This window comes from Gallinula chloropus (assembly GCF_964237585.1).
Source record: "Gallinula chloropus genome assembly, chromosome: 2".
Lineage (NCBI taxonomy): Eukaryota > Metazoa > Chordata > Aves > Gruiformes > Rallidae > Gallinula > Gallinula chloropus.
Genome location: NC_140086.1, coordinates 119,573,513 through 119,643,098, shown reverse-complemented (window position 1 = coordinate 119,643,098; position 69,586 = coordinate 119,573,513). Strand labels below are relative to the sequence as shown.

At 42.2% G+C, this 69,586-nt stretch overlaps 2 protein-coding genes across 2 annotated transcripts; both read right to left on the bottom strand.

Annotated features, from left to right (window-relative positions):
• Positions 1–17,015: 17,015 nt before the first annotated feature.
• On the bottom strand, positions 17,016–25,902 carry CMTM6 (CKLF like MARVEL transmembrane domain containing 6; the record flags this gene model as incomplete). The annotated part of the gene is made up of 4 exons (XM_084260470.1): positions 17,016–17,391; positions 19,125–19,223; positions 20,450–20,626; positions 25,783–25,902. 4 exons carry the CDS (start codon positions 25,900–25,902, stop codon positions 17,242–17,244), a joined length of 546 nt encoding a protein of 181 aa, XP_084116596.1. The 3' UTR covers positions 17,016–17,241.
• Positions 25,903–32,409: 6,507 nt separating this feature from the next.
• On the bottom strand, positions 32,410–56,837 carry DYNC1LI1 (dynein cytoplasmic 1 light intermediate chain 1; the record flags this gene model as incomplete). The annotated part of the gene is made up of 13 exons (XM_084260812.1): positions 32,410–33,330; positions 35,544–35,702; positions 35,871–35,991; positions 37,015–37,059; positions 37,186–37,245; positions 38,582–38,693; positions 39,035–39,170; positions 40,492–40,585; positions 41,747–41,916; positions 45,158–45,388; positions 46,532–46,648; positions 56,295–56,368; positions 56,692–56,837. The coding sequence occupies 13 exons, from the start codon at positions 56,835–56,837 to the stop codon at positions 33,218–33,220; spliced, it is 1,578 nt and encodes a 525-aa protein (XP_084116938.1). The 3' UTR covers positions 32,410–33,217.
• Between the last annotated feature and the right edge of the window lie 12,749 nt (positions 56,838–69,586).

Here is a 69,586-nt window from a genome sequence, read left to right as displayed (position 1 = left end):
CCCTACCCCCTGGCAAAAGAAGGCTTCCTGTGTGTTCCTTAATCATGCAGATGAATTTATTTGTTGCAATGCGAGTGACGCTGTCTTCCTTTTCAAAGATGCATCTGTATGACTCCTTCACCTCCACCAGACGTCTGCCTTACAAAATAGGATACCAAAGATGAGCCTCCACTACTGAGAAGAGAAGATGGATATTTTGTTACTAGCCTGGACAGACTGTAGCTGTGGAAGATCTACTTGAATGCCTATGTAAAACAATGTCGTGAACCAAAGGTTTTTTGCTCCCCCCTCCTCTCAAGAAGTTTATAATGGAGAATCTACTTTTAATGAGCTTTACAGAGAAAGACAACTTCTGTCACACAAGCTGGGCTGTGGTCTTTTCCAGCTATTTGAAATAAGTGCTTTTAAAACTCATTTGGAGAGTCATTTGGTTCTCCTCTCAGAGGGACGGAAAAATTGCTCCTGATTTCCTCCATCTGTTTACAGAAGGGAAATCCTGAAAATTCCTACCTGATTCTTAACTTGATGATTTGTTTAACAAAGGACCTGCTACAAACTGATTCTGCCTGGATAAGCTGACCCACCTTTGTTACCTCTTTTTATCAGAACCTTTTCTAACATCAGCTCAGCCAGCATCAAAAACGATGGACTGCAACTCGAACGCATCACTGCAAACATCCCCTCCTAGCCCCAACAGCACACGATGAAATCAAGTTTTTCTCCATCAAGTTTTACAGGCTATTAACAAAGCTTATTCTTTAAAACTTCCTTCTGCCAAATACAGGAAAATATGTACCCAAGAATATGAATATATGTTTAATGGTTTGTGGGATCCTTTTTTTTTTTCCCTTTCACCAATACTCATTGGTAAAATGGGTGTTTGTAAGACCTGCTCTGTAGAAAATTTCTGTGCATTTCCTATAAATTATTCTCTTTGGAATCTGTGGGGTTTATGGAAAGCCCATTTTGAGTAGAGCAACGTGATTTTTTCTCAGGTGTGGTTTGTCCCTTCCTCTGCCTTCACTGGGATCTGTGCTTTTGAGGACTCTGCCCAGAGCCCGGACAGGCAGAACAGTTCATTCTTGTCCAACCTGATATTATCATGAAGTTCTATGCAGCTTCGAGGCTGAGAAAATGCCTTCTTGACACCTCTTCCTGTCCTTTTGTGGTCCCCTTCTGGTGACCTGGCAATTCTTTGCGGGGAGAAAGGGAAGCACAGGCCCCCTCATCCTGGGTGCTGTCCCCTTTCATGTCTCACTGTGAAGTAGGACTTAGAAGTTGGTCTCTTCTGTCAGGTGGCTTTGTGGTGGTGCAGCAGGTTTCTGCAAAAAGTGGAGTTCATACAGTTTTACCAGGACTGATCTGGAGGAAAAAGAAAACGTTTTTCTGGCCTGCTATGCATTCTTCCTGTTTCTCTGACATTCTGCATCAGTACTGCTAAGGAATTGGATGGTCCTCTCTAAAAATTCTGAGAGGATCATCATCTTACATTGCCATTTGTCAATGCTTTATTTTTTTTTCCTCTCATCCTAATATATCTGTCTTTCATTTGGTTGGGTTTTTTTTAAAAAACTCCTTGACAAGAGAAATTGGCTAACTGCAAAAGTGTAAAAAGTTTAAAGTAAATTAAAATAACTGAGCAGATAAACCCAGAAAAGTAGAAATCCCCCTTCTCTTGGTACACGGTTCCTGTGATTCTTCTTGCTGTTCCTTTTCATGAGGGCCCTATTTACAGCAGCACAGAGCAGGAAACAATTTGAAAGCACAAAAGCCTGCTGTTTGCGGATGAACATACGTGTGTTCACATTAATATAGAGGATTAGTCAAATAAAACTGTATAACAGACAGTTATAATGTTACTGAGCTCAGTGATGGTTCAGGCTTCCATGCCCTCCCAGCACAGGACCGGTTCAAAGGACAGACACCACAAGAGACTTCATTCTGGGCACCTTGAGTGAAGATACCCGTGGGATGTGGTACACACATACGCCTGTGTATATGTATCTTCTTGTAGCAAGGTTGCTTCATCATCACATCCTTCCCTGTGAGGCTGGTAAGGACCTGGCACAGGCAAAGAAGCTGTGGCCACCCTCTCTCTGGCAATGTTCAAGGCCAGGTTGGATGGGGCCTTGGGCAGCCTGGTGTAGTGGAGGGTGTTCCTGCCCATGGCAGGGGTTTGGAACTAGATGGGCTTTGAGGTTCCTTGCAACACAAACCATCCTGTGATTCTGTGATCAATCCTACAGCCAAAACTGACTTAACCACAGTTTTTTGAAACTATCACCCTGACTTTAATTTGGACCAACATGGTAAATAGTTAAGGATACAACCTCTTCTGTTCCCCCAGAGGAAAGTGCTCTATTTCTGTTGGTGTCTTCTTCACCTTTGGAGCTATCATTTCAGATTGACAGTAGGCATCTTCCTACAGGCTTTACCCCCTCTGAGCAGCCCTGTGGGAAACCAACATTCAGCTGCACACAGTGTGAATACAGCTGAGACCTCGGCACTGCGGTGGCAGTGGGGAGAAGCACCTGCTAAGGACTGGGGCTGGAGCCTGAGCTTGCTCTGAAGAAAAGGCTGTTCCCACTCCCTGCTGGAATTGTGCCCTCTCTTCTGGCACTGCACTAACATCTTTTTTTCAGCCACCCACATCACTCTGTCACTTGTCACTATGTGGGGGAGGGGGGGGAGAAAAAACCCCACAAGAAATGGGGAATTTTCATGCAGTCTGACAACCAAAGCGTTTCTGACCTATGCTTTGTGATTGTCCAACGAGTCTGTTTTGCTGCAAGAGCAGTTGTTTGTACTGGATCAGAAGCAGTAAATTGCAGGTTCCCTTTTGTTTTTTGTGGCTATCGATGGGTCTAAAATATGCCTGCAGCTTTTGCTGTTACGACAGTGATGGATCCACAGACCCACCAGATGCTCTTAACACAGGATGCTTCCAGGCTGGAAAACTGACGTCTCTGCTGCCAAAGGTTCCTCGCTCCCCCCCAAATCCTCCCTGTGAAACCTGTGTACCCAGGAAAGCACAGGTTTTGCTGGTATCACCAGCTCTACCGGCAGTTTTTGAATGACAGCTCTGTCTGGCAGGGGCTTTGGCACCTCACTACTGCAGCGCTGCCAGCAAAAGTGTTTTAACTTTCCTTCAGTGTCAACCTGGTTCTGAAAGCTCCATCTGTCTGCAACTTTGCCAAATATGGGATTCCAGCTGTTTTTAAAATAAACTATATTCACTATTTGGATGATGTAACAGCTTTGAGAATCAGATTGTTGTCTTGCTCAGTTTTTTTTTTCTTCCTCTGCTACTCTACAGCAGTGCCTTTCTCTCTAGGGAGTGTCAGAATACATCTTGTACCTGGAGGAAAAAAGGCAGGAGCCACAAAAAGTACTGATTCTTTGCCCTTGAGTGAAGCTGTGATGGTCTCTGACTGTCCCACCCCAAACTTGTCCATCCTCTTCAGCTCCAAGATGAGTGTAGTGTATCCTTTGAGCCAACACAAGTAGGGTTTGAGGTTCACTTTTACAGAAAATCAAAATATAAATGTGAGAAGAGAAAACAGGTAAGTACAAACTGCTTCATACTGGAAAAAACCCCAAAGCAAAAACCTGAAGTTTGAGCTCAGGGCCTTGACCTAGGTTAGAGAGTGAATAGTGCTCTTGTAGGGTAGAAACAGGCAAGATGAGAAAGGGAAATGAAACTTCTAAAGAAAGAGGAAGGATGACTTTCAAAAGCTGGAGGATCACAGCGCGGGATGGAAACACTGGAGGGTATGTCACAGCTTGCACGCTTTCTCTGTTGTTCTGAAATGGTTGCACTGGGAATTGTGTGAACTGTGGAAAAAATGGGTTCTTTGCTCCTAAAAGGCTTTGGGAACAAATCACTATGTGGAGTATGGTGGGGATGACAGGACAGGAGGATAACGCTAATTTAGTTTTATGGTTTTAATGACGGAGGGGACAGAGGGGGTGTTGACTGTGGAGCTTATTAGGACAAAAAGGAGTAGGACACAAAGTGCCAACATTAGCAGAAAGCTCATGAGGGGAGGCACTGATAGGAGTACATTCTGCACTAATAGAAATGCTGGCAGACACCAACCATTTCTGGCTTAAGGGGTGGACGTACCTGGAGTGACAGCCAGGTCTTTCTTTTCTGCTTGCCTGCTATGTTTGCTTCTTGCCCTGTGCCTGGGATTCTGTGTTCAGCTAAAGCTGCAGTGTGGTGCACTAAACCTGACCCAGAGGCTGTGAAACATGGCATCAAGTTGCCACATGTTTTGCCCTCTTTAACTTCAGATTGCTCAGGGCTCCACCATTCTTAGAGGCAGCATGGAGCGACATGCTGCTGCTGAGCATGAAGGCCTGGGTGCTGGCCAGCAGCCTCACCATCCCTAGGTGCCCTAGGCTAGGGCATAAGTGCAGACCTGCTTTCTGACCATCACCTGAAAGCCAAGGAAGGCTGGCATTAGGTATCACTGGGCCCTACCAATGAGCTTGATGCAGGGCTGGCATCCAGGAGGTGCTACCAGTTGTGTAAGATGGGGAGAAGTAGGTACCAGAGAGAGGGAGGCCCACATCCTGTTCTTACCTGGGCCTGAATCTCTGCAGGCAGAGAGAGCCTTCACCACAAAGCTCTGGGGTATTCTTAAGGACCGCTCCTGTTTGGGCAGTTCAGTTTTCAGACTGAAGCACAGGCACTGTGCCCTTGGCTTACCTTTCTGTCCTTTGTGGATGCTTGCAAGGCCACCCCGTTGGGAACAGGCAGCTCTTGGTTTCAGTTCCCTGGTCCCAGGGCTTGTTTAACCCTGCTTACTTGGAAGCAGGTCGGAAAGTCGTGCTGGTGCTGGTCACCTTCCTCTCCTGGAGAAGGGTGATTCCTTTTTTCCAGCACAACAGCAGCTGGAAAACAGGAAAAGCGGTAAGTGCTGTTGGCTGTTCCTTCCTATGCCTGGCCCTTCTAGGGGTCACCGATTACTCACAGGTGCTACTCCAGTTTGTTTCTGCTCTGCCTGTCCCTGAGCCTGAAGTCCATCAGCCTCAGCTATGCTGTTTATTACTAGGGACTGACCAGTACACAGCAGATTCCAGCCATCCAGGAGCTTGCATTAAAAAAAAAACAAACCCTAAAAACGGAATGAATAACCCATGAAGTAGCTTTATCCTCTTCTTATCTCATATCTGCACTGGGTTAATGACTTGCCAGTGTATGAAGTATCAGACAAGCTCTCTTCACTTGCCCATACCAGCCCCTCTGCCTTGGGGTGGTTGGCAGGAAGAAAAGTAAATGTCTGCTTTTTGCTGGCTGCTAAAGTTGTGTCTGAGCTGCTCTGAGAGCGAGACCGAAGCTGTCTGGCCGTGCCCAGGAGCGGCACTGCACGCAGGCAAGAGGCTTGAAAGTGAAAAGAAAAGAAAGAAGAAGGAGCTGCAGCACCCCAGGAGCTTCCTGCCTCAAGGGTGAGGGGGCTGCCAAGACAAGCTTTCAGTCTCACGTGGAGGCAGACTTCAGATTCCAAAATATTTGGTATTGTTCTGGCTTAGTGCTGCAAAAGCTTGTCTGTAAGGAGCCAGTGCCCAGCAGCCCAGGGCGTGATGATGTGGCTGGTTGGTGCTGGGAGGGGACAGTCGTGCCACAAGGGAGGGCTCATAGCAAGGAGGCTGAGAGGGACCTTGCCTTTTTGGGGGGTGGTAATGGGGAACAAGGAGAGCAGAACTAGAAGAGATGTTGCAGCTGAAGCTAAAATCAAGGAGCCACTGCAGAGTAGCGGCACCACCCTGAGCGAGCAGCTCAGAACAGCTTCACAGTTCTCATACCACTTCCTGAACATGATGTGACCTCCAGCAGGTCACGTCACCTGCTTTGTGCATATCGCTGAACTACACCCTTACGGAAAGGCACGGCAGAGAAATATTTTCAAAAGCAGTTTTGGCACCGGGTGAGTGCTAACCAGCTCTCAGGCAAGACTTGTGTTTGAGCAGAGGGTGTCCTTCAGAGCACTAGCCAGCCATGAAGGCCAACGGGTTTGAAGCAGAAGAAAGGATTAGGGCAGAGGTGAAATGACTTCAATAAAATTTCTGTGCATCCTGCCTTGAACTGAGTTAAATTCAAGAGGCCTGAGGTGGCACAGATTTCGTGTGCTGCTCTTCAGATGCTTACAGACCCAGAACAGCAGCAATGCACAGAGCAGCCATTTGAAAGGAATAAACTACCACCTCTCAAGCATTAGCAAAAGAGCAGCAGTCCTGCCCTCCTCACCGTGACGGGAAAGCCAGCCAGCAGCGGGAAGTTAACGGAAAGGTGCGGGTGTCCCAGTGCCAACAGTTGATGCTACAAAGCCCCCAGGTTACTCTGGCCCAAAAATGATTTCAGCCCCATGCTGAGGCACTGCCACGTACATCACCTTCAAAACCCCTCTCCCCTGTGACTCCCAAGAGGTGTGCCCATAGGCTCGGGACCCCAGCAAAGGGCGGCAGGCAGCTGCATGGCAAACTGAGCACCTGGGGAAAGGGGGGAACAGCACAGAAGAAAGGGAACAGAGCGAGCGCTCTGTGCTTTGCATGTGTGGGTACGTGTAGAAAAAGAGTGATGGGTGGTGGTGAAGGAAACACCTGCAGGTTTCTGTGCCTGATGAAGGGGCTGCCAGAAAGACCAGAACATGGCAGGTTTTGAGGTGGAGCTGGGGTGCGTGTGGGATGGTGTGGTAGGCCAAGAAGAGTAGTGGGGCATTTCTCCCTGCTGGGGTGAATATGCCCAAGCCACTAACATCGTGTCATAGCTAAATTAAGTTATGTCTGACCCACTTGTTCTTTTCTTACGTGTTTGCACTTGTGCAGAAAGAGCATCAGCAGACAAGCAGCCTCCTTGGCATAGGAGGAATTGCAGCGAGGCTCTAGGAACCTTGGGGAGAAAAACAACCTCACAGGTTTAGACTTGAGGCACCCAATACTTAGGCATACAAGGACAGACTGCGAAATTAGAGGCAGCGGTCATCCTACACCTATTTTTACACCCCAAAGAGAGTAAATGCCATCCTCCCAGCATGAAGCAGAGTGTGGCTTGGAGGCTATTTGCATGGGACTGGTCTTAATGACACCCAGCCTTTCTCCCTTGCGTATTGAACTGCAGAAAGAGAAGGGTAAGAGTGAATCACAGCAGCAGTGACTCAGAGCGCAGGAGTTACCAGTCCCCTGATTCACCCTCTAGATGCACCTCCGACTCCATCGGCTACCAGGGGAGCTTGGCCTCCCAGCTGGAGTGTCTCAGAGTGGGGCTGAGGAGATACCCCTTCTACTGTGCCATGTGGAGCAGGGGCATCACCCACCTCTTAACTCCAGTGCTTGCACCCCGGCGCTTCACAGAGCTACTGTGGTAGCCAGGTGGATGGGAAGACACCAGGCTTGGCATTGTGTATGGCCTCCAAGCCTGTGGCTAGCCAAAAGCATCCATTTGCAGCTTCCTTGTCCTACATCTGCTAGCCACCTGCAGTGGTAGGATGTGGTTCCCCCCACCTCAGTACAGCCCTGCCAGCGCATGCAATTATTACACCAGCACAACTTTGCTTCTATTGAGATCAGTGGGGGTTGAACGAGGTGGACTCGTGCTGATGGCTTCCTACCACTACAAGTACAAATCACAGCTCTGCTGGTACAGTGGCTGCTTTAAGATCAGAAGTGCTTTGTCCATCTAGCAGAATCTTTTGTTATTTCTACATCTGTAAATCACTCTAAACGTAGAACTTAATGATCTGCATCCCCCTTTTCCATGAACCCCAGCCAAAGGAGAGCACAATGCTGCAGCTGTAGCGATTAAGCTGTGGTGGCAGCAAAGCACTCCATTAATACCTCATGCTCAGCAGTTTGTGATGCATGAGAGCTGAATAATTATGCCCTTGTTACCCTCAAATGAGAGGCACAATTGCCAGAAACAAGCATTTACAATTAAAAAACTGTATCGAGTCAAGGACAACATTTGTTCATTCATAAAACAAGCCTTTCTGAGCATGAGGACAAGGAGGCAGAAAACAGACCCACATTAACAAGACAGTTGTTTCTGAGAGCTGTATTGTAGCCCCTCAGATAGACCTCCACAGCCATGTTACCCCAGCTGTTTTGAGAAAGCAGCAGGCAGAGCTTCAGCCAAAGCTCTTGTCACTATGAACCGCACTGATATGGAGGTTTAACTTAGATTTGAGGGGCAGGAGTAGGAAGCAGAGCTTTAAACACGAGTGTCAATAACCAGTGATCCCCAGCCCTTGAAACAGAGCAGGCAGGCAAAGGAGAGTGAAAACGGGTGTTGTGGTAACAAAAATAGAAGCGGTGAGAGGCTGCCCTCCTTCCTGAGGACGCCCTGCTGCTCACGCTCGTTAGCAGATCCACATTTTTGGCTAGCAGTGTGCAGAGACTACAGAACAATTAAGTAACTGTTCCTTCCTTACCTTACAGCTCAGTGTGAACAGGGATGTCAGGATCGTGTTGGCACTGCCATTTTTGGAAGAGGGACAGCTGGTGCAAAGGAAGTAGCTGAAAAGGAGACCTGTAGTGCAGACAGGCTTGTGTTATTCTGAGCAACATTCCACCATGCCCTAAGCAAGGTAGGACACTGTAGTATATACATACTCCTCGTGCTGTTGTCTTGCAGTACTGTGCTTCCTGCAAGGAGCCCAAGCAAGGACTACAAGGAGAGTTCTGAAGCACACCCCCCACATAGTGGGGCAGAATACTGCATTTCTCTCACACAGCACACCTAGTGCCAGGCTGAGGGAGTTTGGGTTGTTCAGCCTGGAGAAGAAAAGGTTCTGGGGAGATCTTAATAGTGGCCTTCCAGTACCTGAATGGGACTTACAGGAAAGCTGGGGAGGGACTTTTTAGAAGGGCATGGAGTGATAGGACGAGGGGCAAAGGTTTTAAATTGGAAGGGGGTAGATTGGAAATTGGAATTGGGTATTAGGAAAAAAAATTCTTCACTGCAAGGGTGGTGAGGCACTGGAACAGGCTGCCCGGGGAGGTGGTGGATGCCTCCTCCCTGAAGGGGTTCAAGACCAGGTTGAATGGGACCTTGACCAGCCTAGTCTAGGGAGAAGTGTCCCTGCCCAAGGCAGGGGGGGTGGGATTCGAAGATCTTTACGGTTCCTTCCAGCCCAAACCATTCTATCATTCTGTGATACCTGACTGGCTATTTGCTGTCCTCATCTGGCCGCAGATGAGTCATGCTACAGAAGAATGTGCTTATGCTGTCAGCTCCTTCTGAAGCCCCGACTCTCACCTCGGGGACTTGCCAACTTCAAAACAGCCACGTCTGTTTTATTTTCCCAGTCCTGTTCTAGTACTCAGCCAAGAGATAATAGGTCATAAGAAACCAGCTGAATAAGAGATCAGGACACGTGGGCTGGTCAAAGCAGGTTTCACCGGGGGGGCCAGAGAAGACCAGAATTGCAAGAAGCCCTGCCTGGCACGCTTTGCAGCTGTGTCTGCCAGCACTTCTCTTTGTGGACCCTGACATTTTTTCCAGCATGTATAATTTGTCTCTCTTTTTTTTTTTTTTTTTTTAAATAATAAGCTTCTCTCATTTAACTTCCTGAGAATCCAGGGAATGCTGAGGTACTCCCCATTCCTTTCTCCTCCCACCCACAATCCACAGGCCTTTAGTGGAAAGCCACAACCTCTCACTGACCATAGAAACCTTCCAAGCTGCAACACCCTGTTACAGGTGCCGTGTGGTCCCACCGCTGAAGCTTCACTTTGTAATACAAGGGAGCTATTGAACAACACCTCTTGCCAGGTTACAAAATAAAAAGGGGGAAATAAGCAACCCCCTCTCAAAGGGCTTAAAGTACCTCCTTGAAACAATATTTACCCGATTATTATAAAACCTTCAGGCTACGTTTTGAGACAGAAGCAAGTTCCCCGAAACGGTACCACTGAAATGCAGAGTCCCTTTTGTAGCCACGCTGCCACAAGGAGAGGGCAAGGGGGTCTCGGCTCCGGTGAAAAGAGAGGTGGGAAGAGGGGAAGTCCTCGAAGGCTGTTTAATTTCAATCACAGGAGCGTCCGTGCCCTCTCGTGGGCAAACCTCTCTCCTGCAGCTCCTCGGCGGATGCCTGTGCAGGCAGCCGCCCTGTGCGGGCAGCCCAAACACGGGGAAAAGCCTTGCCGGCCTGCCGTGCGCTTCCTTCAGCCGGCAATCAATGGCTGTTCTGAAATCGGAGAGAGGTCAAACCCCAAACCCAGCCAGGCTGTTCACCTTGCTTGGTTCCTGCATGACGGCAGCTACCTGATCAAGCAGGTGGCTGGTTGTGATCCTCGCTGGGAGGAGAAAGCCCACCTGGGAGCATGGAAACACAGATGTGCCTTGAACATCGATGTGCAGACAGCAGCTACCAGGTGGTACCTGCACCCCCAGGAAGGAAAGCCGCGGGCTACCAGCCTGTGTGCTGCTCTGCTACTCTGACATTGCACGGTAAGGTAACTTGGCTTATGCTCCCAGGAAAGCAGTTGCCACAATTCCAGCAATAACTGGACTTAAAATTGTGAGGTCATGCTCCAAATTATTAAATCTTCATTAATCTTAGGACTCCTGAGTTACTGCCTCACGCTATGTAAATCCACCACCGACCTACACTTTTAATGTAGCATTTTGCCTCAGTTGTTTTCTTGCATTTAGTTTTCCAATCTAATTAAAAGCATTAGAGGCCTTTTTACCTCATGGTTACTCTCATCTCTGGCAACCTCATCAAAGCGACAGTTTCACCTTTCATGTTAGGATACAAAGAGAAACCTACCGTGGCATTCCAGCTGCAGCGCTGGTGATGAAGAAGGTGCTGTTCTCCTCCTCTTTACAAGATCACCACAAGGTACCAAACAAATCTGTAGGGCTACGAAACAAAGAAGCCACCCTGCCCAAAAGCACACAGGTTTCTTTCCCCTGCCACCAACAACTGGGTATTTTTGATGGATCCAGTGGCTCCTTCTTGGTCACCTGCAGGGAGCTGCACTTGATGATCCCTATGGGTCCCATCCGACTCTATGACTGTTCTACACCAGAAGACAACATGCTCTTAAGACCTTTTGCTAGTCAGCATCTCCTTCCTTTAGGAAATCTGCCACTCTTGATTCTTTTTTTCCCCCAGCCCCAACTGGAAATAGGGCTGGGAATAGGAAATACAGACAATAGGGAAGTGGCACTTGAATTACACTGGTCATGGCAACCTACAGACCACCTGTGGCACGAGGCAGTACTGACCTTATAGTGCCTTTCCTCCTGGAAACCTGCAGTGAGAGTATCCAACTTTGCCAGCTGAGGCCTCTTCCCCAGTATGAGCCAAGTGCAACGCGAGCTTTTTCCTCCAAACCAGGAACAAAGCGTGACGTTATTTCCTATGGAAGAACTACACAGCAACACCAAATCACAGCAGCAGGAACTAGAAACGCCCAAGTTATTCACTAATACTTTTTTATTTTTAAAATGATTACAAAATATTTTAGAAAGTTCTTAAACACAAAAAAAGTGTAACTCTTTAAAAAAAGACCACAGGTTGAGGATGGAAACAATATTTAAGCATTTCAAAACTACTTAAGTGGAAACTCAAGGCAACACTGGCAGTGAAACTGTTTACATTTTTTTATTTTACACATATGGAACTACTGTATTATCATCCTGACTTAATAACCATTAAGAGTCACTTAAACTCTTAAAGGTGTTAAAAATGATAGATCATTCTGAACAGCATAAAATTTAATATCAAGAGAACTGCTTATGCTTACAGCAATAAACTAAAACAAAGATTAATTTCCATCTTAAAGGCAGTACCAACTTCTTGATTCATTACAATTTTATATAACCTTTCCAAAATTTCACAAAGCATCTCCCTTCAGCATAGAAAGCTTGTTATTTTTATTGCACACATCGCCGTGGTGGCCATTATGCAAAAACATCTTGTGCTGAGCTCTGAGAACTCTGTGAGACAGCTCACTGATTTTCCAAGTTGGAGAGTGCAAAGGTAAAACTTAATTCTAACAGACCACAGCCCTTCCCTGCTATTTTTCAACACCAGGCTTAAGCAGCAAGGCAGAATTCCTTCACACACTTGGTACACAAAGGGCACTGGTGTAGCATTGTGATTTGCATGTGGGCAAAATGCCAAACACAACAATTAGCCTTCACAATCAACACAATGCCCACACAGGTTTTTGGAGCAGAAACTCTCAGCCCAGCCACTCAACAAGCCCTCATGCGTCTTTGAAGAATCCTCTCCGCTGGTTCTCAGGGCACTGTGAAGCCTGAAAGTGGGTGCAGAGCCTTGAAATATTTTGGATGGGCTCAGCTGGAAAAGACAAAAGCTTTTAATGTGTCTGAGCCGGGTACAACTCCACTGCCAAGCACTGTGGTGAAGAAGGGAGAAGACAAACCCCACAGACATACTGGGCCAGTTGCTTCTCTCCACAGGTTCTGCTACCATTTAGTGATTGCCAGAGCTCCTACCTCTCCCCTGAGCAAACCCTAACTCGCTTCAGTCACAGTCAGCCCCCTTAACATAAGCAACTTACACAGCCCATTTAACCAAAGCATGCTGGGAAACAAGCAGAGCACTTTGCTGACAGAGCACAGGAGAGCTAAGAGACATCCAGCCACATGCAGAGCTCCTGCAAAACCAGATGCTTAATCCAGCTCCAGCACCATTCTCTGGGATCAGCCTAATTCAAAGATGAACCAGCAAAGCCTGGGTCTGATGCCAGAAGCATCAAAGGAGGCATATCAACACTGCAGGAGACCAGTCTGCTAGGTCACGACAACAAAGAAGTCTCTCTCTCTCTCTCTCCCACCTAGCTTAGGGAGGCAGAGGAGCTGGGAGGGACACACCCCTGCCCCTTTATCTCAGGATGCTGATAAAGCAGTTAAGAAAATAACCTCGCAGAAGTAGAGTGCTGCATACACATGACAAACCTGCTTCTCAACTATTTTAAAACAGAACAGAAAGAACCCCTCATGCTTACAAGCCTAGGATGAATAGTACCACCATGCAGAAACTGTTCTGCTAGCCAACAACTGGTTTGGAAGGAACTGCTTAGCAATTGACTTAAACTTAGAACCTGTATGGGATTTGCTTGTAGTATTTAACTACTATGTGACAGATTAATGCCAGCTAAATGGGATCTGGAAGGGAGCGGTATGTATTGTAAAGAACAGCAGGGCTCTTCCCATTAGTAAACAGTGACATTGGGAAAACAACCAACCAGTTTCCCAAAGAATACCATTGGTTGTTTTCATTAGCTGATGGTAACACCTGTGTCCCTCTCAGGTCAGAGATGGAATCTGACCTGCACATCTATACGTTGATCAGTCAGCTGGCAAGAAAATGGGTTTAAGCGACCTGCTTGGAACTGTTCAAATGCAAACAGAACCTGTGCCAAACCCCCCTCACTCTAACCACCCCAGTCACACACGTATGTAGTAGGAGAATCCACCAAACCACTCTGCAAAGGTTGGCAGTATTTGTTTCAAGAGGCCTCATGCCCAGATCAAGGGAGGCAGGAGATCTCTGTCAGAGTCACTTCTTCCTCTGACACCAGCTCCTTGTGGCACCTTTCCATAAGGGTAACTTGCTCTGTACTTCAGTTTCTTCATGAAGTATCAGCAGTAGGCAGTCATAGATAGGGAGGCCACAGCTGAGAGGTGACTTCACAGAGCCTTCCCAGTACCAGTATCCCCCAGTTCAGAAATGGACAGCACTAACAAAGCACTTAGGTGGGGAAAAGTCTGTAGAGAAAGCAACCAAACCCCAGAACTCTTCATGTATTTTTAAGCTGAGAAAAATTGCCTCAAGGTACCAAGTCCCATTGCAGTGCTGCATTGCCTAATAAATACCAGCAGCACAGTGTTTCTCTTACAATATATTTACAGCTTTTAATTCAGATCTAGATTTAGAGAATACGACATTTTGATGTGAAAACAAATTCAGTAGAATCCTGGCAGTAAAAAACCAAACCAAACCAAAAACCAACCCAAACTCCCTTAGACTGTTAATCATAGACAGGGACACAATCCCCAAAGTAAGACATTACAAATCATATAGCAGAGATGTTTCTCATTAAGGCAAGTTTCATATCACCAGTAACACTGCTTGTAAACAAAACATCCCTAATTACCCAGTTTACAGAGACAGCTACAGCAAGCTCTGCACAGCTAAGAATGAGATCAGGTTTTAGTGCAAATGGACACTAATAAATACAAAGAGGAAACAAAAATAAGCCAAAAAAAGTCTAAGGGCACTTCTTCACAAAGCAGGAAATTCTATGAAAGAAAGTATGTCTCCTATGCATGGCTCTGAAACCAAGCTACAGCTTAAACTTCAACACAACCCATCAAAATTTTACATCATCCAAGTGAAGTGTAGTGTCAGGCTTAAGTCTTGGAGCTTGGAGAGAGACCACCACGAACTCATGTTCATTAGAAAGTGGAAGAACTGAAAAAACCAAAAAGTCTTCAACCTTTTACAGGGCTCAGTCTTACAACAGCTTCCTCCTCCTTTACCAAGTGCAGCTCGCTCAGCTGACTTCTGGAGGGCTTAGTCTCAGTGCTGCCACAGCAGGTTACAGGGCTGTATGTTTGTCAGGCTAGGCTACTGATGAAATGGAGGTAAATGCCTGGAAGACACAGCAAATGTCACGAGCGCTCAAGCAAGAATTGGTTTTGCATAATCATATTGGGGGGTGGGAGGGGGCATTTGCTTTGGTGTTCTGGAACATCTCCTGGCTTACAGCAATTTGTCATACTTTTTAGGTGATGCCCAGCAATCTTGCTTCTACCCCTGACATCTTAAAAAGGCCTTTTTGCCACTTCAGCCCTTTTACAGCCATCAACATCCGTTCTAACGTGCTGCCCATCACTCATTGCTACGTGTTGCACCTGTAGTGTTTCTTGCAGTCCTACAGCCTGTTGCTTTTAAGACAAATGCAGAGTACAAGTGCTGATTTACCTGTTTACCAACTGACCTGGTCAGTAGCAAGATGTATCAAGCAAGAGAGAGAGCAGCTAACCATTCTGGCTGAGCTTACCTTGAGCTACGCATAAACAAGCTGCATTTGCTATTAACCTCATGAGTAACGCTGCCCAGGGTAGCACCCACGTGCTGCCATGTTTTTCCCACTGATGTTCCCATAACTACTTTTTGGGTTACTTTGTGAAAATATTTATCGTCCATCTTCTCCCTCTCACAGCTGGCTTTTCAATTTTCTTCACAGAATCACAGGCTGGTTTGGGTTGGAAGGGACTTCAAAGACCATCTAGTTCCAACCCCCTGCCATGGGCAGGGACACCTTCCACTAGCCCAGGTTGCCCAAAGCCCCATCCAACCTGGTCTTGAACGCTGCCAGGGAGGGGGAAGCCACAGCTGCTCTGAGCAACCTGTGCCAGGGTATCACCACCCTTGATGAGAAGAATTTTTTCCTAACATCTAACCTAAACCTACCCTCTTTCAGCTTGAAGTCATTACCCCTTGTCCTATCACTACACTCCCTGGTAAAAAGTCCCTCTCCCAGTTTCCTGTAGGACCCCTTTAAGTATTTGTAGGCAGTAATTAGATCTTCCCCAGAGCCTTCACTTCTCCAGGACATGGTTGGCCTTCTGAGCTGCTAACACACACTGTCGTCTCGTGTTGAGCTTGTCATTGATCAGCACCCCCAAGTCCCTCTCCTCAGGGATGCTCTCAAGCCATTCTCCACTGTGCTCGGGATTGTGCTGAACCCCATGCAGGCACTTGCACTTGGCCTTGTTGAAGTTCATGCAGTTTGCATGGGCCCATGTCTCCAGCCTGTCAAGGTCCCTCCGGCTGGCATCCCTTCCCTCCAGCGTGTCCACCTCACCACACAGCTTGGTGTCATTGGCAAACTTGCTGAGGGTGCACTCGATCCCACTGTCCATGTCACCAACAAAGATGTTGAACAGTGCTGGTCCCACTAATGACACCTGAGAACACCACTCGTCACAGACCTCCAGGTGGACATGGAGCCATTGGCCACAGCTCTTTGAGTGGGACTGTCCAGCCAGTTCCTTATCCACTGAGTGCTCCATCTGTCAACTCCATTTCTCTCCAATTTAGAGACAAGGATGTTGTGCTGGACAGTGTTGAATGCCTTGCACAAGTCCAGCAAGATGATATCTGTCATCCTTCCCTTGTCCACCATCTCTGTCACTCCATCATAGAAGGCCAGCAGATTTGTCAGGCATGACTTGCCCTTTGTGAAGCCATGTTGGCTGTCCTCAATCACATCCTCATTCTCCATGTGCCTGAATATAGATTCCAAGAGGATCTGCTCCACAATCTTGCTAGGCACAAAGGTGAGAGACTGGCCTGTAGTTCCCTGAGTCTTCCTTTTTCCCCTTTTTTAAAAATGGGGGTTATGGTTTGTTCCCCTTTTCCAGTGAGTGAGGACTTTGCCAGTCTACAAGGTCCTCTCAAATATGATGGAGAGTGGCTTGGCCACTTCATCTGCTAGTCCCTCCAGGACACGTGGGTGCACCTCATCAGTTCCCATGGACTTGTGCACCTTCAGGTTCCAGAGGTGTTCTCGAAACTGATCTTCTCCAACAGCCTTTATAGTTACCAAAATAGTGTGAAAGAAGATTCTGGCATCCAAGTCCAAACTGTGACAGCCATGGGGTACAAAACTGTCTCTTTAATTTACCATTACATTATCTTCCCCGTAAAACCCCTACACTTGCTATTCCATTAAACTGATCTTCATAGACAGAACCAAGATGTATTAATAACAAAACCAAAACAAAATCTCTTATGTAACAATAAGCACTTGTGTAAGGCTCCAATTAGGTATCCCTTTTACATTCACAGTTTGACCAGTGAGTACAGAAATGAACTCTGCTGTACTATTTTATAACTCATAACAGAAGCATCTGGTCCCTTTATAGAGAAAATATATTTAGGCTGTAGCTCAGAATTTAAGCACCACACATTAACCTTTATTAGTCATCTGTGTCAAATTCCAATCGACACACTGTTGCTCTTAGACACGTTCTGCGTGTGTGTCTGTGTGGGACACACACCTGTGGACAGGTGGCAGGACCTCAGAACGTGATGCTCAAGATGTCATTATTGGACCTGAGGATCTATAAAAATTTGTGATGAGGAATATGTACAGAATTGATTTAGAAGGAAGAGATAGAAGTTGTTACCTACAGGGTACTGAAAGTTCATTTTTATTTTGCTCCACTGAAGACAAACTTCCAGCGAGTTAGCTGTGCTTATTCAGCGGCTGACCTTCTGCGACGCACTGAGTGTTGCCAGGGTTTTCAGTGCTGCTTTTTTTCCTTTCTTTCCAAAAGTCAAATCCTTCTACAGCAGCTTCAGCTAAAAACACAATGCTTGCAAGAAATCCAAATGCCTGTGAAAGCAAAAGGAATATATGATTTTTAAAAGTAGAGATATTAATATCCCAACATCATTTGGAGAGATGTGATGGACTGTTTACATAAAGGTTAATTTTCCAGTACTCCTTAAACTGGTGGCTCCATTTAAATTAGAAACAGATCAGAAGTCATAATTCTAGCACATTTAACACAAAAGGTTTTATAGTTCTCATTCTGTTAAGCGAGCATGAACCATACAACATGTTCCAAACAGACCTTAATAGTAGAATTATATTCATTTTATGGCAAAAACTAGTTATGAAAAGAAGCATGGCGCTGGTGGTACAGCAGTTTATTTAATCTGCAGCCATCTCTTGGATAAAGGCACCAAGTGAAGGAGAGTAACACATCTCTCTTGGGTGAAGGGAGATAAGATCTGCAAGTCCTTACTGGGTCAGCAAGGGGGAATGAAATGACATTTTATGAATGACATTTCATTATTAGTCATGGCAAGATAGTCATAAAGAGAAGGTTGGCTTCAGCAGCTTCTTTCAAACAAGGAAACACAACCATTATTCTTAGTTTTACCTAAATTTTACACAACTGGTTTGCCCAAAAGCAATTTGACATCAGTAAGTCTTAAATCACAATAGTTTTTGTTTTTCCAGCAGCAGGGGGGAAAAAAAAATCCAGCTCGTGCTGCCTGTAGAACAGGATTATTTTGCATTCTTTTCACACTATTATTTTCTCCTCACTCAAAAATAAAATAAAAATTTCAGCTTTTAACCTCACATAGCCACAGTTCCAAGTTTATAATGAAGATGTGCCAAATGAGTGAGTGTCCAAAATTCAGGGTTTGGAAAATAAGTTATAGCCAGGGCCCCAGAAGTGTGGAGAGGCGCTCGGAAGAGACTGCACTCCGATATGGTTATAAGCAATCAGTGCACTTCATTCAAGCCAGTAGCTTCTCATATACACCTGAGGGTTACATAACTAGGGGCCAGAATAGGGGCGGGGGGAAAGGCCATCTGCACCGTATCAGGTCTTTATCACCACAATGGAATTTCCAGTACCATGAGATCTCCTTACAGGTTCTCATTCCCAGGCTTTTCAGCCCCTTGTTAGTGAATTCTTAAGGCTGTTTTTGCAAGCGCAAGTAGCTGTGGCCTTGGTCAGCTAACCAGGCTCCCACAAGTGAGGAATCATGACATCCACAGCATCCCAAAGCCTCTTCAGTGTTCCTGGGAGATGCATGCCCTGTTGCTCTTCTAACTATTTCTGTCACTGAGGAAGCTGCTGCTCTTACTGCAGCCTTTGCAAGTCAGCATTCTGCACATATGCTTTGTAACACCTGGCAAGAGACGGGGTTCCTTGCTGACTTTGGGAGGAGGTGGAACTGCGAAGGGACAATTAAGGCAAACAGAAGGCATTTCAGAGAGGGTATCAGAGAACTGGGGAAGCAGCAAGAGATGGCCACATCAACTGACAAATGACATGGAATTAATATGGAGCCAAGGCAGCGAAGCCTGAGGACCCCAGGAGCAATCTGCACATAAACACTGAGGGAGCTGCAAGTTCCAGCAACCCCAAGGAATGCCTGCTTTTTGGATTCCCTACGTAAGTATCTGGAAAGTCTGATTCCTCCTGAAACATCACAATGCACTGAATTCTCTTTCCTGTCTGGTTTCTTCCCTCAAATCGAGTGAGGTCTAGAGCGCAGATAAATTAACGTGAGATAAATAGTAAATGATAACATTTTAAGACTTACACATGCAGCTTTTTCAAGAGCAAGCCCAGTGTTGGTCGCAGCAAACACTATTGATGCTAACAGGAAAAAGGCACCTATGGCTGCCACGGCCACCAAGTTCTGCAAATATAAAAAGAACGTTAAATTCAGGCTCGAGTCAAGCATGGCAGCATTATTACCTGTGTAAAACATCTAGGAAACCAGAAACCTGTAAGTAAACGTGCTCATTCAAATCTCTTACCACACTCCCTTAATCTGTACCTTCATGTAAAAAACCCTACTGTTTGCTCTGGAGACAAACAGGAAGAGATGCTCCTAAGACACTTCTTACTGACTTACAGAGCAAATTTGTGCCACTGATGGATCTTCTGACATATAAAAGTATTAACTGTAACAACTGTTACTGATAATTTTAGTACAATATCAATTATATTAGTATGATTTTACTAAAAAGGAAGTAGACAGCAGGAAAAGAGACAGGGTAAACAGGCAAGTTACAAGTACCATGCTGACAGTAAACTGTGTTCCATCTTTGTACATATATGACATGACTATGCAAGTGGTATTGGTCAATGTGAAAGGACTTGTCACACAAGTCCTAAAATTCTGCAGGTAACCAGTGAGATAATTTTGAAAAAGTTGTCCATATAAAAAAGGAGCCTCAAAGCTGACTCATGATTTTTAACTATAAGTTACTTGACCCTTTAAATAGAGAAGAACAGGAGGTTCATTCTGCATAGAATCATAGAATGGTTTGGGTTAGATGGGACCCCAAGGATCACAGGCAGGGCCACCAAACTCCAGGCATGATCTAGATAAGGTTGCCCAGGTTCAACCTTGAACACCTCCAGGGACTGGGTATCCACCACCTCTCTGAACAGCCCATTCCAGCACCTTACCACTCTCTCTGTAAAGAATTTCCCCCTAATATCTAACCTAAACCTTCCCTCCTTTAGCTTTAGTCCATTCTCCCTTGTCCTGCCATTATCTACGCTTTCAAAAAGTTGATTCCCCTCCTGTTTGTATGCTCCCTTCAGGTACTGGAAGGCTGCAATGAGGTCCCCCCCGCAGCTTTCTCTTCTCTAGGCTAAACAAGCCCAGCTCCTTCAGCCTCTCTTTGTATGGGAGGTGCTCCAGCCCTCTAATCACCTTTGTATCCCTTCTCTGAACCCTCTCCAACAGTTCTACATCTTTCTTGTACCGGGGGCCCCACATCTGGACAGACTACTCCAGATAGGGCCTCACGAGGGCAGAGTAAAGAGGGAAGAGTAGAGAGCCTTTCTACTTCACAGTAGTCTTTAAGGACTTACAAGAAATGGTTTGTAAAAGAAATAAATAATCCTTACCACTCTCTGTATTTTATCTTCCGCAAACTTTTCATATAAGCCAGTGCAATACACCAGCATGATCAGGATGCTCAAAAGAACCGCACTACAGCTGGTGAATTCAAAGAAGTAAAGTCCACTACACTTGATACAGTCCTCCACAATTTCTTCACAAATGACAGCCACAGAAGAGAGAACCTGCAAACAAGTAACATACTTGAGTTGGGTCAAGTGTCTAAGGTCTTCAGCGGCGTCAGATAGGAACATTAGAAAAAAGACAGCTGTAAGGAAAAGCCTCCATCTACAACAAAGCCAGTAAGATTTTGCCTCATTTTCTTATTTTACAGGCAGCAATAAGTACACGGCACCCCAGCTGACACTTGCTGTTAAAGCCAGTTAATAAACTGCGCTCATGCAGGCTGAGCACACAGCGCCCAACACAGGTTCCTCCATGAGACAGTCAGGATTCCCCAGCTGTGGTTCTGTGCAAGCGCCAGCTGGAAGCAGGCAGAGGCAGGCAGCCTAACGAGCACGCGTCCCCTCAGAACAAGCCAAAACGCTACTGTGTTACTCCTTACAGCCGCGCTGAATTTAAAGCGCATTTGGGTTCAGGGTGAAAGGGGATGGCACTGACACAGGCAGCTACCTCCCTGAGAGTCTACAGCTGATGCTACCTCCCCCAGTAACCTCCAGAGAAAGTGCATGCACCCAACAGCTTGGGTGCTTATGGCCACAGCAGCTCAGCTGTACGCAGGAACCAGAACTTTAAAGTATGTTTACGGTGCGTCAGACAGCGTTGGATCTGTTCATCTTCCTACCACTCTGTGTTCTCAGGAAGGAGGGTGAGTTAATCCCTGTGCAGTCACCATATCATCTGCTGCTGGATTTTCTAGTGTTTCATTGTACAAGAAAGAACATTGCTTTGTTTAAGTGTCCTCTCATTTTTGCCACTTCTTGCTGGTTTCCTTCATCCCATAGAGTTGACACCGGATTACAGATAACGTAAGTATCGTTAACGTACAGAAAACAAAAGTATTAGGAGGAATCAACTTGGTCATGAAACTGTGACTCAAATAAGGACCCTGACACTATTTTTAATAAGACTATAAAGGCAATAATGAGTTAGCTCTTAAAAAAAAAAAACAAACAACATTGAAAACCCAAATTCTAAAATACAGAATTTCTTTTTTTTCCATTAATTAGCACCTGAAGGTTCTTCACCTGCATCTTATTCTTGGAAAGCAACCACCAGCCTTTGGTTTCAATTTTCTGACAGTAAAAATAAGAACAGCAATTTAGCATGTGGGAACCTTAAGTTCATCCCCGCTACACCAGACCTCCGAAGGTCTCTCCAGAGTATCACATCTTGAATATCCTGCAATCATGTAAAGTAAACAGGATCTCGGAAAGGGAAAGAACCTGAGCTGGGAAACTGCAGTACTGCTATCGGGCTTCCACATAACTTCCCTTCTCTCCTGCTGTGATTGGTGAAGAAAACTTCTCAGCAACCCTCACACCTAAAACTGTGGCCACAATGGCTGTCTGAGGAAAGTTTTGAACTCCAAATTTCCAGTGTTTATGTTTTGGGGGCTTTTTTGCTTTATCTAAAGATCTGTTTACAGCTGCATCCAGTGACTTGCAATTTCACATTTTCTACAGGCTCAGCTCAAGCATGAAGAGGTACATTTTCATGCCTAGTTCTAGCTCTTTTTATCAGCACGGAAAACCAAATGCCACCACTTTCACCTGTGATGAAGCAGAACTTCCCTTAAAAGAATTTATAAGCCCAAATAACCATAATATGATCTAAATAATGGAAAAAAACTTCTCAGCTGAGTGTACAAACAAGTAGGAAAAACAAATCCCACTCCAAGAGTACCTATAAAGGGTTCAGTATCAAACAAATGAGATTGACCAAGTGGAGTCCTGTGTAGGATTTGACCAAGTCAATATTCAATTTTTTATTAATAAGATGAAAACCAAAATAAAGTAAATAAATTTTAAAACTTTGGCTTAAAGAACTTTAAGCAAAGTAGTGTATCAGCAGCACATATATAAACTGCCAGAGTGCTGGTTGGATTTCTTAACTTGCCTCTTGGATTATCACTATGAGAAACAAAAGGGATTATTCCATTGTCCTAACACAAAAAAAGAATAGTTTTAAATACCACTGAAAGAGTGGTCCCTGACTTCAGTTTACATACTTACAGCTATATAACACAGCAAGAAGTTTCTTCTAGTAGCCAGGAGATTATAATCTCTATTATTCATTTGAATTTTAGTAACATCCCATTATTAGACACAGTATAAATACACGAGCCACTTTAAACAAGCCAGGAGATTCCACATTTCATTCAGCGTCCCAAGAACTGCCCTGCTGGAGATCCATCTTCATCTGCCAGCTTAGTCCTGGGATGAGTGCAGGCTCTACAGGCTTACATGAAGCAGCCAAAGCTCCTTCTGCTTTGTTTTTATATCTGTCTCTCTCACAATGATCCCTTGGAGAATGCCTAGCAGCCGATGCCCAGAATATCACTACTGCTTTTCTCTGAGCTGGCAATAACAAGTGGAGAGAGGGGCAGCTCAGTCATTCCTCATTTTCTTGAGAGTTAAACAAAAGAATGTTACAAAAATAAAGCAGATAATGAACTGTCCAACAGGCCTGTGAAAAAGCTCAGCAGCAGCATACCCAGCACAAAGTCTTTGGATGGGTGCACACACTAATTCTGTTACAGTCTCAACAATCAGGCAGCGATAGGAAGTGAACAGCTCAGAAAAAGAGCAGATGTTTAAGACTGGATTATAGTTTTCCTTTCTGGGTGGGGCTTTTTTGTTAAACAATAGTTCACGCCAAATATTCCTGCTTCAGATATTTAGAATTTGGTTCTACCTCAGCCTAGGCAGAGCTTATGCGCTGCCATTTACCTTTGCACAGAATTTGAACCAGTCACAGACTAACAAGAACATCCCACTTATATTAACAAAACATTAACAAAAAAAATTTCTAAAACCCCTCAATAAGCATACCCCCAGCATCTTTTTGACAGTTACCTTCTTCCTTTCCTCATTTGCCCCAAAAACTTTAACAAGGCAGGCTAAGATTGCAATGTACACCTTTATTAATCAGAATAAAAGCATTTCAAAAGACCAGAAACCAGTTTTCTGCAGGTGTTTTCACAGTAGTTTGTAAAATATTCAATCACTTCTATAATGAAGACAGCTGGTTCTCAGCAAGCAATAGCCTGTTTAGCAGTCCAAGCAGGTGGTTATCAGCATGTAATCCAAATAACTCACAATCATTATTGTAACACAGGGCTAATAGATGTTAGTGACCATCACTGGCATTTTCAAAAATCAACACTTTGCCAAAACAGTGATATTTCTCTTACTGGGGTCCTGAAGCTTCCACCTTCAGTAATTTCTGGGGCTTTTTAAAAGTGTTTTGACCAAGAACTTCAAGATCGATGCATTTTGATGAAGGGAAATAAATGGTGAAAAAAACCCTGTTGGAAATTAGGCAGGTGAACAATTATAATTACATTTTATTTTTCATCTTGTTGAAGGACAAGTACAGGCCATAAACAGGAGCACATCAAGCAGCTAGCTATCCTGTTTAGAATAATCGTAATTTTCCCCTTTCCTACCTAGAAAGCTTTTTAAATAATATATCTGTTCAGGTGAACAGTTTAAGTCACCAGTAAACTTGCTTATGTAATACTTTGTTAAGTGAACTTAATTATATCAATGATCTGATTGCCAGCAGATCTTTCTTTTCTTTCATCTCCAGTAGATGAACTAGAAAATTATCTATTTATTTATTTAAAAGTCTCATGGGTGTAATTTTTTTAAGCACACTCAGAAGACTACTCTTGGCAGTGTCACCATTACCTTCACCAGCACTCAAGAATCTTATGTTTATGGTTGAAGGAGTTCTTTTGACTGTGTGAGAGACAAAGTTTAAAAACCTGAAGTAATCAGAAAGGGCTGGAAATCACCTACAATTCCTGTGAGCATGAGACATCTGACTAAAAAGCCAATTTCTTGGCCAGAGAGTGACACACATTTACAGTCAGCTGCCCTTTCCCACTGTTGGTTTCAGTACCTCCCTGACAGTACTTAAGAACGATGCTCCACTCAATAAGCACAGTAGTTCTGGCACCTTTCAGTAGAGCCCCTGGCCGAGCACAAGATAAACAAGAGGCTGAATCAGGGGCCCAACTCCTGAATGCATTCAGGAATAACCTTACACCTAACAAAAAATGCATGTAAGAATATAAGACTCCTATTTCCTGGTGGGCGCCGGACTGCCCAGCACAAAGCGATGCACTGTGATGCCTCATGCAATAGGCCACCATCAACACAGTGTTTCCGGTGCAGTTTTCTCCCATGAGTCATGGGAGAAACGAGTGCCCCAATTGTAGCACAGGGAGCACGGCATGGTAACCTCAGAAACAGACTGCGGGGACGTCAGGAGAGAGAGAGGCCCGGATATGATAAGCCATCAAGCACTACCCTGAGATTCTACCTCGTGTCTTCATCCAGCGCAGCCCTCAGAAGAAACTACTAAGTTTCCTGTGAAGTTTCCCTCTGGTTTTAAACTGTTAACGGCAGCACGTAGCTGAACCACACCTGCTGCAGCGCCAAGCCCAAGCTCAGTCACCCAATGCGGACAACACTCTGATGTTTTCACCTGCTCCTGTAGCTAGAACATGAAGAAGGAACAAGCCTGTCACTTCCTCGCCCTAAGTTACTCTGAACCTGTAGAGATGACAGCCTTGGAAGACACCATGTCTGCTTTCCAACCAAGTTTGGAGTCTGCGAGGCCTTAGTGACCAGGGGCAAGGGTGGGCTGTGCCTCTGCGAGGCACAAGGCAGCCTTCCTGGTGGGGAGCAAGCCCTCCTTCTGACAGGCCGCGAGAGCTCCCCGGAAGCCTGTGCACAGCCCTTCTCCCGAGCCTACACTTTGCCGCTGAAGTATCCGGTATTTAATCGGCGGCAGACTGTCCAAAACCCAGAGGTCACTGTGACACCTGGGGCAAGCGGGGGCAGCTCCGAAAGGCGCGGGGGGCAGCCCCTGACAGGGCGCGAGCGGACCAGCTGCCCGCCCCTACCCCGCCCGCCCTCCCGCACACGCGGCGCGGCCGTCCCGACGAGACCTTTGGCCTCTCCGCTCCTCCCCAGGCAGCCATTCTGCCAGGGGGGTTCTCGCTCCGCGCCCGCCCGCGGGGTGGACACGGCCGCCGCCCGCGGAGTCGCGCGGGCCGGTGGTCGGTCAGCCCGGTCAGCGCCCGACCGGTCAGCGGGCGGCGGCGACAGCCCCTGCCCCACTAGGCTGAGGAGAGTAAGGGACTCACCACTTGAAGGGCTTTGGTCGGCAGCCGCCATCCCCACAGGTGCTGCAGGGTGCAGAAGAAGCGGCGGGACGGCTTAACCTGAGGCTCGGTAGTCTCGTTGTACACAGCACCGTTCTCCATGGCCGCGCCGCCACCGGCCGCCTGCCAGGGGAAAGCGAAAGCAAAAGGGCGGAGGCTGAAGGGGCGGAGAAGGGGAGCGCCACAGCCCGTCCTGCCCCGCCGGGACAAAAGCGTTTCTTGCCGCGAGAGGCCCCGCTCACCTGGGGCGAGCGGGCGGCTCCAGGGAGCGGCGCGAGAGGGAAGGCTGGGGCCGCCTCAGGCCTGTGTCTGTGCCCCGGCTTGCGAGGGGTGCTTTTGAGGAAGAGTTGACGCACTTACTTTCCTCACGCCACACGGGATTATGACATCAGAAGGATTTTTTTAAGCCAAAGTTTTTACTGTTTTGCATTCGTTGTTACCGGTGAGAGAAAACACTGGTATCCCCGAGTTGCTGCTAATTACCCACAGAACTCTTGTGGTCCTTCATAGTCAAATCCACAGATACTTCATTTATTTACATTCAGTCAAATAGAATCTACTGCCAGAAAAGCTGGCAACTCCCTTTCTTAACCTTAAGACTTGTATCTGCTTAGGGAACAGACTGGCTTGTTCAGACACCGCCGCTCCTTCAGAGCCTCACAGTGAAGCGAAAGGCTGTGCGCCTCAGGCAGCCCAGGAGGTAGGTGCCGTTTTTAACTCCACACACAGCCGCTGTTAGCTGGATGGGTGGAGTGGTACAGCCAAGATAAAAGCAGTTGGGTTGTGCTCCATGTTGCATGCATGCCAGCTGGATACAGGTGTGACCTCTCCCAGTAAAGCAACACAAGCTAGGGGAACACTGTGGGGTCCCGGGTCAGGATGGCACAGACTTTGCTTTGCCATAAACAGCCTTCAGCTGCAGGTATCAGCTTGAGAGGCTAATGAGTAGGGCAAGTCCCATAATTCCCTAAGCATGGGAGTCCCCCATTAAAATAAGTAAGGTATTGCTATGGGTGTGTCTTAGCTCCTGCCCGGGGTTGGGATGAGTTTAATGTAGCTCTGCTGGCAGTATCCCAGACTGCAGGACTGAGCAGGTAGGTCTAGTCAGTAATATTTACTGTTACTGCCTATGCCCTTGTGCCTTTATTACTGGTCAGTTCTTTATTTTTTTATTACTGCGTTGTAAGTAAGATTACAGAGTCTGACATCTCTCTTCTGAAGGAAATTCCCTTTTTGTTTTAGTTTCTTCCTTGATGATATCTCAAAACTGAACAACTCATTCCAAAGCCACAAAGTGTGTGACTAAGCTACGCTCTGTTCTGAGTTCCATCTAGGACTTAACGGAGAAAGAAGCCATTGTCAGTTCTCCTTTTAAGGTGTTCAGTAGCATATAGGGTTATATTGTAGTTGTTCCCTTTTGAATCTTTACTAGTCTCTTAATGCAGCACTGCTAGCTTATGAATGCAGATGTTAGTATTGAAGACAACTGTCTTGAGGACAGACTGCTTATCAGGGAGTCACAGCCAACACAAGCCTAGAACAGATAAAATAAATATATGGCAACCCTTTTTAAGTGATAGCAGTCTTTAAGAGTAATTTTTTCTGTTCAGGTGTTGTCCAGGAAATATGTATCAATGATGCATGAGTTATAAAGACTAGTTTGCTCTTTAAAGCCCACCTTATTTAGGCAGCATTATTTATGTATTTGTAAAGAGGTGCATGAAAAGCAAAGTGTCAGGAAAGATTATGTGACAGAGAAGGAATGAAATCTGGACAACGGCATGGGACCTGTAGCTTAAAAATAGCTCCAAGCACTACATTAAAACATACAAATGCTGCTATCCATACCACTTACTGTCTTTCAAGTAAAGAGCAGACTTTATGAGGAGCAGCTGAAGGAGCTGGGGTTGATTAGCCTGGGGAAGAGGAGGTTGAGGGGAGACATTATCACTGCCTACAACTACCTGAAAGGAAGATGTAGAGAGATGGGGCTTGATCTCTTTGCCCAAGTGACAGGTGATAGGATGAGTGGAAGTGGCCTCAAGCTATGCCAGGTTCAGGTTAGATGTTAGGAAAAAATTCTTCATGGAAAGGGTTACCATCCATTGGAATGGGCTGCCCAGGGAGGCAGTTGAGTCACCATCCCTGGATGTATTTAAAAGATGGGTAGACTGGGTGCTCAGGGATATGGTTAGTAGAGGACACGTACAGTTGGACTCGATCTCAAAGGTCTTTTTTAACCTAGTGATTCTGTGAAGTACAGTATCTTTCCTTTAAAGAGTAAATCAAAACAACAGTTATGATAAATAACAAGCCTGTTTCACGCAAATAAATTAACTGGCTGTAATACAACAGAAATCTCATTCCACATGTACATCTATTAATTTCCTTCTGTTTATCTGCTACACCTTACAGAGTTTTCCAAAAAGATATATTTTTCTTTACCCCTCTGCCCCTCATGGCCTCTGCTGGAGTGGCAGAACCAGAGCTAAAGGCAGGACGTGGTGGTAGAAAAGCAGCCCTGGAGTTAGATGCTGCTTTATGAGAACATCTCCAGGCAGCCAGGCAGAGAGTGGGAGATGGGTGGAAGCAGATTAGTGATGAGTGACCTACTTTTCTCCCTCATTACATCTTCACCAAAGATACCCACCACAGTGACCAAAAAGCAATACTAATTAAGCTGAGAAAGCTACCTCATTAGGGGAGATTACAGTGTACGTGGTGTAGCTGTGTGGCACAGTTACCACTCCTTGCAGTGATGTTGAGTTAATGTACACAGAAGTGTGACTGGAGCTCCTTGAAGCAGCTGAGTAAATGCCAGCCACCGGAATAAAGGGGATACAAGGGCAGGGCTGCACCACTGTTTTTGGATAGCGAAGCCCCGGTGGCTCTTTGGCCCTGGCTTTGGGCTGTGTTACAGCATGGCGCTAAGGCCTAACTCCCTCACGCTCATAATTAGCAGCAGGGCTCCACTGATCTGACTTGTTCTTAATGAATATTCTCCTTTTTCCCACGTTCATAAATGCAGTTGTGGGGCTTTTTCTTCTCAGAGGCTGAGGGAGAAGGGAATAGAGGAATGAGAAAACAACCTAAAAGCTCAAACCACTGAAGGAGCCAGACTTGGCTTCATTTTTGAAGGGTGGTGAGGTTTATTGCTACTGTGCAATTTGAGGAGCTCCACTGAAGGCAGCCCGTGAGGGGCACGGCTCTCTCCCTGCTCTTGGTTCTGGTGTTCCCACACGGGCAACTTGACAGGTTTTGTTCATGCCCCTAGGCCTGTGTATTAAATGAAATACATACAGGATGACTAGCTAGCAAATGGGATGTACCAAGTACTGCAGTAAAGAGCTCAGAAAAGACTTCAGTGTGCTGCATCTCCAGCTCTCGAGGCGCTATTTTTGGGTTTGGTATTGCAACTGAACTTCACAACCCCCAATCACCATACTGACGTGCTAGAATGTGTGATTTTAAAACAGCTGAAGAATTGGAATTTTTCACAGCTATTTCTGAGTATCCCTTATGACACAAGACAAAAAAAAAAAAAAGCCCCTTCAACTCTTGATATTTCCCAAATTTGGGTTAGGCCAACTCTTGTCAGTGGTTTTCTGCATGCGTCAGCATGGTACAGAGAAGCATAAAGCCATGAGGTGTACAATGGGCAAGAGTTCTGGAGATGTTCTACTGCAAATTAAGTTTGCTCCCCAAGAAAAGGCTGCAGCCCAGCAGGCTGGTTCCATTTCAGATGTATCTCTAGAAATTAAGGTTAGTGTAGTATGCTACCTACTCTATATAACCTAAAAATCACACGTGTATTTCAGAGACTGCCACTTTCAGCTGATAATAGGAACTGTCTGGAAATAAAGGGCCATTTACTCAGAATTTTTAAGCTTAAAAACTGCAGGACAGCTTTATTACAACCCATATTTTAAAGAACTGACACAGGAACATGGTAGAGAGAAGGAGGAAGAGATCTGTAAAATTTCCCCAAAACAGTTTAGTTTGAAGCTAATCGGCTCCTCACAGAACTACCCCAGAAAGGCCAAATGAGTTTATTTGGTTTACTTGTTCTGTAGTGAGTTTGCAGTATCCATACTGCAAAGCATTTTAAAAGTATGAATTGTTCTTCATAAAATCAGCCCCTGTAGCTCTCGCATCACCTCTTTGCCTCTTTGCTTTGTGCATCTGGTGCTAGACTGAAACTTTGTACCAAATGACACCTGAAGTATTAAAGACACACAAGAGCCATTAGAAGAAAAATTGAAGTTACTCATGCTGTTAATTGTTTTCAAAGTTGGGATGATTTCAACCCTAGCCCTTCTACAGCTTAGGGTGGGAATGAGCAATAAAGGGTTGTGCAGAAATGTCATTGCCAAATTAGCTTAATTGTTTTGGTGGCGTAGGAAGGAGGGGACTCACTGGCCATATGTTCTGTGAGAAGGGCCTCTTGTCACAGACTCAGGTTGCATGGTGGTTCTGGTGAATCCCACCTTGGCTGCTTGCTCCTGTCAAAGCAGTAGCCAGGGCAATTGCACCTCCAGCTGCCAAAGAAACCAGCCCTGTAGCCTTGGTCTCATCAGTGGGAAACAAGAAACCAAAGCCATCAAGCTACACAGAAAACAGGTAGAATCATTTAGGGTAGAAAAGACCTTTTTTAGGTCAAGTCCAACCACTATAGTAGATGTTTTCTCTGTTTGTGTTACAGATACCTTAAACTTTTGTTGTTCCAACCACCCCCCCAATGGCATGAGCAGGTTGTAAATAGGTAGTGACAGTAGTGTTAGAGAGAATTGGAACTTTAAAGGCTGGAAGCAAGCTACTTCAGCCTTACAGAAAGAGAAGGCACAGTAGGGAGACAGCCTTTTTGTAAATATTATTTTGTAAATAATATTTCAAAAAAACAAACCCAAAGAGCTATCAGGGCTTAAGGAAGAAATACATTTTGCAGCTGTACATATGCAGAAGTGCCATTTTGCCAACTTTAAGAAGTGAAATTATAATGACTCATGAATAAGGTTTTCCCCTATCCCAGCCTCCACAAAAAAGGGCACCTAGTGCAGTAGTTAATATATTACATCTCGTTTTCCAGCTTCAGCAAAGCTGTTGTGCTCTGGCAGGTGCTCAAACAAACTAAATTAGAAGATTGCAGAAGCTAGTTTTCTTTCAAAGACCTGGGCAGTACCTGTGGGAACAAATGGAGTCAGTTGTCTTGCTGATTAGGATTCGAAGGGAGCATTCTAACTCCTGGGATAATGCCTTCTGATGTTCCAAAGAATGTGTATTTACAGCAGAACACTCCTTGGCTGCATGCACATGAGATATGACTGAAAAAGTCACAAGAGAATGTGTGAGAACATCAAAGTGGTAAGAATGCCGTGAATCCTGGTCACTGACACCTATCAGGGTTGTTTCTGTGGGAGAAGAGAATAAAAGGAACACTGTGAGAGAGGGTAGAAGGAACTAGGGAGAAGTGCTCCATAATAAAACTCTGGGCTCTGTGTTTTTCATCACCCACAGTACCAACTAGTTCAAGAAGTTGCTCTGCAATCCATAGTTTCACCCTACCACGACACAGCAGTGCAGCTGTGAGGAAGTACACTGGTGACAATATGAGCAGGACCCATTCTCTCAAGCACACTTCAAATTCTGTTGCAAGAAGTTTACATACAGAATGTACAGCGCTGTTCTGATCCTGATGCATGCCCTGCACCCCTGGTTGGAAGCTTAGTTTTTACCTTCTTCAAGACATAGTTTATTTTATCTATTTGTTCAGTCAGGCATTTCCCCGTATGCCACCTTTACTGAATAAGCCATAAGCAAAATGTAAGGGCTCCAGTTTGAACAATCAGTCCATAGTTAAGAAGCTCCACTGAAACTTTTCAGTCCACAATTCCATAGTCCAAGTCAATTAAAACAAGTGGGCTTAGCTTTGGGGAGTTCAACACACAATGAAATGTACGTTAAGTAAATTTAGGTATTTTTAAATATGGAGGGAATTCACTAGAGCCACTACAGAATGCAGGAATTGGGGGAGAATAGTACACCCCTGTTCAAAATAAAGAGAATTTACCCTCTTCACCTTCAGTGTTTCAGAAGTTTTCTGAATAATCAGAGAAATTAATGTAAGACTTGTTGATTTAAAAACTAGAAAGCCTGAACTTCTTAAAGAACTCTCTCAGCAATCATTTGATTAGGATGTACTTTTTACACTTCCTATTCTGTGGCTATCTGTAGAAAGTAATCACGCACTTTACAATTCTGTGTAAAGAAGTGCTCCACATTTGCATACTTAAGTGTGCTTAAGTAAAGTTTTGACCGCCTTAAACAATAGACTGGAGTCAGCAACAGGGACCCTTAATGGAACTAGTGTGCTTTTAATACATTGCATCAGACTTGGGCGGTTTCTGCTAAGCATTACTCCTAGGAACAAACTCTGCAGCCTGATCCACTTCCTTCCAGAAACAATGTTTTATGGAACTTTAACTACCTACCAGTGACATTATTCGCTGAGAAGTGAAATACAAAATCACGTTTTAAGATGTTTACACCACATCCTTAGCTTTAACTGTAAACAAACAAGAACACCACGGCTTCAATTAAAGTTATTTAAATTTGAATGCAGATAATACTTTATTAACTGATTACAGTTTTGATGACCAATTTTAAACCGTAACTAATGTGGGAAACAGAGTGGGGGACATTAAGGCTGAGCCATATATATATAGACAAACCCAGATACTGATAATCTGTACATTTAACCTCTGCTTTTTCTTTATACATCTTTTATTCAGTGTCTGAAATTTAATCAAAGAAAACAAACAAAAAAACCCCAACCCTTACATCTGGAACAAATTTTCATGTGGGTTTTTGAATGCAGTTTAAGTCTCAGATCAAACTTTTTTTTTTTTAATCATGCTCCAGTTGAAGCATTCAGGTGTAATCAGGGTTTGTTGTCGTTACAGTTTTGTGCAATTAATTTTCTCTTCCAAAACCTAGTAGTTTTTCTGTCCTGTAGAGGTGAATCAATTTAAGATGGTATTAAACTTTCCTAACAGGTTGGGAAATCAATATAAATTAAGTGCCTGTGGTGCGTTTCATCTTTCCTGCTCTAAGCAACCCCTATCACTTAAGTGGACACACTTGTAATTTTACAGAATTATACCAACTTTTCAGCAAAACCCAGGAAAAAAAATTAATTTACTATTGTTGCACTGTGAACAGTACTCCTACACGATGTGATAACCATTTTCCATCTGTACGGCTCCCTTTTGTAAAGCTGGGCAACACATATGAAAGAAAGACAGACATCAACCGTGTTCTGAAAGATATTTCAGTTCTTTAGTTCCAGTCACTGAAGGAAGAGGCAGAGGCAAGTTTTAATTATCCCAGAAAACTGAACAATTGGTTTTATTTGGTGTCTTCAAGATGCTTCACCTTCTGTGGGAGATGTAGGTGATGTAGGAGAGACTATTTCAGGTTTTCGGGAAATTCTGTCCAATTCTGCCTGAACATCTGTTAAAACCGGCTTCTGACCTACAAAATAAACGCACACCAGTCATGTTTATGGAACAGATTTGGGAAAACCTAGAGTATCTTTAGCTCAAAACTGGAGGGGGAAAAAAGAGAGCAAACCAGAAAGTGTGTTACTGTACACTTTGGCTGCAAACTAAAGGTATAAGGCCAAAGCCCAAAAGAAACAGAAAAACTGTAGAGAAAGTCACATCCCTCTGTATTTTCCAAAGAAGCTTCCATAATTACATATCAATCATCAGTGCACAAAGAGTTAGCATGAAGACACAGAGAAGTCTATTCAGCCTGGCAGTGATGAATGCTTCTACACACAATTTTCTGCATCTGTTTTAAGCAAATCTAAATGTAAATGAGGGGTTTCACCACAGACCGGTGAAGTCAGTTCTACACGTGTGGTCAGCATAAACCTCACCTGCTTGCGGGCGTGCACAGACCTGCAGATGGCAAATCCTTTCTCTCCTCACCCGCTTACCTCCTCCCAAACTCGGCATGGCGCAAGTGTTCAGGCAGTCACACTTAGGCCTGATCCAAGCCTAAGACATGCCATTTTTCCCCTCACTGTTTTAATTCTTATTCCTTCACCTACATTTCTGTCTCCCGTGTCCTATCAAAAGGAGGGAGGAGACGATACAGGAAGAAGCAGTGCAGAACATCAGAGTCTAAGACCTTGTTGAGCATGCACAGCATTCTCAGGAAGTAAACTGACACATGTGCAGTTTTAGCAGTGCCCCAGCATCCTTTCTGAAGACGGAAATTAACAGGCACTATCCACAAAGATAATTTTTGCCAGATGTACTGTGCTGCTCTTCAAATCACTCAAAGCAGGATACTACTGTATCTGAATTGTAGCGGCAAGTAATAAGCACAGGAATTCCCCACAGCTGCTGAGGGAAAAAGTAAGTCTCAAGTGCCAAACTACTACCTTAACAGCCATTTTTCAGGTTTGAAAAGGGAGTTTCATAGGTAATGCTAAACGCAAGGCAGGAAGTACTGAGGAAGGTGAAGAGGCCACATCTAAGCCACACATTTATGGTAATTCCTTGAAAACATAGCTCTTTGCCACGTTGAACTGCCTACATTCTAACCCTGCATTTGTCATACAGTAGGAAAGTTCTGAGTGCAGTTTTTTCCCTTGGTAGTTTAATTCTGTTCTTGAAGTTTCTGCCCTAGCCTCAGACACACCACTTTTCTGGAGCACTGCCTCTGCCTGCCTGGCATCATCCAAACCCACTGTCAGCCACTGCCCGCTGGATCGCTCAGTGGGTGCTCTCTGCATCTCATCTTACATCAGCTGCATTCATTTGAACCATCTCCATGTGCTGTTCAAACTAGCACTGCTGTCTTCACCAGATTAGGAAGTACTTGTAAACATTGCTCAGCCGGCTGAGCTTTGCACTTAAAAAAGGGAAGTTTAAAAATGTTTTAAAAAACCCCACCCAAAAACCAGCGTCAGTCTACACAAACTGTTAGTGGGAAGGGAAGTGTTTTTTCCTCTTACTGCATATAAGTAAACACTAATGCCAAGTGCCAACGAAGCATCCGCATTCTGACCTAAGCACAGCATTGCTAACCGCTGGGGAAGGGGGAGGAGAGATGTCTATATAGGTGTGTTCTTACGTAATTCAGAAACATTTTGCTCTGGAATAGAGCAAGAAGCACCAGAGTAGTGTTGCATCTAGATTTAGAACAGTCACTGTTAATTTTAGATTAATACTAAGTCACATCCTATAAGAAAAGGCTATCAACAGAAACTACATACAGGCTATGACCAAACCAAATCAGCTGAAGCTGTCCTCACACCAGAGAGTTAGATCACTACCAAAAAAATACCGGTAAAGTTCTTTTAACATTGGACATATTGTTAAAACAAAAACAAAACCTGGAAGTTAAGCCTCAATATATCTGAATAATATGAAAAATGGCTTAGAGCATCAGGCATTTATTGGGATGGTGGGGAACAATGGAAGAACAAGGAGGTCATAGGGACCCAATTCATGCTTAAACAGCTTCATGAAAAGTTTTACTTTCATCCTCCAACAGCCATAAAAAAGGTCAGTTTAGCCATACTAAACTGCTGTGAAAATAAAAGCAAACCCCATATTCACTAAACCAATCAGTTAAATACAGTAGTTTTCATACTTCTGATAGACTGTATTTTTAGGAACAATGCCACACTCACAATTTAGACTGAGCTGATCTTTTATGGTTAATCATACCTGACTTTTTTGCTGATGGTGGTAAGTTGCTGCCAGCACCTCCAGTGCCACCTCCTCCTGGACTGCCACCAACACTACCAGGGCCTCCTGGGGAACCAGTTTTCTTGCTCAGGAGACTATTGAAGAAGTTAGCCAGGACTCCTTCACTAGTAGCTCCAGCTACAAGGGGACAGAGGGAAAAAAAACCAACATAAAACCAAACCAGACTGATCTTTTTAAAGTAACTACTGACTAACACACTAAATCAATTCAAGCAAGCATATTAAAGCAGGTAAAGCAGCTGGTTTACTTCCCCAATTGTATTTGTGCCCTCATAAGAAAAGGTACCTTTCATATTGGGATCAATTTTTTTAGAGCCAGTAGGGATAGGTGTAACGCTGGCAACATTTGATGAAACAGATCTATTTGGTGTCCTAGGAGATCCTCCAGGAACTCTTGGAGAGGAATCCTATGGCAAAACAAATAAACAAGAAAACTTTCCCAAAGCTGAACAAGTCAATCTTCTATAGAACTAAGTCTTACAGTGTAAGAGTACATGAAGTGAAGCATTTTGTTATCACAGCTCCTAGTGTGGTTTTTATTTGAAGAAAAAAAAAACAACACCAAAACAAAATAACAAACAACATAGTATCTGATGCAACCGAAACAATACAGGATTAGATTTTTATGATTGTATAGAAGTCATTTTTTTAAAAAAAAACCACACTTGTATAACCTTGCAAATATTAACATTAATGCAACTAAAGCAGTAATGTAGCTTCTCATTTTATGACAGGGAGAAACTTGTGAAGTCCATCTATTAGTCAGGAGTGCCTCTGATTGTAATGAAAACTGCACTGATTAGATCATAGAGGAACTACACCAAATTTCTTGGAAAGACACCAGTGTTGCGGAAGGGACTAAATACAGCCCAGAAGAAAAAGCTTTATTCATTACTTCCAGGATAACAAATCATGTGTCTGCAAAATTGCAGTTCATCTGAAAAGGTAAAACTAGCTTTACAAGATCACATGCTCCCCATTAAACTTGCATTACCTTTTAGTTATTTCATTTGTATTTTAAATGTAGATTATGCCATAATTTTCATTTGACCTTAATTTTATGCCAGCGTCTGAATATTCCAAGCAAGATGGTCTGTCTGATACCCAAAATGTGTCACTAAGGCAATTCAGCCAACATAGTGTGCTCCCTGGCACACTCTTGGGACAGAAAGGGGAGTCAACTGACTGCTTAGGTGTATTCTAACATATGAATAGTACAGCCATGACATTTAACCCTGGCTGTCAGTCTAAGTTGTCATGACTAGAATGAAGAAGCGCAATAATTTTAGAGCAGTATACGAGGTAGACTTTAAACACTATGTAGTTTAAAATAAATTAGATCAAAGAGCATTTGATAATGCAATTAAAACAATCAACCCTCTAAATATACAAATCATTTTCATGTGATGACATTTAAAATTTTTACTAACCACTGGCCTTCCTGCAGCAGTAGGTGGTTGTTTCGCCAACTGTGACTGCAAAAGACCAAACAAACCCAGGTAGTGTTAGATATTACAGTAACCAAGAACACAAACCCAAACTTGAATCAAGAATGGTGTTAAAAGTAAAACTGGATGCTTGTTTTATAGACAGAAAGTTACCTGCTGCTTCATGAGAAATACTTGGTCATCTTCTGCCACAATTTCTTTTTCATGAACAAACTGCAATACAAAAACATGAACACGATTTTGACTAAAAGAAAGAAATGTATTTCCTTTTATACTTCCCCATGAACACGTCGAAGGCATTCAACAGTGAGGTAAACATGTCAAGTACTACAGTGACTGCAGAGCACCTTCTCTATACTGAAGACAGCTACCTCATGATTCCATTTCAGCAAAATTAATTAGAAGTGACATAGATCTCAGGATCTGTAAATGTTCACACATGTGCAGCACGCTCACATCTCCACAAACTTACCAAGGCCCAGACATGGTATTATTTTGTAGGTAACTGGCAAAAGTGACTCTGCACCTGCATTGCATTAGACTTGGGTATGAACTGGAAAGAAATGTCTTTCATCCCAGATCTACGTGTGAAATCGCAAGCACCTTCCCTCCAAATAAGCTCACCACAAAAACTCTGCTGAAGCAAGCACGGCAAATATCACGATCAAAGTTTATAATCCAGGCCTGAAGTTTTTAGGTATACAAAGAAAAAAATAATTTAAATTGTCAGGGTTATTTTCCTTGGACACTCCGACTTAAAATACCACTGTTATACCTTGATTTTTTTTCCTGAAGATTGCAGAAAGGACATAGTATTTGTTTTCTTGGAAACATAACCAGTCTTGAATCCTTAACAACTTTGTTAGAAGAAGCCCTAGAAATATTTTCCTTCAGTGACTTCTGTACATATGGGGCCTACTGCTGCTGGCGTTATGTTCAGCAATCCCATGGGTGTTTTCAGGTAGCTCTGTCAAAGCCTTTTGTTAAATGATATGAGAGAGAAAATGCACGGAATGTATGTAGAACCCATTTTCATGTGTTTATTTTTGATTTTACTCCATCTCAAGCTTTATTATTTTAAAGACTCCAACAGAAACAGAAAGCATGATGGAATTGTGAGCAACTTAGAGCAAAATGGAGTGTTCTTAAAAAATCCATACTGACTCAACCTGACCAACAGTTAAATGACAAGTACAGTTTTCAATACTGAGTATGTATAAAAACCAAAACAAATATGTTTGTGATCTTGACCAATGCAACAGCAGCAAAACAAACCCCAAAGAAGCAGCCAGTGTAAGCTGGAGAAGAACTATACAGAACAAAAATACATAATGATGTTTTGATAACTAAAGAAAAACTTGGAGAACAAAATAAAAATACAAGCTCTGTGGGCTTTTTTTCTTATTTCATCATACACTTCTGATCAACTGGAAGCAAAGTGCCAAAGAAAGAAAGAAAAAACCAAAGAAAAAACTGACAGGTAAATAAACAGATAAGAAGTTGAATGTGCCCTCTCCCCCGCCCCCCCCCGCAAATAACTTCAGATTACCTTTCTGACTGGTGGTTTTGTTATGATATCTTCAAAACTGTCTTCTGCTTTTAGTGTCTGGAAGTTCTCGTGCAATATTCCTATCTTCTTGTCGTTATCCCAACCTGCAGGACTAGATAAAAGATTATTTTGGTTTTAAATTCTATTGTTGCTTCAGAACAGCCTTGCATACACTCCCGAGCTCCACAGAACCAAAAGCCAGGGAAGTTGTCATAGCCCCATTCTCCTGTGCAAACCAGTTACTGACTAGTACAACTAACAGAGAAGAGCAGTATCTCCAAGTTTAGTGTTTCTCTCTGGGGCACCCAGTGTTTGTAATCTCAATCCACTGGCCCTCAAACTCCAACTCAGGAGAATGTTAAGTGGAACTTTAAAAAGGGCTCTAAATGCTGTCTACAGTTTTACACAAATAAATCTTGTAGTCATATACATAAAATAATGCAGATAACTTACATAAATACAGCATCTTTTTCCACAACAACAGCTGGAACATTGAAAGGAAATCCATACAACTTCTGGACTATATATTTATACACTAAATCAATGTTTTTGTTCTCCTTTACTGAAGTGTAAATAAGTGCTGCCCCATCTGAATAAACTTGTTAAAGAAAACTCATTTACTAGCTAGGAAGAGATACTAAAGTGACTCCTTTTTTCTTAGCTTAAAGGGGTTTGGTTTTGTTGGTTTAAAGGTCTTTGTAGAATTGAGGGTGAACACAAAAATCAAACAGCTTCCAATGATTTTTGAAATAAGCCATGTAGCAATTTAAATCAATCTGCATTAATTTTAGGCCAACTCGGCTACTGCTTTTAGAGTGAAGTACAGGCTTTTCTCTCTTTGAAAGCCCATAATACCAATGGTTTCACAATGGTACCTTCAAAACTGTCTCCTGCTTTTAGTGAATGAAAACGTTCATGCCATATCCTTGTATCTTGTTGTTATCCCAAGCTGCAACGCAGACACTACAGCATTAACTCTAGTATCTAAAAAAATGGCAAAGATATTTCACTTCCCCACCTGGGTTTTTGCATTAGGTGAGTCAGTTCTTACATTATAGTGTGATCTGCTTTTGAATGAAATGACAACAAGTGAGTTGTGCTGCATAACAGTCATGAAAAGACCAAGAGAGTGCTTAGTATTCCAGCGTGGTTCAGTGCCAAATTAACACAGTTTAGGCACTGGATTAATAAAAGCAGCCAGGGAAGTTTTGTGTAATTTTTAACTTTAGGATTATAAAAATGCCAAAATCCCTAATTTATGGTCACATACATGGTATTAAAATTCTAGAAGAAAGCCATGCAGTGGGATCTGATTCCCAGTGATGTTCAGAATAGAATCCCAAGTTGTACATGGTATAATACGAATCACAGAGGTTAATTCCTACTAATTTTTTGTACTCTTCCTCAATTCACAAGACTCATTGCAATTACCCATAATTCCATTCTGAAAAATTAAGTCTTTGAAACCTTTCAAAGGCAATGCCATCTAGATGCCCAACTGAAGTCTCAGGTTCTTGAATGAGTTTTTCCATCTGTTAGCTGCTGTCTCTCCTACAGCTTTTAAACTTCCCTTTACTACAGCACAATGATAACACAATGTAGACATATTACTGGCACCTAAAATCTGGATCTCAGCATGTCCAGCTCACTAAGCACCACCAAACAGTACTTTTATTTTTTTTTAAAGAAATATATAAAATTTAAAGATAGCAATAGCACAGTGACAGCTTATATGCAGTCTCTGTATAACACAAGAGAAGCCAGTGAATATTACCTACAACAATTCATACTGCCAGCTACAGTAAAGGAGTTGCATGCTGTTTGGTATAGACACAAATATTCTTTTAAGCTGGTCATAATTAATGCAGAGATTTGAGTCATCATCAACTTTAAGACATATTAAAGGATACATTGTAAGCAAAACCGTCTGATATGTGACTGAATGAAGTCGAAGTGTTCATCTCTGTAGTCATGCTCTTTTTCCAGAACACTGATGGCATCACACTGTCAAAATAAACACAAAATTAATATACCACTTTCAGCTGTCTTTTGAAATAGCAGTGCTGCTACACATCCCGTCCACAACTCAGCAAGGGGGATGGAGTGGGGTGGGTGGTACAGAGGAATCAAAAAACCTGCTGAGGTAATTTAAAGAATAATTGGGGTTTTTTTTAAATAACATATAGCTTGATATGCACGTACTGTGGTCAGCATTAACTTGGGAGTTAAAGCAACTATTCTTATTTAATCCACTCCTGCTCCCTGCTTCCAATGCAGAAACTCAGATCTCTGTTGAAGACTGACCCCAATCAACACCGCCAGCTTTTTCTGCCCAGTGTATTTTTACACACTGTGGTATTACAAAACGTCATGGTTTTTACTCCGTTACTAACTAGCCCTTTGCAAAGGGAGGCAAAAGCAAAAAATGTAGAGTAGAAACTAAATAAGTAAATAAATAAGGGGGGGGAGAATAATAACAGAGAGCTAGCAGGTAACAATAAAGGTGCTTTTCAAATGAGAGGGTTAGCCTTCCAGTCAAGGAACAGCACATGCATCAAAAGGGTTATTCTTTCACTGTGGGCCAGCAGAGGCTGCAGAAGCAGTATGCTTAATGTCAGCAAGAACTGAAGAGCTGGGGGGAGAGGAATCCACAACCAAAACCACTAGTCACAAGAAAAAACATTGCATTTTTTCCTTAGAATACAGTTACATATCTAGCAGAAACCAAAACAGATTACAGGAACACCCTAAGAACCGAGGAAAGTTCACAGAGCAGGACTTTGCTAACTACAACCCTCAAATATATTAATCTTCAGGAAAAGATCACAAATACTAGGAAAACCTACCACATCACTATTTGCAGAATAAGGAAGACTGTGGAAATCAAGAGGAATTCTACTTGCTTACTGACTAGCTCACGTCTGTGAGCAAAATGAGGTCTGGGGTATTCCTCAGTATCTTGATAACTGGGTAGAACTAAAGGAAAAGCTAATCCAAGTAACATGCAATGAGAGCTTCTAAAAGGTAACCAACATTAAACATTTTTAAAAAACATCTTATGCAAGGTATTCAGAATGACTTAATAACCATGTGCTGCCCACCCCAAATCCATAATTGACAGTATATTAGGTAAAATATGCAAAAAGCCTAAAATGTGAAACAAACCTTTGTACAAACTACTACTACTGGAATGCCTAAGTTACATGTTAGTGTATCTGCACCCAGGGGTAAAATCACACTGTCATCTTTGTCTTCCTGTAATGAAGTATTTCTTCTCTGTGGAGAAGCTGGAAAATCCTCGCCTGGTTCTATATATTCCTGGAAGTCTCTTACCACTGAAAGTAAAAAAAGTTATATTAAGATCAGCTACTTTATTAATTCAACAATGATTTCCACTGCCATTAATCTTTAGCACTGTCAATTGAATAGTACTTCTGTTTACGTTGAAATAATTGAGCATTCACCAAGTGCTGTTTGCTCTGCGCAGCGCAAGGACACTACTAAGTCTGAGATCTGCTTTATCTGCAGCCAGAACACGATCAGATGGAACCATCCATAGGAACAGCATTAACTCATTTTTATCTGGCAACTGCCCAGCGGTTCCACGATGGTATTAAGAGTTACTACTTGATACATTTCCTAAAGGATGTAAGTTCCTTTGCATTCTACTTGGCAAAATTAATGCAAGAGTTTGCTAGAACAAACAGAATGAAGCCTTACGCATACTGCTTAGCTGCTACTGTACACCAGGTTTTACCTAAAACCCCTCTGTCCGCAGCGTGCTCTGCACAGTGAATCTACAGTAGTAACAAGCAAAAGGAATAGAATACACAAACATTAGTGGGTAACTAGCTTTATAATTATCGGATAGCATGTGAAATATTTTGCATGTTTTTACAGTAGATCAGATACTACTTAAGTTTAGCAAGGGGCAAATCAGAATGTAACAAAAATTAGAAAAAAAAAAAAGATAAAGTTATAAGCGTAACTCTCACCAGGTTCCAGTACATACACCCAAGCCCCTAATTACATGGTCATCTCCTATTCCTGCACTTGGGGATGCAGTAATAGGCATCAAGGATCAGTACCTTCCACATCACATATCCCATTTCACACGGCAGAAACGGGGTTCTACCAAAATGCACCAGTGATTTGTTTTTGCACGAGTAGCACATCCTGATTCATCAGAAACACCTCAGGCATCAAGACAACTTATCTGAACGATGCAAGCTAAAAACTCAAATACATTCTCACTGCTTGGTCCTGATTTATGTTAATCCACCCCTACCTTCACTAAACTGATTGAAGCCTTCTAAGTTCACACCTAGAAAAGCATCAGTTTATTTAACAGAGCCAGACTTTGGTTTAACACCCTAGAGAAAAGGATTTATTAGGCCAAGATTATTCAACTTTTTTGCAGATCTTAGGGCTCACAGTAACAAAAAGCAAATGCACAGATTATAATTTCTAATTGAACAGCTACCTCAGGCTCTTATTCAGGGAATGTTGCTACTTCTGTCTGGGCTGAGAGCTTTTGACTGTGTTTTAAATCCAGAGTTCTCACCAAGATACGCCAGCCACTCGAGGGAACCTTTCCTACACAGCACCCTGTCTGTTCCAGGATAACTGCATGCTGAAATCAAAAGAGAGTCACACCACTCTAGTCCTAGAAGTCCTCTGCTGGATTCCTAAAATACCCACTGTATGATCCTAACATACTAATCTTTATACAGGTACAGAAATCAGTAAGAAAGAGGACTGATGAAGTGTATCACAGATCAAAGGCTGTGGAATACAATCTCAGGTCTTCCTTAGAGATGCAGTGACAAGGACCGGGCCACAAGGCTTCACTGGACACAGCTGAATCCAGTAACAGGAAGAGCTATTCCAGCCTTTCACACACAGCTGCTACGTACTCCCTAATGCCTTATACCAGTTTCAGTCCTCACAGGGCCTGTCTGAGTGAAGTTGCTAGAACTCAATGACACCTCCAGAAAACTACACACACAAATCCTCTGTAGATTTTAATTCTCTTAGCAAGCCAAACAAGCTCACAGTAGCCTCATACAAGAATGCAGTAGGAACATGTAGCCAGAAGTCAGGCAAACAAGATTCCTGTCTCCTCCTTTTGGCAGCATCAAGTTGCTGCCTGCCTAGCAATGCGAGAAGCCACATCACAGGAGGTTCAAAACAAAACCAGCTTCCAATCATATCTGGCTTGTGTCCAGGGCTTCTGTTATATCCAACACACAGACGATCAATATCCATAAGAATTGGACCAGATGATAAAAGAATAAGAGAGCAAACAAAACTGTTAATGAGTAGCTGCTTTTCTTGAGTCACTTCATTGCTTACATTTTCTGGATTTTGCAGTTTCATGGTTCTGTTCAGTCAGTAAAGAGCAAAACTATCAGCCTACGCATTTTTGATAACAGAGATGTGCGTTTACCACTTTCATCCAGTAAAATCCTATCCTGAAACTGTTTGGGGGATGTTTAATACACACTCACTACCATCACCCCCTGTAAACCAAACCAAACACTACACCCAAAGAGTTCAGCTCCTCCCTCCTAAACAAGTTCTTGTTGCAGAAGATATGATTGTCAGGGACGATACTTCCCTTAGAAGAATCACTCCATCAGAAGAATAAACAAGAGACACCCTTCCCCCATGTCAGAGTATCTACAACTGTCACCTCATGGGCTACTTTATCACAGCATGGCTGCAACCTGCGTTTCTGAAAGAGCTATTCAGTAATCTGGCAGCCAGATGCTTAAGAACATTTCAGTTCCAGAAAGCAACTTCAGATTTATAAACAAAGTTAATAATGCTGTTTGCTCTTCCTTGTAGTAATTCTCTGAGAGATGACAGGGAAGACTCGTGCTTTAGTACCCCAAGGGAAATACAGTGGCTACTACAAAGCAATAGGGAGCTATGATGTTAGTGAGTTCAGTCAGGTAATTTAAGGAATCCTGCAAAATCTTTGTGTTCTGCGTGTTTATAACTAAAAAGACAAGTCACTGACAGAGCTATACCATATCCATGCCAAAACAAACTTATAGCTGCATTAATGTCAATAATAATTATGATAAAACTCTTCAAGTAGAAAGGGCCCAGACATCACCATGCTGTCATGAATCCTTTTAATGTTTACACTTTTGGTAGGCAGGGAACATGTCCCAAATTCTCTAGACTGACTAATTACAAGAACAGTTAAGGAACTGATGCAGTGACTTGCTTTTAAAATAAATAAAATAAGAAATTCAAAGCTATGAAGTTTTTTCACTTGGAGAATCTTGTCTAGAAAAATGTGTAAGAAGCAAGGTTGTAAATTCAACCCAGCTGTGTTCATTCTGTAAGCTCCTCCCCCATCCCCCAGTTAGGTACTCCTGTTAGAAAGAAATACTATTATTGTTCATATAGCTACCAGAGACTTGCTCGACATGCTTGGTAACTCTTAACTTGAAGTACTATTTCCAACTAATGAAAAAGACTGCAATGGAGAGATTAAATGGTGCAGAAAGCATTAAGTGTATTTGATTTAAATGAATTCCTACGTATCTGCAGAATACTCACACTTTTGTTCCATTTCTTTCATTTCTTCAGGAGGAATTTTTAACTTGTCAATATGTTCTCTTACAACACTTGCCCACTTCTGTAAAGAATCCAGTGCAGTCCAAGGCCTAGACATGTCTACAACCAACATAATTAGAGTGTCCTTTAGAGAGCTGGCTTCCATTGCAAATTTAAGAAGCCCTTTGTGATACAGGTCACCATCCAAAATCCATACATTACATCTTGTTTGGTCTACAAAAAAAAAAAAGGGAAAATATGTTATGAGATTTAATTGGCTATTAAACCATCTTTAGACATGTAAAATACCAGGAAGAAAGCAGGTAACATGTTTTATCAGTCACTTGAACATATATAACGACATAGTAAACTGCAGCTTGTTGAGATCTCCTCTTCCAAACCCTGATGCTTAATTGCCAATATCTGGGATATTAAATACATGACCTGAAAGTGATAATCCAAACACAGCACTCAACATTTCCAAAATAAATATTTTTCCACACAGAATCATAGAATCACTTAGGTTGGAAGAGACCTTTAGGATCGCCAAGTCCAACCACAGCCTAACCTTGCCTAGTCCACCTCTAGGCCATGTCTTCAAGCACAACATCTTCAAGCCTTTTAAATACCTCCAGGAATGGTGACCCATGCTGACTGGGCCTGATCGCCTAGCTCCCAGTACATCCCGATTCACACCCACTCTACAAGCCTCTAGATAATTCATCACATCTCTGCAATGCCTCCTTTCCTTGTTCCTCCCATATATAAGCATCAGTTTTCCATTCCATAACTGCATCTCTTCTACCTTCTAGCTATAAGCCAACTCAACCCAATTGAAATACAGTGTCTAGTTTACTTTCCTTCCTCCAAATTTTTGGGTTGGTGGTTTAGTTTTTTTTAATTTATGCTTGTTTTAAAAGCCTCCTGTAGCATTGTGCACATTCTCCTACCCATCAATACATGATATGTAGTCTTGTAGATTCTGATACCACCAAGGCAAAGGTTTCTCTGTAGGTCCAAAAAGATAAATCCTTTCCACAATAATTAAGAGGGAAGATAAGAACCTGGGCACCTTTTCCCCTAGGCCTGAGGAATGCACTTTTTTGCCTACCATACATTCTGAAATATTGCAGCTAAGACTGCTTCCCTGGTCTTTTGACTGGTTCCTCTCCTCCCCTACCACTTAAGTGGTCATTCATGATACCTACTAAAGGAATTACACTGAGAAACTTCTTCATGATGCAGATCACTCATGGCCTAAGATGGACTCCTGCAAGTTATCAAGAAAGAAAAACATCCCACTGTCCTTCCAAATACCACACTACTGAACAATTGCTTTCAAAAAGATTTAAGATATTGTTAGAAATACAAACTTACCATCTCGATCTTCATCATGCACATTTAAATACAAATACTCCATTCCTCTTCCTTTTTTGTATTCCTCTATTCCTTGAATTTTTCCTATTAAGCTAGTTTTACCTGCTCCATCTTCACCTGGAGAGACAGAATTTAGATACTACTCAATCTTTAATCACAGTGAGATATTAACCCCACACACACCAGGGCAAGAAAGGGATCATATACTAACAGAGCGATCGAGCTCATTAAAGCTTTGCCATACAGTGTGCTTTGCCCCACTCATCCATGTGTTAAAGTGCATGCCTCAGCTTCAGATTTTATTTCCAATGATTGATAATTGCAATTATGGCACTATCCATCCTATCTGAACTCGGCTCTTCCATGTATCTTTAGGAAGATACCTTAAGGAATAGTTAAGCACCTCAAAATTTCAGTCTTGCAACTGCAACCAAAGCGGTAACAACGTCTCTCCCAGAGTTCAAGGCACAGTACGCTCATCTTGCAATGGTGAGAGTGAAATTTAGAACTCTCTTGTACCAAGCAGCACACATCACCACACTCAGCAAGGCAGATCTGTTTCTCCAGCTTTAATGCGCTGCTTTCTTTGAATGTTTTCTCTGTTACAGGTCTAAAGCAGCCTTAAAATTTTTCCAGTTTGACAGAGTAACCACGCTGAATTTGGCCACAAAGCAGGGTTTTTCCACTCTAATTTGGCAGTACAATAGGAATGTAACTATAAGAGATAAGGTACTTCTTAGGAACCTCAATCATCTTATCAGCTTTAGGCCAAACAACTTTTTTTTCCCCCTCCAAGGCAAGAAGAGTATAAACACTGGCTTTTAGCTACATAACAAAGAAAAGAGTTCAAGGACAGTAATTTTCACTACTAAATGCAAGGATGAAGTTTTCCCTTTAAAGGGAACTGACCATAATCTTTTAAGGCTACATTAAAATAACTTACAGATAGAACCACAGAATAGAGCAGAGAAAACATACTTTGATAAACTGATTTTGAATTTACTCAACATACCTTTCCCAAGATTACTGCATGAAGTGTTCACTTTAGAGTTCAGGTCTAGGTTCAGATTTCACTATTAGTTTGGAAGTTACCAGGAAGCATAAGATTATTTACTCCAAGTAGCCCAGGGGAATTCACACAATGGAAAGAAAAAGCATTTAAAATAACCCAAACAATCAAACAAACAAAGCGCAAAGAAAAGAAGAAAAAAAAAAAGGAAAATAAAAAAGGGAGCAGAACTGAAGTTTAAGATCCAGCTAAGTATAGAAAAATTAAGTGAAAAATTACGTTCTATCAGTTTTACTTTTTCAACATTTAGGAGTGTGTTCACTAGGCCCTTTATTAAATCAAGATGCACCTAAGAACACACATATAGCTAATTTTAAATAAACACTGAAAAGCACAGCTATATTCTATTCATACACCAAGTTTTCCTCATCTTGTGAGGATATTCTTTTAAGTTAAATTTATGTCCAAAGAGTGACAAATTCAAGCTTCTTTACCAAAGATTAATTACAATTCCTCCTCTGCCCTCATGCAAACACTTCTCACACCAAACAGGAGGCATTGGAAGGAACCTCTGGAGATCATGTAGCCCAAGCCCTCTAGTAAATCAGGATCACCTAGGGCAAAAGTTGCACAGGGTCATGTCCAGGTTGGTTTTGAGTATCTCCAGAGGAGACTCCACTACCTCCCTGGGCAGCCTGTGCCAGTGCTCTGTCACCCTCAGAATGAAGCATTTTTTTCCTCCAATCTTCTTAAATTTGTCATCTACAAATACATGGGGAGATTGTATTAAGAGATGCTGCACTAACACGTTACACTGCTGAAGTTTCTATTAACTTTAGCCAACAATTTCTGTATGATTCATTCTGTTATTTTCCCTTTTTGAATAGGCAGATTCAATTAATTTGTGCCAGCAGAAGGCTCAAAAAGGTAAGACAAAGCAAGACCTGCTATGCCTTTTACAGAGTGGTTGCACTTTCAGAATAGCTGACCTCCAGAACTCTGTATTTCCAAATGCCTAAAGTAAGCTGAAGTTCTGTACTGAAGTACTGTTAAGGTAACGTCTTATAGCAAAAGAAAGAGCTGGAATTGTATTTTCTTTCCTTGAGTTTTCCAGTAATTATCTTCAGAGCCTACACAGAGAGGTATTTTATCAGTACAGAGTAAGACAGATTGATGTAAAATTAGTACCTTTGGACATATACGGATGCTTATTAGTCATTTCAGCCTTCCATTATGGAATTAGTTCTGTTCTGTGAAGAAGATTCTCTACTCCCCTCTCCTTAGCAAATATCCACCCATTTCAAAACACCAAGATCAGGTAGGTGGATCCCTGACATATGTAACTGTGTCATACAAGTTACTGCATGCAGAGAACAGTGCTCACCATTCACTAGAAAGCCAGAATGATGCATCAGTGGAGTTTGAAGGGTTTGGTACTACTTTCATTAATTACTCAGGCAAATGAAGAAAATAGTAGAGTTTGCAGATGACAGAAGAGAAACCAAAAAATGTGTGGAGAAAAGGGTTAGAAGTAACACTGACAAGTGGTCCAAAACAAATGAGCAATGCATAAACCAAGCAGTCTACAAGTAGGAGAATGAATCGCCTTCTGTGAACGCAGGCAAGGCCGCACGATGGCTGCCTGGCTGAACGCGACCTATTCCACAGGAGATCCAGAGTTCTCAACAGCTTTAAGCTAAATTAGAGTCATTATCGTGGAAAAAGCTGTCTGAAAACAAAACCAGAACCATCACATATGACATAAAGAACTCCTTTTTACTCACACAATTCATCATAAAATGTTAGGAAGAGATGATTGCCTTGGCCAAGGGAACACACTAAGACTTGAGGCTCTATCTATCTCTACTTTCTGTTTTTAGTATCTTGCATAGACCTTTTAAATTCGTGACAGCTGCAAATGTATTTGTATCCTTGTTATTAACTTTTTTTCCAACTACACTCTTCAATATAAACTAACTGAAAAGTCAGCACACACTGAATACGTCCAGTTACAGCAGGAAAAAGCAGTAGTATATTGATAGTCTTCAGCAAGACTATCAAAATACAAATAAATCCTAAACCAGTGCTTACCTAAAGCTCCTGAATTGTTATTAAAAATCTCATTAGCTAATTAATGCTAAGTGCATAAAATGCTACTTTTAAAGACTTACCAAATCTCACATTTTATTGTAACGCATTTAGTATGCATAGAAGATTCTATCAGAGGAAGGGGGGAATATTTGTGAAGAAAATTTAAGTCTGTTATTTATTTTGGGTTTGATGGTTAATCTACAGCATAGTAGTCTAAATAAGGCTAAATACTACCAGAAGCATATATAAAAGTATATGTGCTTTAAAAAAAAAAAATCCCAAAACCTCAATAAATCTACATACACACACTACATGGCATTTAAAATGACAAACCCTAAGACATTTAAACATGGTTATCTTTTTGATGTCTCTGGGAATCTCTAAAGTACATGAAAAAGTAATGCTGCTTAGTTTCAGACAAAACAGAAATGTCAAATTCCTCAGGCTTAAACATCGTTGTACATTAGTATCACAAAGCATCTTTTTAAAGTGCTACAGAAGCAATCTATAAACCAGAGCCACGTGCACCTTCCAAAAGTCATGATCATCATCCTCTTCTTTCCAAAATGTTGAGATGGAAAATACTTCAGCTACTTCTTTATTTGTAATGGCGTGGTAATCAAACTGAGTTGTGTATGTAAGCTCACAGTGCAAAACCTCTGTGACACAATTATAGATTTTTATTCTACCTATATCTATACCAAATAGATTGTTGCAAATTTAAGATTTTGCATCCCTCTTTTGTAAGTAACACCAAAGGTCCTCCTCCTCCAGAGTAAATCCTAAACAACTAAAATTCTCCATTGCCTCAAACTGCACTTCCACATTGATACCACAGAGAGGAAACAGAAGTGAGGCTGCCTGCAAGCAATGCCATACACCAAAGCTGAACACAACAAAAAAGGGACAACAGATTCAGTTTTGCAGAGAAGTCAGGCTAGGAAGCAGCTGAAACAAAGTCAAACCAACCTGCTTACATACACTATTTCACCGTCTTGTTAACAAAACAGAAAGTCTTATAGTCAACTAAACAAAGGCAGTTTCATTTTATCCCCACACTGCTACATTTCAACTCCTCTGATGAGCTGGTCAAGTTTGGGGTTGTGGTCCTCAAAGCTTCTCTGTCCAAGGTGCTACTCTGGCTACAAACCAGGACTTGACAGTCCTCCTTGTTCTGGCCCTCAACAATATAGGAAGCCGTAATACAAAATCCTGCCCAGCCTCCTCCCTTCTTACTACTCCAGGCAAAAAGTATGTTTACTGAGCAGAAAATGGAGTATTGCTAAATGTTTTGGTACAATACAGAATTCAGCAGAATGGTCACCCATAGATGGGAAGGATGGGCAATGAGGTGAATGAATCGCCTTCTGTGAACGCAGGCAAGCAGGCATTTATCTGTGAACTGCTACTTAAACTGTTCAGCCAGAAACTATCACAATAGAGAGAACTTAGGCTACTACAGACTGTCTCTAAATTTTGAATTAAACATTTTAAAATAAAGAATATTTACTACTGATGCTATTTCCACATTTCTTTCAGGTTAAAAAATGAGAACAGAAGTAGAATTTCAGGTAAGACACTGCTTCCTTCTCATAGAATTCCATGCATGGAAGAGAAATCAGTGTGTTATCTCCAAGTCAGATATGAGTTTTGATTTTTTTTTATTTAAATAGTTTCAACATTGCAAGGCATCACACGTGTTTCTTCTTTGCCTTGACATATTTTAAAGAGGTGAGTGTTGCTTTTATGTCGTCAGTATTGCTAGTGTGCCCCACTTCTATCCCAGGCTCTCATTTTTTTTTTTCCAATAGCTCTTCAACAAGCCCTGGATGCCCTTAACTGTGTAATCAATAATCCCACCGGTTCTTTGATGGAGCTTTTTTGTTGGCTTTTTAAAACCACCAATTAAAATTCATCTTGATATGGGAATTCTACAACTCATCTCTAAAAAAACCCCCAACAGATTCAAGTAAGGTCAAGTAAAACTAGAGATAATTAACTCCTCCTGCCCACCCCTCCAAAAAAACCCATCCATATTTTTGTGAACTAGCTTTATACTTCTTACAAAACAAAGACAACTTCTGGATAGAAAAATGCACAACATCTAATATTTCTAACATAAAATACTGAATATTTTTATTAATAAAAACCCCACTTCACTTAAATGCGTTAACAAAGTCATCAAACCCAAGCCCAAGATATCAAATAAGGCAAAGATGTTTTCCCAGAATGAGAGAGATCCGTCTATTCCACACCCTGTGGAATGACTGAATCCTGAGACAGTAGAGCGGAGACATAACAGCCATCTTCCTATTAGAACCAAGCACTCATGTACTATAGCTATTTTTAAGATAAAACCCTCCTTTCAAGCTAATAACTGCCTTTTCCACAGCCACACATTAGTGAAGGAGACTTGTTTACACATAGTATAGTAATTGAAGAACATCTTTTGCAGAACAAGACCAAAATAATCAGAGTAAACCAAATTTAGTTTGCTTTCAGAGAACTGAAGAATGAAATTAATTATGTTGATGAGATCCTTTTTGAGAATCCCTCAAAACAGCATGGAGGTTCACAGTAAGTAGGTCATACCAAGTCTTCAAATAACTTGTCACTAATTTCTAAATTACTCATTGAACTTGTCCTCCTCTAAGTTTGTTTTACTCCACCAGATAAATCTTTCCCCTTACATTTGGTATCTCTGTGGCACTGAAAAATCGCATAACTTTTCTGAGGAGCACCTTAATTGTGCTTCTGCATTACAACATGATAGAAAGCAGATTACAGACAAAAGGTGTGCTGGAACAGTTGTCACATCCTGCACCACAAAGGCATATGGCCTGACTGTGGACACAGGTACAGCAGTAACGGTGTTACTTATGCTTGGAGAAACCCACAGTCAGAGGAAGCCAAATACTGCAGAGAATTCCATAGTGGAAGGGAACAGCATGCATCTCTAGTGCAAGCCTTCTCCTTTACCACAGCAGTTAAGTCATCTAGTGTATTTTACTCAGTTTCACCACCAAAATCGAATAATCCAGTGTTACTATCAAAGGGACACCTTATGTAGTACTCCTACCACTAACCTGCCTGGAGAACACAGAAACACGACTCCTTTCACTGTTCCTCACCTTTGGAACTGTTTCAGAGATAGATCCACTAATCAACAGCACACCCCTGACTAAGCAGAGACAAATGAAAAGAAATGCAATTCAAGAATTTCAGAACTCCTGTGCTGTTCTAAGTTTTACTCCACAGCATCCATGTAATTCTGACTTTTTGGAATGGTCTTATAGCGGGAAGAGCAGAAGTAGTACTACGTAGTTCTAAAAAAACAGAGTCCCAAAACAAGCAATTAGAATTTTATCTAGGTCAATGCCACATCAAAATAATTGACACTTTAGAAGTACAACTCTGCTGATGGAAACAAAACTTGGCTGTGCTTGGAAGGCTTTCATTGCCTGATGAAGTAGTTGCAAGAAGAGGAAAAGCAGCCATCTGACTTAACTTCTGCAGTACTAGAGAATTAAGAAATATTTGAAATGAACAATGTAGACAGTATCAACAAGCAGTATTTAATGTACTATAATGGCAAAACAATCACAGAGAATCTTGCAGATACTTGAATAGGAAAAAATAAAGTGGAAAATTAATTTTTTTAGTGTTGAGTACAAATTGAAGTAAGCAGATTTTATATTGAGTTTATATACTCTCATGATATTTTGCTGTAACACAGAAAAATGTTTCCACAGCTGTAGACTGTGGTAACTTCTTCTCAAGCATCCTGACAGCCACTGGACAGGAGCAGAGCTCCAAGATTCGAAACACATTCTATAGTGCTATGCATTCCATTCATAACCTGCAATGGTGACTACTTAGCTGCTCCCTCTATTCCACTTTATGCTTTGGATATAATTATATCAGGAAGGGACCGAATAAGAGAGCTCTCAGTTATAACCATCAGTTTTCTCATCACACTCAAGAGAATTAATTCACTTACAGTTTTACTTTATTATTTCATTCACAGCCATTTTTTCAGTATCTGTTTTTCCATGAGGACTTTAAGCTTTGATTGGCACTGCACATAGCATAGAAAAGGAAAGTTGTATTTGGTTTTGTTCATACAAGACCAGAAAAATGCTTCTATGCTGTGAATAAAACAATGAAATAAAACTGCTAAGTAAATTATTTTATTGCTGATTTTGAGCACAGTTAAGAGCATTATATGCTAACCTTCACTTCACAAAACTATGTGCCACATCTAGAGATTATCATCTGGCATTCAAGTTTCCTTTAGTTATTTCTGTGATGTCTTAAACTGCTTTCCAGGTTCTTAAAAATGAGATGTTAACATAGCTAAAAATAAATACTGAACTAGCAGAATTAGGATGCCAGATATAACCGGCTTCCCAGAGCAACTAGACATACAAATATATGCAGCATTTGAAAAACATAAATACTGTAGGCAAATTAGAAGACCTGTCCTAGCAGACAAAAGAACACTGAAGTGGTAGGTTGGTAGACTGGATTTTATGTGGGGCTTTTGGAATTATTTTTTCTTAATGTATTCTGTATTGGAAGGTTTGTCACCATATATCATGGTGAAAACATCTCAGCTGAAACAATGTAACTGTTTAAACTGCAAATATTTGCCTGCCACAAAATGAGTGAAAACCATCAAGACCTCTGTCAGCTTTACAACTCCTGCTTAAAAGTATTCAAAGAATGACAGAACTGGAAACAGCGGTGGCAAGAACTGATCTGTATTAACAACACAAACTAGTACAAAACTATTTAAAGGAACAAAGCATAAAAATAGAGGAAGTGTGAGATAACAGAGAAATTCCAACCACACAGCTCAAGAACCTGAAGAGACAGAACTTCACATGCCAAATCTGTCCAATACAGAACACCTAAGACCTTTCCTTTTCCTACACCAGCATGATTCAGGAGCAGCATCGTGACTTGCAAGAGAACATCAAAGCATAATGCATAGATTAGGTATTCTTACAAGAACACAGCCATGGTCCTCACCAGTCCTAAGATCTGATGTTCTTTTTCCCAAATATATGCCAAGATTTTTTTCCCTTGGACCATGGCCTTCTAAACACAATTCCCACAAAGGAACTAGAGTTTCTTCTACAAATCTGGACATATTTGTAAGAATGAACAACAACAACAAAAAGTATTACATTAAGCCATTTGGTAAGTTCTACATAAATTGGTAAAAAGAAAATGTCCATACAACAGATGAAAAGTCACAAACTAAATGAGCATTTGGAAACATTCTGTGGTGCCCTCTCTAGTTCTGAAGGAAAGAGTCTTCAGAAATAGAGCACTATGGATTGCCTGACCATGAAGGAAAAATAAGAGTGTAAGCTTCTTGACAAGGATAACAGCGTGATCAATCTTCCAACTTCCGCAAGGACAATCATCTAATTGAGTTTCAAAATATTGCATTAAAAGCTGCCAATCATTATGAAACCTTTCTTTCAATAGAACTTTGCTTTAGGAATATGGAGGAGAAAATCCCTAACTTAAAAAAAGCCTCAAAGGAGCACAAATGACAAGACTACATAGAATCATACCACGCATAGAGTCCACATGAATCTTTACTGGGTTTTAATCATGTTTCCAAATAGTAACACACACAGTTATTTCTGGTGGCTGGGAGGTTGGCAAAGGAGGGAAGCAGCAGCTCCTTAACAAATCCATCCACTCAGATACATTAAATTGTCTACTGGTAATAGCATTTAATAGTCTTTCAGCTAAAAAAACCCACAACCCAAACAACCCCAACCCCAAAAGCCCACTAATAATAATAGCAATAACACACACACATACTTGAGAGCATCCCTTTCTCCCTCACCCCCCATTTTTAACATTTTGCTGTACATACCATTTTTCCTTCTTTCCCTCAACACTGAATAATGGCTGGGTCTCTCACTATTGCCCTATCAAAGTACCATTCTGTAACTCCTAATCCTTGCCAAGTGCCAGGTTGGACTAACGCACTGGGTGGAGATAACAGAACACCATGAAAGCCAGCAGCAGTAAATGCTGCTGCTGCTACTGCATAACTTGCTGATGATATTGCTGCTGACAAGCTCGGTGTATGTGGGCAGGACGCAACCAACACGCCCAGACAGCCTACCCCGCCCTCTGGCCAACAGGGAGCAGCCGTCATTGATACCGTACGGGCCACGGAAGCAATTTCTGTGTTTGTATGACACACCATAAGGACTAGCAAGCAGCCCAGGTTGTACAAATGAGAGAGGCTTTCAGGGAAGGTTGAAGAAGCCACACAAACCCTGAAGTCATCATTCATCGAGGGGAGAAAGACAACAAAAATGACCCTTCTAAGCCATCTCTACCTAAGGAACTAGGGTGGGGGAAGAACAGTAAGGATATTATGGTGAGATACCTATGACGGCCAGGATACCTAAAGCATCTCTGGATATTGGCTATCCAAAATGAAGCAAAAGCATGCAAGGGAAGGAGAGGCTTAAGCAAGTAAGCCAGCACCTTGCCATCATCACACACGCCCACCCCACCCCCCCGCCTTTGGGCACCAAAGGAGAACCTCCAGACGCCCAAGCCGAGGTCAAGGAGCAAGGCTGCGGTGCGGCAGGGAGGGGAAAGGGATCGGGATGCTTCTCTCACCCAGCAGGAGGACGTTCTTCCCCGACGGTAGCTTAGAGCGGGAGCGCGTCGACACCTCACTGAGGATGCAGGACCTAGCGCGGAGAGACGACAACGCTTAGGAGGGGGCGACCCGCTTCCTCCCGGCCCCAATCCTCATCACCTCATTGGCGGGGGGGGGGGGGGGGGGGGGGTGAAGACATGGGGGGGGCAGGACAGGAGTTGCCACCGCCAAGGGGAGGAGCCCCCTCCCCCGCCCCTTAGCTCACTGACCGAATGCCAGGAGGGGGATTAGCCAGCCCTACCCCCACCCAGCCCCCCCCGGCTTCTCCTCGGGGCAAGGAGTCGCTGCGAGGGCGGTAACGGTCAGCACGCGCCCCGGTCCCCGGCCGCGGGGCGGGGCGGGGCGGGCGGTTACCAGAGGTTCTGTCCATCGTCCTCATCACCGCCTGCCCGCAGCTCCGCGTTGTTGTTGGTCGCGGACGAAGAAGAAAAACCAGCAGCCGAACCGAGCCCGGACGAAGAGGAGCCGAAAGAACCGGCTCTCCCTACCGCCGCCGCCATCTTCGCTGCCTCCTCCCTGCCCCGCCGCCTCCCTGAGACGCGGAGCGGGCGGCGGCGGCGCAGCGGCTGACAGGAACCCGGATGTTGGGAGGTCGGAGGGCGGGGCCCGCGCCGGGGGCGCGCGGAGGCTGACGCCGGTCTCCCGCGCACGAGCGCTTCCCCTTCAGCCGGTTCTGCTGAGGGCGTCGCGTCCGCCTTCCCCACGGCCGTGGCCTGCGGGCACCGAGGCTCCCGGCCCTCGCTCGAGTCTTCGCCAGCCGCCCCGGAGAGAGGAGAGGGAGGAGTGAGGGAGCCTTTCCTTCGGGCCGTGTCCAGTGCCGGTCCCAGCCCCGCAGGTAGGGCCGCCCCGGTGAAGGGAGGTGAAAGCTACCGTCGTCTGCCTCGGTGCTGGCTGCTGCTGTGGGGCTGGGGGCTGCTGCCGCTGTGTGCCGAGTGCTGTTCGCTCCCCAGGCAGCCCCAGCCCTGAAGGAAGCACCTTGCGTCCAAGAAAAGTAAGTGTAGCTAGGGGTGAGAGGTGCCTTTTGGGGGAGGACTTGGTGGTCTTGTCTTCTCCAAGAGGCTTACCCATTGCTTGCTCTTCTAAGTTTGAAAAAAATTGGTCAAATCAACATAGTTTTCACAACCCATCTCTTGCCAGAAGTCCCAGAAGACGCAAGCAAGCACGTTAGCTCTTCAGTTAACAGAGGTAACGTGTTTGTTAAGGTAGCACATGGACAGCTTTAAATTCGGTAAAAATTGGACAAAACTCATCCATCAATTCAATTCCTGGAAAAAAAAGTACCTTAACACAGGATATTTCCTTGTGTGCCTCTTTCAAACAAGGGATGCATGTTCCCAGAGCCTCTGGATATACTGAAAGTCGTGGGCAGTATTAGCAACATAGTCTGCCAGCAGTTTGTACTTAGGTTGTTTTTGCTTCTCACTGCTGTGTTTTTATTTTAATTTTTCCCAGAAAAGATTGCTCTTTAAGTAGTATTTTAAAATAGGAAGAAAAAATATATTCTTTTTTTTGCCCAAATGTATTTCTCTCCATGGCTTTCTGTTGCTTTGTAACCCGAACTGTGGACATGCCTTTCATACAGTGTTTTAGTATAGATCAGGTGTTGGAACTTGTAGGTCACCATTCATGAAAGTAAATTTCAGTGAGGGTTTTGGGTTATAAAATAGCTGAAACAAACACTAGTCATATAATGAATTATAGGTACTTGTTGTAACAGATGCACAGTTACTGGTCGAAGTATTTTGTTGTGGACAGAATGTAGATGCAGAAAACTGACAGAGTTTTGGTGGAGATGTGTCATCCAGTGAACAGTGATCACTAAGTACAAAAATGCTGCCAAAAAGCCGCCAAGAAAAAAACACTTGCTTCATGATCCTAAGTTTTCCCAAGACAGCAGAGCAAATTAACTTTCCACAGTTGAAAAAGGGAGTTTCTGCTCCCATCTCTTCTACTCTCCCCCTGTGGCTGCCTTCTGTTATCTCTGGTTTTCATCACTGTTGGATCAACTGCTTTAAATCACTAAAATAGCAGAAAATTGATTTCTAGAATGGTGGAAGAACTCTGCCAGTTTAGTGAGCTGAATCGGCTGGTGGAAAGGATTTGTTGAGTTGCAGAGCCAGAACAAAGGGCGGGAAACAGAACTGACTTAGGAAGTAGGGAGACAAGGAAGAGCAGAAGGAAGGACAAGTTTGAATTTGGAAAGCAGTGGAATGGGAATGTCCTTTCAGCGACAGTGAACAGTTAGGCCTGCTCGGCTGCAGGACAGTTTGCAGCTCTAAGAGAAAAGAAGAAAACAAAAAAACCCCAAACAGATTCTATAACACATTTCCAACTTCCAAGAGTCCAAACTTCAGCTACCTATTTCATTCAAAAGGAATGACATTGTTTTTTAAACAATTTGACAAATAGGATGCTATTTGTCCCTGTGTGAGGTCTTGAGATTTTTGTGAAGCTTTACTAAAAAGTGGAAAATCTCTAAAAGTCACTGAATTTGCTTTTAACACCTTGCTCACAAAGGCACTGAAAATAATGAGAGTTTTCAAGAACTTGCTCATTGCTGTAAACATTGTTCCATGTCATATTATTTGCATGCCAACTATATTAAATTGAGGAATGTAAATGATATTCCCCTTAGGGTTTTTTAGAAATCAGAATGTATATGACAGCAAGCAATATTTAACTGTGTGAAAGCAGTAGAAACCAAAAAGCTACATGGAAGCAGTATGATAAGAGCATATTGCTTTCTGCTGAGCAGGGAACATACTGCTGTTGAGAAAAGATGGTGCAATTTTCCTGCTTTTCTGCTTTTACACAGGATAATGTTCTTATCTGGAAAAAAAAAAATAGATGTATCCTGTGATTGTAAATCTACCAGAGATTATTCACAGTGAAAGAAAGATCATGTTTTTTCTTTATCCTCTCCTCCTTCCCCTGACATCCATTCACAGTGGAGTCTCTTTAAAGTGACTTTCACTGTCTCATCCTTTCGTAATGGAGGATTTTGCTGTATGCCTTTGAGAGAGATGTGTATTATCAAGATTTTCTGAAGGTTCACTTACCAGATTGTCACAGCTGACAGTTGCGATGATGTTTGTGTGGTAAATTTGCTGCCTTTACCAGAAGCAATCCTTCCTTCCTATTCTGCCTCCCCCTCATTTTATTTCTCTCTCAGGAGCTGCAGAAGAGAGAGTGAAAATGGAAATGCTTGGTCATCATACTCTCAGGTTATGTTTAAAAATAAAAATCAACAGGGAAACAAAAATGTTGAGAATCAAGTCTTCATCAACTGTGCAGTGTGCTGATACAGTATCCCAATTAAATTATTCAGAGACTTAGCTGTGCAGCACGATAGGAAGAGGAGATTTAGAAAAGGCCTGTAATGAAAATTAAGCAACCATAGAAAAGGGGGGTGGGAATCAATAAGACATTATTTCCTTTACTCCTCTGTAAAATAAGTTTCTGTCTGGCAAAGTGATTGTGTGAACACAGAGGAACAACCATCCCATGCAGCCTTTTCTGAAACTGATGTTAATGTTGAACAGGAACTGATGTTAATGTTGCCCAGCAAACCTAAAAACCTCATTTTCTCCTACCTCTCCCAACCTGTAGCTGTTTATTCAGGCACATTAAATAGAAGGTCTTCCCCAACTACCAAATTGTAAGTTTTAACGTTATGAGTTTAAAGTGTGTTTTCTTCCTTAGAACCACCATCCTGATTTCATAGTATCCTATACCAAATCGCTGTACGCTTGCAGAGGTAGGTATGACTATACAGGAAGAGTGAAGGTAACGAAGAAGCAAGTCCATCAATTCTGATGAGAAATAACATTGTTTCAGCTGCTGATTCTTAGCAAAAGTTTTAACTTGCAAAAAGACTGCCAATGGCTTAACGATGCTGCGTATCTAAGGACAAAGTATGACGACATCTCTTTAGCAAAATAAGGTCATTTCCTAATACAGGCATGATCTGCATCTCTCCCTTAGCTGCCCTGGGGTGATGCCAAAGTGCAGACCCTGAAGGGAGTCATTGTGTAGCTGCGAGCTAGCTACACCGTGCTGCCCCAGGAGGGACCAACAGGGAAAGACAGCTGGTTAGCCATCGCAGGAATGGAATCTCGGCTTCTCTCACGTTCTGTGCCTTTTGCTTTGTGCTTTGTTCTGTACCCCTCTGCTTGTTCCTAACGTAGGGCTCCTTGTTGGCTGGCTGTCTTCACGTAAAACTTTTGCCTTGAGTTAGCACTGTATGCTAGCATATGTATGGCCAGCTTCTCTCTCTGCATGTATTGTCAGTGGCCAAATACTATAAAATTGGCTAAACTTAGAAGGCTTTTTTTCACCACAAGTCTATGGAAATGAATTGTTATAGTTCAATTACGTTTGAAAGATCCATTTTGGGTTGTTAGAGAAATTCTGCCTCTAAGGCATAACTGGCTTCTTAGCAATGTTGACCTTGTTGTTGAAACCAAAATCGTAAAGGTCACAGTGCTCAATACATACTAGGAATACACTGTGCAGAAAGCATCTCTTTGAAAAAGCAGCAATGAAGAAGCAGAAGACCTAGAATTTCCAACAAGATGTTTTCTTGTCTTTGCCTGTAGTTTATTAAAAAGCACAAAACTGAACTTCTAAAGAGAAAGAGAAGTCTGGTTTGTCATTATTTTTTGATCCAAATTTGTGTGCAATTAATATTCAGAAAGCATTTGTGAAGATGGCAATGATTTTTGAAAGTGTGCTCTTTGTAGTATGAACATTGTAGTGTTCATCTGAAACAATCTGAAAGTGAATTACTGATTATTTTCTTGTTTACGATGCTCAAGTTACTCGGTAGAAGAAATAAAAATACATTGTGTGACTTTGCAATTTGTGCTGTCAACTATTCATCTAATGGACAACATCAACAGAATTAATAAAATGCGCCACTTACTTCTAAGTTTATTTTATACCTGCCACACTAAATTTTTAAGAATGTGCAGGGCTAACTAATTTTATGAAGCAGAGTGTTGTGGCCTGCTGCAAAAGACATAAAGATTGTTTAATTTCCCACACACAATATTTTATTTCTTTAAATTTGTTACTGTTCTGTAGCAGATGCAGCAGAGCACCTTAAACATATGTTTAATTACACCCTTAAATTTGCTTGGCATCAATGGGATTTATCACCTGGCTGATGATTAAAAATATGTGCTTGCTATACATTTATAGAAGATAACTGTACAGGATCTGATCAGCCACGAGCTGTGTGCCCTTATTTTCCATTGGGAGACCAGGTATATTCCCCCTCAAGTCACACTGAGCTCTTTCAGGGCCACACAGTATGATTGTTCCCTTGGTCTGAGCAGGATCATTTCTTCAGGGAGAGAAATGTCTTGATTATTCTTTTAATGCAGTACTGTTTATTCAGAAAATCAGAAAAATTAATAATTCGTATTTGTTATGTTAGAGGCAGGCAGCAGCAGGTACTTCCTTGTGCATTATTTGCAGCTCTGCTCCTTTAGTCAGTTCTTTATATTAGGGAGCTGAGTGACTCCTTCTCATAGAGCTGGTTTGCTTTATACTGGCTTTTTGGTTGTCAGGTGGTACAGCTCCTTGGATAGGTTACCAGAAACCAAGGAAGGATGTGTGTTTGTGATATGATAACTACTTTCATGCATGTTGTCCCACGGTATCTGTGAACAAGTTTGTATTTGCTCTGTCTTCAGTAGGTATCTTCCATTTATTGTAAGAGTGTTTATAGAGATGCTTACTGCAGAGTAGCTGAAAAAAAAATGTAAACCTGTACTCAGGCTACCTTGCAATAATTAATGTACAAGGATTGCTAAACTATCACCTAACTGCCCTGTTGTGAGGTCTGAGAATCATCTACAGGACTTGATTTTAAATTGGTCACTTCCCTCTGGCCCAGTCCTTGGGTGGTATTTGCAAAACTACTTACAAAATTTTTTAAAGGGGCTGATATTTAAAAATTCGGAGTCCTCCTTTGACGACACTTTTTAGCTGCCATCTAAGTAAGCATTGCAGAGTGCTTAGCTCAGAAAGAAATATTCTAGTTATGTGAGTATTGTATTAAATATATTTGGTTTAGCTTTTCATCATCTCAGTGGCTTAATGACTCCCATTCTATCCTGCCTCAGTGCAAGAGAGAGTGCTTGTTTTGTTAACATTTCTCTCTGCAGTTTGCTATTCATTAAAAAGCAAAAAGCTTTGGAACAGGTTTTATTTGTTTACATGTACTGATGTGATTGTCTCCATTTTCCCCTTTAAAAGTCTAGTCATTGAATATCTATGATCTACAAAGTTCAGAAATACATGTATGCAGACACCTATACTTTAAATAACTGGATTAGAAATTGATATGATATGTTGAATATTGTGATATGTTGTTTTATATGTTGGAGGAACACATTTTTCCTATGTTGGAGGAGCGTTCTTTTTCATGTTTTTCTCTCTATGAATTGTAAATAATATTTCTGGTAAGGATGCTGTCCTTTGCAGCAAAACTGCCCATTAAAAATCATCCTTGTTCTCCAAACTGCTAAACAGATGACTTCAGTTAGTATAATCAAGTTACAAATGTAACATTAACTTGTACTCTGCTCTCTAAGAATTGCTAGAAAAATGTAGCCCAAATAGACAAAAATTGTCAATATGGAGAATTGCCTTAAAATAGCCAAAATAGCCACACAGTGTCTTAGGATGCTTAAAAGGAAAATTAAATGAATGTGATGAGAGGGGAAATACTGACAATAAGAGTTCTTTCATGAAAGCAAATCTTAAAGAAATAATATATTTAGTAAGCAGAATTACAGAGGTTCTTTAGAGTGGAAGGAGGCCTAGGTCTCTTATTCAGCTCTTGAAGAAATCTATCCTGTTTTATTAAGAGATGGTATGTGCAAAACTGTAAGCAGAACTGCACCCAAAGTGCCTGGAAGGTGTATTATCCTGGCACATTTTTAACATATAATGCACCATTTTAAAAGTAAGATGGGGGGGAATCAAGTCATGAGTGAAGAAAATCAGATCTCAGCACCAGGTATTTGTAGCTGTGTCATGGTCCTTTGCCCAAGTGGCTAAAAATAAACACTGTACACACTTCATATGCATCTCTCCCTTTAAGGTGTGGGAGGACAGAAAAATCTACACAGGAACAGATGCTCTGCTCGTCCCTTTCACAGCACCCTCCCAGGTTCTTATTCCTGCCCTTGGCTCAAAGAAGCTATGCACTCAAGTCAAAGGCTGTTTAATTCTTAATTAATATGGTGGGAGAAGAGCAGGTGTATGATGTAGCTGAGGATAAACTGGTGTTTTGAAAGAAAAGTTTATTTTACCTGCACTTAAAAGTATGTGATTTGGGGGTTCATATGGAAAAAAATATATAAATAAGCACAGAATATTTTATGGATTTCTTTACTCTCAATAAAAGAATAAATCTTGTACCTCATGGATAATGAACATGATTTCTTATTACTTTGGTAAGAATATTACCAATGTGAAGAAAAAGGGTCAAATCTTACTTCAGGGAAATATGATGTGTGTTATGAAACTGATTCACAGCAAGAATACCTGAGTGAGTAAAAATATCAAAGAAAATACAGATTCTTGTTTTATTCTACATGGCAAATCTGCTAAGAAATTCAGATTTCTTTGTCAAAAACGTATTTATTGATAGTTGTCCAGCAGTCTGTTTCTCACTGGGGGTTGCTGGGTTTGGTTTATTTTTTTTGTTGTTGGTGGTTTTTTTCTCCAAATTCTTTGCAAAATGTCAATTTAGCATCTGCCTTTAAGTTGATGATTTATGGTGAAAACTTGCTGCCACTAGACTGTAGGAATACGGCAAAAGTATTTTAGCTAGGTACTCTGAAGGCCTTTGATGTTTGTTAATGCGATGTTCTGTGTTTTGGAAAGAGATTAACAGTGGTGCTTTTGAAAAATTTGCCTGGTTCACCTCCCATTACATTCAGGTGGCATCTGAAATCTCTGATTGCTTTATTTTGCCCTTGGACATTCAAAATATTGGTCAGGAATGTGAAAGGCTTGTTGCATGGCTACAGGGATTCAGTGGCGGTGAGGTACATCGTGGAGATGGTTGTTCTCTTGACTGCAACTAAATCAAGTGAAACCTCTCTTAAGGCAGGGGTATTGCAGCAGTGCAAAACAAGCATGAAATGATAGTCAAGCACAGAGATTTTCTGCAGGGTGTTTCCTCTTATTCATTGCCTCAGCATGTGAGGAGCACAGAAGCTGGGTATGGTGCCAACAGAATGTCCACGTGACAGCAGACAGGGAATGAGGAAGTACCACTGTCCTGCCTCCTCTGCTAAGCAAAGGCAGATCTCTCTCTAATTACATAGTCTGATTTCAGATATGTTACAGATTCCCAAAACATATGTTAAAATCTGCAAGTTGTAACCATTATAACTTAAAAAAAAAATCATTTTGTGTTTTCCAATTATGGTAAAAACAGAGTCTGCTAATTTGACTTTAGCAATGTTTTGCTTGCTTTATGGGGACAAATATGCATATTCAGCTATGTTATTGTTATGTGGTTATATTCAATAACAAAGATCTGTGCAGAAGGCCCCACTTTTTTTTTTAAATCTCCACTTTCAATATTTTCTGGTATGCTCTTTCTTTTAATCCACAGTGTCTTTCCCAGCCTTTTTTTCTCTCACACTTATAATTAATCTATAAAACATGAATGCCTCTCATCTGCCATTAGGGTCCTGGAGCTTCTCGTGTTTTCTCTGCTTTGTGATAAAGCTCTTCCTTAGTCAAAAAGTCTCTCCTCAAATCCTTTTTAAAAAGATTTATGTTGATCTTTGTGCTGGTCTTCCCTTCACACTGATATCAGGATAGATTCTACTGTCCAAGCAAATGCTCCCATTCCCACCCCTAGAGCCCTGCCCTTCCTCAACTCAGAAGTGGTGCTAACTTAACCTGACGGTGAAGCGTTCAGCCAGATACATGGTAGACTTCCTGATACAGTGTTCTCTGCGCAGTGTCTGTTAGTAAGAGTGACTTGCAGTAACAAATCTGCAGCGTGGAACAGAGCCAGAGAAACTGTGAAGAACGAAAGATGTCCAGGCTAGCTATGCAAATTGGATCATACAGGGGAAAGATTGGAATGTGCAAGAAATCAAGATAGACTGTTCTTAAAAAGAAAAAAAAAAAGTGCAGAACCATTGTCAACTGTTCCATCAATCGTTTCCTACTGTTGTAACTGCATTTCTTCCCTTCTCAGGTATGTCTTAGAAACTGTGTGATGATGATACCTGTCATCTGCATCTACTAAATTAGGGAGATGTTTCTTCCAAATTGGTAAGATGTGATGCCATTCTCATAATAGAGTTGTCACTAAGCTTCAGAGTCATGATGGTGACTCGCAGGGCTAAGCGTTCCAGCAAAGCTGTCAAAGCATGTCAAGGATTATCATAGACTTTGATATGTATGAAAAAATTAGAATCTGTTCCATGGAAATTCTGCATTCCAGAAAGGCAAATCAGTACAGAGTCACTGAGGAGAAAGAGCATGGTGATCCATGGGATTAGAAGTGTACAGGGTGAGATTAGGAGCCTAATTGAACTACATAGTGAAGTATGGTGGAGAAATAATTGATCTAACCACCACTAAGCTATTTCCAGAAGTGAGTGCAGCCACAACAGTTTGGCATTGACTATGTGTTGAGAAAGACTGACTGCCATGGTGACAGGGCACATGGGCTTGAAAGGAATGTGCTAAAATATCTATACAGCTCTGAGAAGCATGGGCAGTGGGTATAGAGTGTCCAGAGAGTGCTGTGCTGGTTGGTGTGGTGTCCTAATCAGCTTGAGCCTCTTCACATTGCGTACTGTGCTATGGACGTGCTGTAAAAGAGCTTGATTTGATTAGTCAGGCAAAATGAGTATTAACTGAGATATGATTTTTCTCTGAATGTACCACCCAAGAGGTAAAGCTCTCTTTAAACCAAGGGACGGTGTTTAGTAGAGGAGCATAAATCATTTACTAGGAATACATTGAGCCAAAAAGGATTTTCTGCCAGGGCAGAGATTCTTGGAGACTGCCATCTTATTGAGAAGCTATAGAAGGGGATTTGGCCAGTTTCTGAAAGAGATTAAGTGGTATGACTGCGAGCGTAAGAGTGGATCATTTGCAGTGATTCAGGAGTTCCCTTCTAGTCCTGTGTTCCTATGTCTCACACTTCTGTTCAAATGGTGAAGTGAACAATAAACTCCACTATTGAATTACCTGGGAAGAGCACAGTCCTCCTTATAATATTGGGGAGTAATAATCTGCTCTTATCTTTGCATGTATATTTCAACTACTATGTGTATATATATATTTCAGTTAACAGATCTGGGGTGAAAGGAGTGGATTCTCTGGGAGCCAGAGTGTGTAGTGAATTAGGCTTCTTCGTTTGTACAGCTAATGAGACAATTGTGTTTACTCTTGATTCTTTTTGAGTAACAGTGGTAGAACCAGGAAGATCCTGGTCAAATTTCTTTTAATAATATGAGAAACAATATACTTACAGAAAATCTGTATGGAGGCAGTTGTGCTTACAGTGATTTTTTTCATCATGCTCTTCTGGCCTTCAGTGGCCAGGAGGCTCCTGTTTAATAGTTACTACTGATCTACTGAATAGAAGTGATGGATTATTTAAATCATGATTTTTTTCTTTTTTTGGTCCATGGACAGTTTGGGTCTCACAGTAACTAATGAAAATTAGTGTAGTTTATTATTTAAAAAAAAAAAAAAAGCATCTTGCCAATATTTATATTATGAAAGACTAGTGAATATGTTCCTGGATCACTTATAAAATAAAGCTTATGATCTAATACATCTCTATCATATCCTTCTTCAGATGCTTTTCTAATTGTACCATCAGCTTTTCCATAATGGAAAGACTAAAACTGCATATAATATTCATAATGTGTCTGTGGCTTGAATGCATACTGGGCAGACTTTTCACACTTTTCTCTGTTAATTTTAAAATAATTCCTAAATTGCTGTTTTTTCTTTAAGCACCAGATGTTTTCAGATTTCTTTCCTGGTGATAATGATTAACACCCCTTGTGTATGTGTATATGTGTTTTCTCTTCCTCTCTTGATGTGCATTACGCTTACTGACACCAAATAGCCTCTGGCATTTTATCACCAATTCAGTATTGAACCATCATCTGAAGCTTTTCATAGCCAGCTTTAGATTTCCTCAGTCTAATAGTTTTGTTTCATCTGATTTTTTTGTTCTTTGTCTTATTATCTATGTACATCATTTGTGAACACATCGAAGGGCCCAAATCTCTGTTGAGCCTGTCAGTGAATCTTGGATACTTTCTTAGTGTGACTATTTCTTTATGAAGAATATAATACAGGCAATGTAAAATCGACCTAGAAAGATCACTCGTCCCTTTTTTTCTTTTTCCTAAAAGAATTTTTTTGCCATTTCAGTTTCATTGTTTATTTATGGCATAAATAGATGCATTCTTAATTCGTTTTCACGATGTAGTTCTGCTTTTCAAAGGATTTGTTGGATAATGGGAAAACAAGGTGACAGAAATTTACTGCTATTTGTTGATTTAATTGTCGCACATTTTAAGTTTTAATGGCTCTAATTAACATTTTTTAGTTCATCAGAGTATGTGATTCTGACGCACATGGAAATTGAGAGTTATTGTCAGATAAAAAGTATATAAAAGAAACTGTTCTTTTTGGGTTTTGTGTATTAGCATGTAAAGATTGTCTCTGCCTGCCTGCAATCTTCTATTGGCTTAATCCACCGTGCTTACTTATTAAGCTATGAATACCTGCAAATCCTTTAAAGGATTAACTGTATCTGCCTGCTAAGCTTTCTGAAGCAGTTAAAAATAACTGCAGGCTGATTCTACTGACACACTAAAAATTGGACCTACTCTACATTTTAAGTTGTATTTGCCACTGTTTTGACAGATACAACACAGTTGGGAGGTACTTAAACCTTCTATGAAGATCCAGGTTGACTCAAAACCCCCTGTGAATAGCTAGCAGCTCTCTTTCCTTACAGCCCACAGAGAGAATCAGCATGAAAAAATGGCAGTGACCAAGGGATATATAAGGTGGGAAAAGAAATTCAGCTTAATACCTATGCATAAAATAAAGATATCCTTCTCTGTAGAAAAGGCTGTGACTTACACGTGGTAGTCTGACCAGCTCCTGCAGTACAGTCCTTTATGTATGATACGGGTTTCGCTAGCAGCACTCATTGACTTCAGAAAATGTGGGTCTTTTCTACATTGACAGAATTGCTATATTCTTATGGAGCCTGAGCGCTGGATGCTGCTGGAGCCAAACAGATGAGATTTGCTGTAGTGGGATCCCTGCAAGGAGTGCGCTTGGCACTCCAGAGAGCACATGGAACAGCAGCATCTTAAAACGTGTGCTGACTACCTCTAAACTCTTTTTATTTCTGCTGGCTCTCAGGGAGGATGAGCTGTCCTTCATCACCTTCCTTGGTCAAAGTTGTTAAATCGTGGAAACTTTCAAACAAGGCTTTTTCACTCTTCATTGTCTTTTGCCAGTTATTTTCTGTCTGATGTCTTGTACTGGTATAACAGAAATTCCAGGTTGCAAAAGCATGTTGTACATGCTGGTATTTTCTTGTTTTCTTTCTTTCCACCTGATGTGGATCCTTCTTTGCTACAGTGATTCCTACCTCCCTTAACAGATTATTTTGTTTCCAGCAAAGAAGCTGAACTTGGAGTGTGCGCAACAGCTGAAACTGTTGTAGCATTTTTAAGAGCTGAAGGAACATGGTGTGGCATAAAGCTGCTTTGCTCCCAAGTGGTAGGCCTCGGGCTAAATAGTACTTAGGTGGATGCATGAGTCCTGCATTTGTTCTGAGGTGATGATGGAGGAATATTGAAAAACAAATGCAGTGAGATGTAGGTACTCACAGGGGGCAACTCTGTTGGGAGTCCCTTATAATGAACTCCTGACTGTAAAGCAGTACAGTCGTGGCTTGGTCATGGCTCACCAGGCAGAGCGTAAAGCACTGACACAGGTGCAGAAGGAAAATTGGGGTCATCTATTATTCTAAATAATGTTTCAGTTCTAAAATAATGTTTTAGAAAGTTCTAAAATAATGTTTTACACGTAAAGATTGCTAAACTTTTTCAAAGAGCGAACTAATTGTTACTTAATTACTTAATTATTATGCTGTTTGACTAGGGAAGGGCTGTAAGTTTCCCTGTTTTTCTAAATATGTAAACAAACTGCA